Source organism: Hemitrygon akajei, chromosome 3 (assembly GCF_048418815.1).
Source record: "Hemitrygon akajei chromosome 3, sHemAka1.3, whole genome shotgun sequence".
Taxonomy (NCBI): Eukaryota; Metazoa; Chordata; class Chondrichthyes; order Myliobatiformes; family Dasyatidae; genus Hemitrygon; species Hemitrygon akajei.
The window spans coordinates 193,271,190-193,343,278 of NC_133126.1; the positions used below are offsets into that span (position 1 = coordinate 193,271,190).

Below are 72,089 nucleotides of genomic sequence, written 5' to 3' on the forward strand. Positions count from 1 at the left end.
AGAGACAATGCAAAAATCTGAGGCCCAAATGAATTTGCGTTTCCTTGTTCAGGATTCCCTGAAGTTTAACCTGCAAATTGACCCTGTGATGAGGAAGGCATATGCAATGTATCAGCAGGACTAATATATAAAACCAGGATCCAATGTTAATGATGCTTCGCTTAGGGTGTTGTGTGTAGTTTAGGGCCGCTACTCTTGGAAAGGATGTGCTGCAACTGTAGATGGATTTTAGATGAAAATGATTCCAGGAAGGGGAGTTGAAGGCTTTTGGCATTTATTGAGTGGAGTTTAGGAAAATGAGAAATGACCTAATTGAAACCTATCGAATGCTGAAAGGCCCTGAGAGTGGATGCTGAATGGATGTTTCTCATTGTGGGAGTATAGAAGCATCCTTTAGTAACGAAGATTGGGAGGTCTTCCTTAACCAGAGCGTGGTGATCTGTAGATACGTTATCACAGGCAGCTGTGAAGTCAAGTCTTTATGTATATTTAAGGTACAAACCATAGAACATCGAACATAGAAATCTACAGCTCATTACAGGGCCTTCGTCCACAATGTTGTATCGACCATGTACCCTACACTACAGACTGCCTAGAATTTCCCTGGAATCACCCTCTGTGTAGCTATAGGTTGATAGCTCTTGATTGGTCAGGATATAAAGACATACCTTTATACACGAGGGGGGAGGAGGAAGTGAGTGGGTCTGAGAGGAAAATAGATCAGCCTATACCAGAGCAGACTAGATGGGCGCAATGGCATAATTATGCTCCTATAACTTATGGACCTATGGTCTTATCTTGGAATGACAGATGGATTTTGATGCAGTAAGGTGTGAGAGGCTGCACTTTGCGAGGACGAACGGTGGCCTTTCTTATGCCGTGAGCATTAGCACATTGAGGAGTGAAGTAGAACACAGCGATTTGTGAATCTATCTGTTGAAGTTTGCAGATCTCACGAAGTCTGGAGAATTGTGGATCGTTTAGAGTGTTGTCGCAGTTTACAGTGTAACAACGACAGGATGGAGAGCTGGGCTGGAATGTGGTAGGTGGAGTTCAAGCCAGAAAAGTTTGAAGTTATCCACTTTAAAAGATTGCATTTGACGGTAGTTGCAGGATTCTTGGCAGTTTGAACGAACATAGGGATCTTGGAGTCCACGACCATAGATCCAGAAAGGTTGTCGTGCGCTGGTAGGGTTTTTAAGTGAGCAGTCGGTGTTTTGTCTATTAAAAAACAACTAATTAGAGCTAGGGTATTAAGTTCTGTTGCCCGGAGCGACTGAAGAGAAACCCAAGTGCAGGACACAGGCATGGAGATTGAGTTGGTGATGCTGGCGCAGACGTGAACGTTCAACAGCAAACAGGAGGAATCTTGACACCGAGCTCTGATGTGAAATTTTGACAAGGAGATGGGTTTTTTTATGGAATATCTTAAAACTGGAGCTGAACTTACAACCAACGGTTCTAAGCGGTCGGGAAAGGAAGTAATCTCACGGGAATAAACCAACGAAATGGCGACTAGTGGTTGCGACGTATGGGTTCTTATACTGAGTATTTGATGGAAACCAGGCGTGCCAGCATTAAAGAAAATTGGAAGCAATTTGAGAGAATAACGATCGGGACCACGACAACCCTCCTCCCTCAACGGGGGCTTTAAGGCGATCCACCAGGGTGGTCCCGATGGAAATCATGGATGAGGGAAGGGTCCAAGATCAAAGAGAGGCGAATGCAGGAACGTTCCTCCGAGCCGTATCCTTCCTAAGCGACCAGGTGTTGGAGACCCCTGCCTCAGCGGCGCACAGCCAGTAATCGCCGGACGGTGTATGCTGGGTGGTCGTCAATGAACAGGCGGATGGAGGGAGTTCGGCAGGAGAGCAAAAATGGCTTACAGATACCTGCTTCAATTGGGAAACGTGGAATGTTGGATGGATATGCATGGATTTGGGTAGTTTTAGTTGGACCGCCGAGGGGTTGATTATACTCGCAATCTCGGATGCTTCCAGGAAGTGTGGTGCGAGATTCCTGGGCTCGTTCTTGAGGGGGATATCTTTAGAACAGAGCCAAAACTGCTGCCCATACCGATAAGCAGGTGCAGAAATACGATGGCGATCGACTATCCTCCGGTTGTGGTCTGCTGAGCGGAGCAGTGCCGCACATGTGTCTTTCCAGATCTTGCGGCACCGGCAGAGATGGGCCTGAACAGAAGACACAGCAAAATCATCTTCAAGAATAGAGAACAAAGGGGGTTACTAACCGAGGGAGTATTCAAAGGGACACATTCCGGTGACGGTGCTGACCAAAGAGTTGTGGGCATACTCTGTCCAAACGAGATGGGTGCTCCAAGCAGAGGGGTTGTTGGCGAGTACGCAGCGCATTGCTGCTTCCAAATCCTGGTTAGTTCGCTCTTTTTGCCCGGTCGTCTGCGGATGAACGCTGGACAACAGATTTCCTGTGGCTCCAAGGGCTTGACAAAAAGATCTCCAAACCTGAGAGTCGAATTGGGGGCCCTGGTCTGAAATAACGTCCAAGGGAATCCCATGAAGTTGGAAGACGTGAATGACGAGAAGGTCAGCTGTTTCACGAGCTGCAGCGAGGTTGGAAAGGGCTACGAAGTGCACAGCTTTGGAGAAGTGGTCCACTGCGGCGAGTACGGTAGTGTTCCTATGTGTTCGGGGTAGTCCCGCAATGAAGTCCAGAAGAATTTGAGACCAAGGGCGATTAGCAACAGGTAGGGAACGAAGCAATTCAGCAGGTGACGGTGGGATGCGTTTCCACGGGAACAAACAGAACAGGAAGAGACAAAGAAACGGGTGTCATCATCCATGGAGGACCACCAGAAATATCTCTTCAGGGGATCCCGAGATGGCAGGCAAAACGAGACGTGTGCCCCCCACTGGAGAATCTGAGATCGAAACGAGTCGGGCATCAAGAGGCGATTGGAGGGTCCGTTGCCTGGGTCTGGCTGATTCAGTTGAGCCTCATTGACTATGGCCTCGATCCCTCATGTGAGGACAGCCACTATACAGGATGGCGGAAGGGCGGTATCGGGGTTGAGACCGTCCTTCTCGACAATGTATTGACTTGAGAGGGCATCGAGTTTCCCTTTCTAGGATCCCGGACGAAAGGTGAATGTAAATCTGAACCAACCAAAAAATGATGCCCAACGAGCCTGGCGGTAATTCAGGCGTTTGGCGGTTTGGAAATATGCAAAGTTCTTCTGATCGGTCCAGACGATAAACAGATGTTCCGGTCCCTCCAGCCAGTGCCTCCACTACCCCAAAGGAAGTCTGACCGCCAGTAACTCCCGGTTCCTTACGTCGTAATTACGTTCGGCGGGGGACGGCTGGCGAGAAAAGAAGGCACAGGGCTGAAGTTTTTGGTCAGGGCCTGAACGTTGGGACAGGACCACTCCCACCGCAGAGTCGGAGGTGTCGACCTCCACAATGAATTGACAAGAGGGGTCTGGTTGAACCAGGATGTGAGCAGAGGCAAAACGCCTGTTCATTTCCGAGAAGGCAGAGTCCACTTTGGGGTCCGAGTGAAAAGGAGTCTTAGGAGAGGTGAGTCGTATAAGGGGTGCTATAAGGGTCTGTAATCCCTGATGAAACGATGATAAACGTTTGCGAATCCTAGAAATCGCTGGAGTTCCTTGAGTGGCATAGGTGTTGGCCACTCCGCTACCGCCCGGATTTTTTCGGGATCTCCTCGTACTTGCCCGCTCTCGGTGACGTATCCTGAGAAACCGACTGAAGGAACGTAAAGTTCGCACTTCTCCGCTTTGTTCTCCCAAAGCCTCTGCAGATCCTGACGGTCATCGTAGGTGTGTTCATGAAGATTGCTGGAGAAGATTAAAGTATCATCCAAATAAAAAAAAACACAAAGCGGTTAATGAAATCTCCAAGGCCATCGCTTTTCAGGGCTTGGAAAACGGCGGGAGCATTGGTGAGGCGGAATGTATTCTAAGTGACCAAGAGCGTTGTTGAACGCGAACTTCCACACTTTTCTATCCCTTATCCTGACCAGGTGATAGGCACTTCGTAGGTCCAACTTGGAGAAAATAGTGGCTCCGTGAAGTGGTTCAAAAGCAGAGTTGAGAAGGGACAGTGGATATTTGTTCTTTATAGTTATGCTATTTAGGCCTTGCTAATAAATGCAGTGTCACAGTGAGCTGCCCTTGTTCCCTACAAGGAAGAAACCTGCGCCAACAGGGGAGGCTGAGGGCCGGATAATACCTTTGGCGAGAGATTCATTTAAGTAAGCCCCCATTACCTCCCTTTCTGGCCGGGACAAGTTATACAGCCGACTGGTGGGCAGAGGGGCTCCGGGGAGAAGGTCGATTGCGCAATCATAAGGGTGGTGTGGCTGCAGGGAAAGGGCCCGTTGTGTGCTGAGTGCTTTTCCCAGTTTGTGGTACTCTGCTGGAACCTTGGATAAGTCGGGGGTCTCAGCGGCAGGAGAGGCCGTGGTGACTCCCACAGGGGAAAGGGCCGATTGAAGACAAGTGGAGTAACAGAACGGGCTCTAACTGGCTATCTTACTAGTGGATCAGTCGATGTGAGGATTATGGCGGACCAACCAGGGATACCCAAGCACTATAGAGGTTTGCGGGAAGAAATAAATTTAAATTGTACCTGCTTCCGATGTTTCCCAGGGAGAACTAGAGACAGGGATTGTGTGCAGTGTGTGACCGGGGCCAGAAGTCTGCCGTCCAGTGTCCGGGCCTCCAGACGGGCACTGAACGGCTACTGTATCCTGGTTCTGGGAAAGGAAGGGAATGTTGCCAGGCTCACCAGGGCCCCTCTTTCTACTTGTAAGCCTTTATTATTTGGCCGAAGGGGGCAGCTAGATCGGAAATGACCAGACTGAACACAATAGAGACAATCCCCTGCTCTGAATCTCCGGTACCGTTCTGCGGGTGAAAGATGGTTCCGTACCAGCTGCATTGGTTCCTCTCCCGTGGTGGTGGAAACAGCCAGACAGGGAGCTATTCTAGGAGCGGGAGGAGGAGAGAGGCTAGAGCCGGGAGAGATGGTACAGAGTGCCGTGGGGTGAGCAAACGTGTTGGACGACCGGTCCTCTCTCCCTGACTTTCTCGGAGTCGGCTGTCCAGACTAGTGTCTAGGGAGATCAATGAATCCAGGCTGTTAGTGTCATCCCTAGTCACCAACTCGTCCTTTACCATGCCACAGAGGCCTTGCCGAAATAACTCCTGGAGTGCCGCATCCTTCCACAGCGAGTCGGTCGCCAGCGTCGGGAACTCCACAGAGTATTCGGCAACACTGCTTGAGCCCTCGTGGAGGAGCAGTAGACGCTTAGCGTCATCTTTTACCGCGAACGGGATAGTCAAAATCTTCCTCATTTCTGAGATGAAGGTGAGGAATGATGAACAGCTCTTTAGCTGATTATCCCAAATCGCATTGACCCACGCTAAGGCACTTCCTCGCAACAACCCATGATGTAAGGTATCTTTGATCTGTTTGTGGAGTACGTGGATGACTGTTGCTCGAACACCAAGGAGCATTGCAGCAGAAAGGCCCGGCACATCCCCAGAACCCCAACGTAGGATTCTAGTTCAGGCACGTGAGACTCTCTTAGCCGGTCGTGTGGTCGACACATAGGGCGTTGACACTACAGTCTGTCCGGGCTGGTCGGACAGAGTTCCCTGAGTGGACGGGGTAAGAATAGCGGATACTCGGTCGACCTGTTCACTGCCCTTTCTTACGTTCCTTGAAAGGGAACGGAAGTTCTCCATGACATCCTGGAACAGCTGATCGTGTAGGCCCAGTTGGGAGCCCTGGCTGGCGAGGGTTTTTTGCAGGGGATTCGTCTCCGCTAGCTACATTATGGCCAACAACACACACAAAATGCTGGTGGAACACAGCAGGCCAAGCAACATCTATAGGGAGAAGCGCTGTCGACGTTCCGGGCCGAGACCCTTCGTCAGGACTAACTGAAAGGAAAGATAGTAAGAGAATTTGATGTGTTTGCTCATTATTGCCAGTTCGTTCTGTTGCATAGAGAGACTGAGGAGAACCCAAGTGCAGGACACAGGCACTGGGATTGAGTTGGGGAGGCTGGCGCAGACGTGAACGTTGAACAGCAAACAGGAGGAGTCTTGACACGGAGCTCTGCTATCGGATCTTGACACGGAGTCGGAGTTTTCATGGAATATCTTGAAACTGGAGCTGAACTTAGAACTAGAGGTACTGAGCCATTGGAAAACGAAGTTATCACACGGGAATAGACCAATGAACTGGCGACTAGTGGTTGTAACGTAGTGGTTCTTATGCTGAGTCTTTGATGGAAACCGGCTGGGAAATCATTAAAGAGAATTGGAAGCAATTTGGGAAATTAACGATCGGGACTATGACAGGGATCAGTTTTAAGCACCTTATTGTCAGAAGAAAGTTCAAATTTTGGGAGGGTTCTGAGGATATTTACCTGGATATTGTTTTGATTAGAGAATATGCTTTATGAAGACAGATTGAGCGAACTAGAACTTTTCATTGTTTTAGCGAAGGAGGATGAATGGTGGCTGCTTAGAGTTGTATACAATGGTAGGAGGAAAATATCAAAAGGATACCTAAAGGCGCCTTTTTCCCCATGATGGAAACTCCTAATAAAAAGAGACTTAATTTTATGTGATTGGAGGAAAGTATAGAGGGGCATGTATATTTCAGGCGTATGCTAATTATACAGAGGGTGATGTGCCAGGGGTGTTGCAGAGTCAAATATATTAGGGGATTTTAAGAGACTATTAGATAAAAATGTGTACGATAAAAAATAGACAGCAAAGTATAATGGAAACTGTTAGATTAATTTTAGAGTTTGCGATGATTCGACCTGACTTCTAAAACTTTGATAAATTTCTACAAATGTGTAACGCTCTGATAAAGGTTTCACTGCTAACGTTGTATGGTATCTCATGTACTGGTGTTTCTATAGAAGTAGTGTTTGGTTTACGGTTAGAGGTAACGGGAGCATTGGAAAGTGACCAATCTCTACATCCAATTAGTAGAGAAGGCTCGAGAGCGTTTTATTGTTTCTCATTTTTGTGTCTGACACCGGCGAAAGCTTTTGACTTTGTTCAGTGGGAGATGAAGAGTGAAGGCCTTTGAGAGAACAGGTCGTAAAATTCAATAAGATGATAATACCATAAGCCATAGGAGGAGGTTACAGTTAACTGGCCCATCGAGCCTGCTCCACCACTGAACATTGGCTGATCCACCTTATCTGTCTCCTCTTCAACTCCAGATCACGGCATTCTCCCCGTAAACTTTGATGCTATGTCCAATCAAGAACCTATCAAACTCTGCCTTAAATACACCAACGATGTGGCCTCCATTACTGAACGTGGCAACATATTCCACAAATTCACCACGCTTTGGCTAAAGAAGTTTCTCTGCACCTCTGCTTGTGTCTATCTTGTGTCTGTCCACTTTTGTCCTAGACTTTCCCACCATGTGATACATCCTTTCCACACCTACGATGTCTAGACCTTCCAGCATTCGAAAGGCTTCAGTGAGATCTCCAGCCCTCCCCCCACACACACACAGTGACACGTCATCCTTCTGAAATCCTGCGAGTACAGACCAAGTGGCGTCAAACGTCCCTCGTATGATAACCCTTTCATTCCTGGAATCATCCTTGTGAACCTCCTTTGGTCCCCTTCGAACACTAGCCCATATCCTCTAAGATGGAAGGGGGCCCAAAATTGTTTATAATACCCAAAGTGAGGCCTCGCCAATGCCTTATAAAGTCTTAGAATCGCATCGTTGATCCTGTATTGTAAGACAATTAGCTTCGTCACCACCGACTCAACCTGCAAGTTAACCTTTAAGATGTTTGCACCCGGGTTCCCAAGTCCCTTTATATCTAAGATTCCTTGTTTTTCTCACCACTTAGAAGAAAAGTACACACATTTACTTCTACTACCAAAGTTCAAGACCATGCAATTTCCAATATCGTATTTCATTTGCCACTTGTTTGCTCATTCTCCTAATCTGTCCAAGTCCTTCTGCATCATACCTGTTTCCTCAACAATACCAGCCCCTCCACCAATCTTTCTATAATCTGCAAAATTGGCAACAAAGCTTTCGAGTCCATCATCTAAATAATTTATAAACAGCAGAAAATGAAGTGGCCCGAAAACCGACCCTTGCGGAAAACCACTCGTCACTTGCCGCCACCCAGAAAAGGATCGTTTTATTCCGACTTGCTGCCTCCCATAAATGCACCAATGCTCTGCCCATGTTAATAACTTTCTTGTAATACCATGGCCTCTTAACCTGGTAGGTAGCTTGATGATGTGCCGCGTCATGTCAAAGGCCGAAGTCCAAATATACAACATCCACTGCATTCGCTTTATCTATCCTACTAATGTACTCAAATAATTCCAACAGGTTCGTCATGCAGGATTTTGCCTGAAGATATCCATGCTAACTTTCTTCTATCTTGTTCCGTGTCAGCAACTATTCCATAACCTCATCCTTAACAATTGACTCTGACATCTTCCCAACAACTGACGTCAGGAGAACTGGTCTATAATTTCCTTTTTGCTGTCTGTCTCCTTTTAAACTGTGGAGTAACATTTGAAATTTTCCAGTCCTCTGTCACTATGCCAGAGCCAAATTATTTTTGAAAGATCATTTCAAATGCCACCACAATCCAAATCTACCTGCTTCGGAACCCTAGGGTGCAGTTAGACTGGTCCGGTTGACCTACGTACCTCTAGGTCTTTTAGATTTTTGAATACCTTTTTTGTAACAGTATCTACACTAACTTCTCTTCATCCACACACTTCAACATGAAGCATACTTCTAGTGTCTTCCACAGCGACGCAAAATATTAATTTAGTTGATCAGTCATCTCTTTATCCCCCGTTATTATTTCTCCTCCCTCACTTTCTAGTGGTCCTACATCCACTCTAGTTTCTCTTCTATGTTTCATGCACTTGAAACCACTTTTACGATCCACTTGGATATTATTTGTGACCTTGCTTTCATATCTCATCTTTTTTTCGTGGTGATGATATTTTAGTTTCTCTCTGTAGGTTTTTGAAAGTCTCCCAATCCTCTATCTTCCCACTATTTTTTTTGCCTCGTGGTATGCCCTTTCTTTTGCTTTTACAATAGCTTTGACTTCCCTTGTCAGCCACTGTTGTACTATTTTACCATTTGAATATTTCTTCAGTTTTGAAATACACATTTGATGCACTTTCATCATTTTTCCCCAGACACGCACGCCATTGTTGCTCTGCTGACATTCCTTCCAGCAGCTCCTTCCAATTTGCTTTGGGCAACTTCTCTCTCATACCACTGTAATTTCCTTTACTCTGCTGAAATACTGCTACAACAAACTTTACTGTCTCCCTGTCAAATTTCAATTTGAGCACAATCATATTGTGATCACTGGTATCACTGGTTCGTAAGGTTTCTTTTTCTCTTTTTTTCCTTTATTCCTTACGGGACAAATCGCCTCCGGTTCATTACATAACACCCAGTACCATAACATCCAGTATCGATGATCACCTTGTAGGCTCAACGGCGAACTGCTCCAAAAAAGAGCTATTACTTAGGCATTCAACAAACTCACTCTCTTGAGATCTATTTACCAACGTATTTTTCCAATAGATCTGCATTTTTAATTTTCCCATGACTACCATAGCATTGCCCCATTAGCTCGCCTTTTCTATTACCTGCGGTAATTTTTGATCCACCTCCTATCCACTGTTAGGAGACCTGTATATATCTGCCATCGACGTCCTTTTAGCCTTGCAGTTTTCTTTTCACTCAATCCAGAGATTCAACATCGTCCGATCCTATGACACAACTTTCTACTGATTTGATGCCAATCTTTACCAGTGAAGGCAAACAACCCCCTCTGCACTATCCCTTCGATCTACCCTGTAACCTTGGACATTCAGCTCCCAACTGCAACCATCATTCAGCTACGATTCAGTGGTAGATACAACATCATACCTGGCAATTTGTAATATTGCAACAAGATCATCCGCCTTACTCCTTATACTGCGTGCAGTTAGATGCAACACCTTGAGAAAGGTATTTGCTATCCTTTCTGACTCTGCATCCCTCATGATTTGCCAGGACGCTGGAGCAGGGATCTAATTGCAGACCCGGTACTGTGCACACAGTGATATTAATTGAATAACAAATCCCGAGCTGCAAACCAAGTCGGCGTCAAAGTTCAGGCAAAGATCAAAACATCCACAGAAATCCAAAAATCAGAATCGGGAAACAGGTGGAGTCCATATTCAGACAGTCAGAGTACAGATACAAATGCTGGAAAGGCTCAGGAAAATTGACTGGCACACTCTGGCAACACGCAGGTGAACACAGGACTAAAATACACTAAGTAATCAACAGAAAGGCAGATGATAGGTGGAGCACAATGAGACACAGCTGGCAGCAATACAGGTAATAATGAGAAGCAGATGAGAGACGGAGTCCTCAGTAATACAAGGACAGGATCAGAGCAGGAGGGGCGGAAGAACCACACGGTAATACAAAACCACAGACTGATTACTATGGGGAAACACACTAAAAGACGAAATTCAACTGGAGGCACTACCTGAACCTTCCCACTACGGACGCCTCCTGGCGTCACGGCAGGGAGAGCTGGGTACTGGCGATGAAAGTCCCTGTTGGGAGAGGGCTCCATGATATTTAGGGTGGGGACACAGCACCTCTCCTCCGGATTGTAGCTCTCCCAGTCCACAAGGTACTGGAGGCTACAACCCCGGCGATGAATGTCCAATAGTAGACGCACAGTGAAAGCCTCTGACCCATTGATGAGGCGTGGCAGAGGGGATGTCTTTGGGACAGGGCACAGGGGGTGGCTCTTGAAAGGCTTGGTTCGAGGCAATGAAAGGTGGGATTAATGCGGCGGGGAGTGGAGGGGAGGTGGAGACGGACGGCATCAGGGCTGATGACTTTAGCAATGGGAAAGGGGCCGATGAAGCGAGTGGCAAGCTTACAGGAATCTACCTTGAGGGGTAGGTCTCGGGTTGAAAACCACGCTGTCCATGGCAGTAATGTGGGGCCTTTGAACGATGGCGGTCAGCTTGAAGCTTGATTCTAGCATGGCAAGGAGAAGGGTCTGCGAATTCGTCTCCACATGCGCTGACAACGGCGGATGAATGCCTCGGCAGATGGAACTCCAACCTCTTCCTCCTGGGTAGGAAACAGTGGAGATTGGTAACCAAGGCAACATTCGAAAGGAAACAGACCGGTGGATGATGACGGATGAGAGCTTATGGTGTACTCGGCCCAGGTTCGCTGCTGACCGCACGCAGAGGGGTACTGTGAGGACATTCGCCGCAATACTGTCTCTAGCTGTTGGTTGGGCCGCTCGGTCTGACCATTGGTCTGTGGGTGGATTTCTGAAGACACACTCACGGAGATACCCAGAAGATTAAAGAATGCCCTCCAGAAGTTGCATGTGAATTGAGAGTAACATCTGAAGATAAACCCTTGAATTTAAAAATATGTTGTACTAGTAATTTGGCTGTTTCATTGGCCAACGGGAGTTTAGATAAAGGAATGAAGTATACAGAGTTTGAGAAGCGATCGACTACTTTTGTAATGGTGGTATTAACACCCGATGGGGAAAGACCGGAGAGAAAATACAGGTCAATGTGGGACCAGGATCTCTTGGGGATAGACAGGGGATATAATGGACCAGCCGGTGACCGGTTCGAGTCCTTGCTTTGAGCACAGACTGAGCAAGCTGAGACAAAGTTGCGGATGTGATTCCCCCAAAGAGATCCAGCAGAACCGACGACTGATGAAGGCCTGAGTACGCTCGGTTCCATGGTGACAGGATAACCAGGAAGAATGATCTTACTGCAAAACCTGTGAGCGGCAGAGCTGGAACATAAACACGGTTACTGGGACATTGACTAGGAACTGCCTCAGTCTGTTGAGTAGCTAGCACCATGGCTTCAATGTCCCATTGTGCTCCACCCACGATACAGTGAGCAGGGAGGACGACATCGGGTACCTTAGGCGCCCTAGAGGAAGGAAATATTCCGGAGAGGGCATCGGGTTTTCCATTTGCGGAACAGGGACAGAAGGACAGAGTAAAATTGAATTTTGAGAAAAACAGGGACCAAAGAGCTTGACGGGAGTTGAGACGCTTGGCCGTACGGATATAATCCAGATTCTTGTGGTCAGTCCAGGGTAAGAATGGCACCTTTGCTCTCTCCAGCCAATGCCACCACTTATCCAGAGCTAGCTTCACAGCTGGCAGCTCCCGTTTTTCGACATCGTAATTCCGCTCCGTGTGTGTGAGGAGGTGAGAGAAAGCTCAGTTGTGTACCTTCACATCCTTAGCTGAGCGCTCAGGAGAACAACTCCTACACCAATGTCAGACGCATCCACTACCATAATGAACCTCCGTCAGTTTCAGGTTGAATCAGGATGGGGGCAGAGTTGAAACATTCCTTCAGGTCAGAGAATGTTTTTTAGCAGCAGGGGACCAGGAGAATCTGGCAGCCGATGAGGAAAGAGCAGTGAGTGGTGCAGCCACTGTACTGTAATTTCTGATGAAGTGGTGATAGGTTAGTGAAGCCCAAGAAGCGTTACAACTCCCGACGAGTCGAGGGTTCGGGCCATTCGACCACCACTTTGACCTTCTGTTGGTCCATCTGAATGGAACCGCTTGAAATTACATACTCCAGGAAGGAGACTGTTTTACGCCGAAAATTACATTTCTCAGCATTCGCAAAGAGCTGATTGTCCACAAGGCGGCTGCAGAAACCTGGGGACGTGGCCTGTGTGTTCAGCAAAAGTCTTAGAAAAAATCAGTGTGTCGTCAAGATGCACAAAAAAAAATTGATTCAGCATGTCCCTGAGCACGTCATTTACCAGGGCTTGGTAGATGGCAGAGGCATTGGTGAGGTCGAATTGCATGACCAGATACTCGTAATGGAAGAGATGGAGTTGAAAACCGTTTTCCGGATGCGGACAAGTTGGTAGGTGTTACGGAGAACAAGCTTGGTGAAAACTGAGACTCCTTGTAGTAGTTCAAATGTCGAGGTCATGAGCGGAAGAGGGTAATGGTTCTTAACAGTGACTTTATTCAGTCACGGATAATCAATCCCTGGACGCAAAAAGCCGTCTTTCTCTTCAACAAAGAAAATACCGGAACCAGCAGGGGAGAAAGACAGCCGGATGGTGCCTGCAGCCGGAGACTCTTGAATGTATTCATTATTGGCTCCAGTTTCAGGTACGGAAAAGGAATACAGGCGGTCCCTTAACCCGAAATGTGCCAGGCAAGAAGTCAATGGTGCAATCATATGGACGATGAGGCGGTAGGAAGTGGCGCGGCCTTGTTGAGCTAAGCCTTGAGATCCACGTATTCAGGAGGGATGGTACTAATTTCGGAAAATTCTTCGGGATGATCTGGGTTTGGAGACAAGGGGATCTGAGCATGGAGAGTGCAGTGAGAGCGACAGAATGGGCTGCACCCTACAATCTTCCGACTGAGCCAGTCAATGTGGGGATTGTGTCTGACTAACCAGGAATGGCCCAGGGCAATGAGAGCTTGAGAAAAATCAATAACATGATGGTTTCCGAATAAATTGAGACTCACCGGGGCCGTGATACGGGTGATGTTAGCCTGTCTCTGATCGTCCAACGCTTTGCCCATTCATTGTGACTGCAGAGCAGATGTGGGTAGCCCCCAGAGGGCAGCGAAGCTGGAATCGATAAAACAACCCTTCGCACCAGAATCGACCAAGACATAAACTGGTCGACGTTGGACAACCCAATCCAGAGAAGCTGGTGAGAAAGTGAGTGGTGTCGAGAAGGTTAGGACAGGGGTCACGTTTGCCAGTACTCCTCGTCCTCCTGTTGAGCGCTGGTTTTTACTAGGCAGCTGGACATGAAATTGCCCGTTTGGTCACAATAACGACAGGACCGAGTGCAGATTCTGCTTTGTCTTTGAGTCGGCGTCAGGCTGGTACGGTCAACATGTATTGCCTCGGGTTCTGGAACGGGAATTGTAGCTTGAGGCGAACGGCAGGTCAATGCACACTGACGAGGAGCTTGGAACTCACCCAGTGCCACCAGGGACCTTCTGGAACCCCTCCCTCTGCGGACCTGCTGAAGGCGTACATCAATATGAATGGTCCAATCCACCAGGGCTTCAAAGGTGTAGAAAGATCCTGGGTGACCAGCTCATCTTCAACGTTTTCGGAGAAGCCTTTCAGGAAGGTGTCGTACTGTGCCTCCAAGTCCCAGCCGCTTGAGGTGTCTAGCACACTGATCTGCACCCTGGTGAATCTGTAGCAGTTCACAGTCAGCCTGCCTCCCATGTATGGAGCGATCATACACTCTTCTCATCTCCTCCGAAAATAACTGAAAACTGCTGCAGAAAGGGGAGCCTGTCTCCCAGATGACTCTTCCCCATTTTCTCGCCCGACCGGACAGTTGGCTCGATCAGTCGGAAATGTTGCTGGTCTTAATTCAAAAATTAACGTACACTGGGAAAGAACAGTCTGGCAGGTTATTGGCTCAGCTGAGCACTTTTCTGGAGGAGACAGTCAGGGCGCAGACGGCGGGGCGGAAGATGCCGTCGCAGAATGTTGATGGGCGCTCTGAGACAGCTGGAGTGACTGCGTCTGGACCCGCAGATCGGTACGTAGGCAGAAAGTGACTCTGCTGCCCTGAACGCAGATTCCAGTTGTTTCTGGATTCTCACCAGGATTATTCCCTGTTTTTCCAGGGCAGCTCTCAGACGAACTGGGTCCGCTGGATCCATTTTGGCCAGATTGTACTGTTAGGGCACTGCAGCGGAGATCCAATTGCAGACCCAGTACTGTGCACACAGCGACATTAATACAGTAACAAATCCAGAGATGCAAACCAAGTCGGCGTCAAAGTTCAGGCAGAGATCAAAACTTTCAGATAAATCCAAAAACCAGAATCCGGAAACAGGCAGAGTCGATATTCAGACGGACAGAATACAGATACGAATGCTGGTAAGGCTCAGGAAAACTCACTGGCACAATAAGGCAACAATCAGGTGAAATCACAGGACTAAAATACACTAAGCAATAAACAGAGAAGCAGATGATAAGTGGAGCACAATGAGACACAAATGGCAACAATATAGATAAAAGTGAGAAGCAGATGAGAGACGGAGTACTCAATAATACAAGGGCCGGAGTAGAGCAGGAGCGGGAACAGGAACACATTGCAATACAAAACCAGACTGGCAGCTAGGGTAAACACACAAAAGGACAGAGTTCAACTGGATGTACTGACATGATTTGATACTCAGCCTACTGGCAGCTACTGAGCCCCATCACATGTCTGCCCTTACGGACATTCTGACTGTACAGTATCTTTACTTTTCTACCAGCCCTCTTTTCCTAAATCCCTACATGCCGGTTCCCAGTCTCTGCCAGATAGCTTTAACACACTCTAGCAGCTCAAGCAAACCTGCCCGTGAGAATATTGGTCCCACTGGGGTTCAGGTGCATCTCAATAGACAATAGACAACAGACAGTAGGTGCAGGAGTAGGCCATTCGGCACTTCCAGCCAGCACGGCCATTCACTGTGATCATGACTGATCAGAGACAATCAGTACCCCGTTCCTGCCCTCTCCACATATCCCTTGACCCCGTTATCTATAGGAGCTCTATCTAAATCTCTCTTGAATGCATCCAGAGACTTGGCCTCCATTGCCTTCTGGGGCAGAGCATTCCACATATCCTCCACTCTCTGGGTGAAAAAGTTTTTCCGCATCTCTGTTCTAAATGGCCTACCTCTTATTCTTAAACTGTGGCCTCTAGTTCTGCACTCACCCATCAGCGGGAACATGCTTCCTGCCTTCTGTGTGTCCAATCCCTTAATAATCTTATATGTTTCAATCAGATCCCCTCTCATCCTTCTAAATTCCAGTGCATACAAGCCCAGTTGCTCCAATCTTTCAACATATGACAGTCCCACCATTCCGGGAATTAACCTTGTGAACCTACGCTGCACTCCCTCAATAGCAAGAATGTCCTTCCTCAAATTTGGAGACCAAAACTGCACACAATACTCCAGGTGGGGTCTCACCAGTGCCCTGTACAGCTGCAGAAGGACCTCTTTACTCCTATACTCAATTCCTCTTGTTATAAAGGCCAGCATACCATTAGTTTTCTTCACTGCCTGCTGTACCTGCATGCTTGCTTTCATTGACTGATGTACAAGAACACCAAGATCTCGTTGCACTTTCCCTTTTCCTAACTTGACTCCATTTAGATAGTAATCTGCCTTCCTGTTCTTGCCACCGAAATGGATAAGCTCATATTTATCCACATTAAACTGCATCTGCCATACATTTGCCCACTCACCCAACCTGTCCAAGTCACCCTGCATTCTCATAACATCCTCCTGACACTTCACACTGCCACCCAGCTTTGTGTCAGCAGCAAATTTGCTAATGCTACTTTTAATCGCTTCATCTAAATCATTAATTTATATTGTAAACAGCTGCGGTCCCAGCACCGAACCTTGCGGTACCCCACTGGTCACAGCCTACAATTCCGAAAGGGTCCCGTTAATCGCTACTCCTTGCTTCCTGTCAGCCAGCCAATTTTCAATCCATGTCAGTACTCTGCCCGCAATACCATGTGCCCTAATGTTGCCCACTAATCTCCTGTGTGGGACGTTATCAAAAGCTTTCTGGAAGTCCAGGTACACTACATCCACTGGCTCTCCCTCGTCCATTTTCATAGCTACATCCTCAAAAATCTCCAGAAGATTAGTTAAGGCATGATGTCCCCTTCATAAATCCATGCTGACTCGGACTGATCCTCCTACTGCTATCCAAATGTGTCTTAATTTCCTCTTTTATAATTGACTCCAGCATCTTTCCCACCACTGACGTCAGGCTAACAGGTCTATAATTCCCTGTTTTCTCTCTACCTCCTTTCTTGAAAAGTGGGACAACTTTAGCCACCCTCCAATCAGCTCGAAATGTTCCTGAATTTATAGAACATTGGTAAATGATTACCAATGTGTCCACGATTTCTAGCGCCACCTCTTTAAGTACCCTGGAATGCAAACTATCAGGTCCCGGGGACTTATCAGCCTTCAGACTCAACAGTGTATCCAACACCGTTTTTTGCCTAATATAAATTTCCTTCAGTTCATCCTTTACCCTAGTTCCTTTGATCACTATTACATCTAGGAGATTGTTTGTCTCTTCCCTAGTGAAGACAGATCCAAACTACCTATTCAACTCGTCTGCCATTTCCTTGTTCCCAATAATAAATTCACCCGTTTCTGTCTTCAATGGCCCAATTTTGGTCTTAACTATTTTTTTGCTATTCTCATAACTAAAGAAGCTTTTACTATCCTCCTTTATATTCTTGGCTAGTTTACCTTCGTACCTCAGTTTTTCTTGGCGCTTTGCCTTTTTTGTTATTTTCTGTTGCTCTTTAAAAGCTTCCCAGTCCTCCGGTTTCTTGCTCATTTTTGCTATTTTGTACTTCTCTTTTATTTTTATACTGCCCTTTACTTCCCTCGTCAGCCACGACCGCCCCTTACTCCCCTTAGGATCTTTCTTCCTCTTTGGAATGAACCAATCCTGCACCTTCTGCATTATTCCCAGAAATACCTGCCATTGTTATTCCACTGTCTTCCCTGCTAGGGTATTGTTCCATTGAACTTTTGTTCGTCACTTTTGAACAGGTCATACCTCCACCAGAAGAGATCCCAATTATCCAAGAACCTGATGTTCTGTCCCCTGCACCAGCATCTCAGCGACACATTTATCTGCAAAATCAGCCTGTTTCTCTCCTCACTGGCGCGTGTCACAGGCAGCAATCCGGAAAAAATAGCAGCAAAGGAGGTTCTGCTTCTTAGCCTTCTACCGAGCTCTGTAAATTCACTTTTCAAGACTTAATTACTTTAATTCCTATGGCAAATGTACCATTATGTACCAAGACATTTGGCTGCTCGCCCTTTCCTCTTCAAAATATTGTGGACGCTATCTGAGAAATCACTGGCCCTTGCACCTGGGAGGAAACATACCATGCGGGTGTCCCGTTCACGTCCACAAAAGCTCCTGACTGTTCCTCTCACTATCGAGTCTCCTCTCACTACCGGTCCCTTCTTTTCTCTTTCCCTTTTGCAACACGGACCCATGCTTGATGACCGTAACTCGGTCGCCAGATATTTCTCCCGGGAGGACATCCCACACTAAATTATCTAAAGCGGTACACTTGTTTTTGAGGGGAATGTCTACAGGGGTGCTCTGTTCTAACAGCTATTTCCATTTCTTCTCACGGTCTCCCAACTACTGGCCTCTTGCAACTTCGGGGTGAGTACTGCCCTGATGAAATAGATGATAAGCGGAAGGAGGTGTCGGCAAACGGTTTGTGTGAATCGGTGAGCTATCGCTTCTTTTCAGCGAATAATTTCTTTGATAAGCTAGAGAGAGAGATCAAGAAAGGGAGAGAATTGTCTGATACGGATTCAGAGATTTTATGGGGATGATAAAGTTGGTAGCGAATAAGATCAATTTATTCAGTTTGGCACAGGCGTAGGGGAACGCATTTACCTGCCAACGGAAAAGAAAGACTTGAACTTCAGCACCAACGTAGACTTCAACTATGGATTGCTCTACGTAGCTAACGAATCGATATGTATATCTGGAGTCTATGCAGTCATTAAAGTTTTCTGTAGATTCACTATGTTGTTGAGAGTTGTTAAGTTATTGAGGGTTAGGGCAAGTTCTTCCAGCGAAGTTGGGCGTTCGTGGAGGTGATCTGTTTGAGCCTGAGTTCCAGAAATAAGCAGAAGTCTCTTGGAAATTTTTGCTGGGAATCTCCAAGTGTAGTGGACATCCATGTAAAAATTAAATGGTGGGGAACTGGGAATTGAAAGTTGTCGAAGTGGTCATACATAGTTAAAAGTTCAAAGATCTAAGTATTGTTTTTTACAGAAGTAAGTAGATGGCACGATATGCTACACGGATATTCATTTACTTGGTGTCATTTACAGGAAAGCAAAAAATGACCAAAAAAACGTGAAAAGAAGAGATATCCTGGAAATTATTTTTTTAAAGTGAATACGTCATGCTGAGAACATGAAACGCAGATTCATTGAAAATTAAAGATCTGTTTTTCACGGACGGAAAATCACATTCCTGGTTATAACTGCTTCTGTACTAGGACATGTTGCGACTAATGAAGGTATTCTCCAGTAGATATCTATAACAGTTTGTTAAAGTTTTAGATGGCATACTGAATCTACACATATCTCTAAAAAACTGGAGGTACTTTCATGCTTTCTTTTTGCTGTCCCTGGCCTTTGTAATATGGTGGGCAGTCCTCCAGACAACATATTCGTCCTTGTCAGCAGATTTGATTGTGACTTTGAGATTTCTTCGAAGAGATTGGAGAGCAGTTAGTTCAGAGGTAGTGGGAGAATGCTGAGAGTGGAGTAATTTGATCGTGAAGAGATTATTCATTCTCACGGTGGATGAATCTGTTATAGCAGCCGGACATTGAGGGTTGGTATGGAATCATCTGCTGTTTTGACTAGAATGACAATTCTATAACTTTAAGGAGGTCTGGGATGTTGCGTGATTTGTTACTTGGATCAACTCTTTGAACACTGGTGTCATTTCCTGTGAGACGATGCCGACCAGTTCAGTGCTCGCGAAAATTTCCAAGTCTGTTTCTTTTGAACTTCTAAGGGCACTTTTGAGACACTTACCAACCAATTTGTGCGCGAGCGCGCGCGCGCGTGTATATGTGTAGGTGTATGTGTAAATAATATACAACGCTTGTACTTGTTTAACTTCGAACTGCACTTTAGAGGCAGTACTGACCAATCAGTGTGCGTTGCGCTGGGTTGAGATGGGAATTCATTTTTTTTCCTGTTTGCTCAGTTCACGAGGTGTTCATCATCTTACACAATTCGTACAAACGTTGTTCAGGTTTCAATCTGTAACGTGATCTGCTTTCCATTGTAAGCAACATTTTAAAATTTGGATTGCAATTCCTGATACTATCAAATTGTTTTTATTGTAGTGATTGAACAGACTATCAGAATGCAATGTTTACATATTATAGTGTTATAGAATCCAGGTCCTGCAGTTCAAATGTCATTTATCCTTATGGTGCCATTGAAGATAACTACTCAATTGATGTGACATTTCCCCGAGAAAAAAATCCCCTTCTGTGCCACTTGGTAACACGTGTCAAATTTGCCAATCCTTTCCTTTCACCGTTATTATCGAGAATGTTGCAGCTTTTTTGTGGTTGTTGTTCGATTTCGCTTGTATTACACTGTACTATCTTGCTAGTCTCCTAGTTTTCATCCGTTGAATTCTGAACTTTACTTGCATTTTTACCTGATAGATAATTTTGTTTTAACAACATTCCTGAACTCTGCTCACTAGCTGCACGAGGGGCAAGTTGTTTCTGTCCTTTGATAGAATTCATTTGTAAATCTCTATATCCAATTACAATCTTCGATTACATTACTTTTCATAAAGGAGAATAACGTATCTATAACCGGCAAGATATTATATCCGAAGTTTTCTTTATCAAAAATATATCTCACAGTCTATAATTCACAAATTTATAAACTTCCACTTTATTGTTTACCTCCACTGTAGCTTTTTATGTTATTGCTACACTTTATTGTTTATTATAGTTGTTTTACCTTGTTCAAATTCAATAATTTCATCAATCTGAACAGCATGCGAAGCCAGATTTTCATTGTATCACGGTACATATGACAATAATATACAAATACAAGTGATACTTAACACTTTTACGAAGCCGCTTTCCCCATTAAGTGCCGTTTTGAATTCCGCTCCGGCTTAAACAACATGATGTAACATTTTGGCGCAAATATGCAGAACAGTAAGCCAAAGCTGGAAACCAAAATGGCAAACACTTCCACGGCCACAGTGTATTTCCCGGGAGAACTGACATAAGCTGGAATGAAAGATATCCAAACAGCGCAGAATATCAGCATGCTAAATGTGATGTACTTCGCCTCATTGAAGTTGTCCGGTAAGTTTCGTGCCAAAAAGGCAACGGCAAAGCAAAACAATGACAGGCACCCAATATAACCAAGGACGCAGTAAAATGTCACATTGGACCCCACATCACATTCTAGAAGGATCACTTTGTTCGAATATGTCATGTTTCTAACGGGGAGGGGTGGGGTTTTGATGAGCCAGACTGTACAAATTAAGCACTGTAGCAGTGTAAGAAGAAACACAGTCAGGCGTTGTTGAAGGGGACCAAACCACTTAGCCACATTATTGCTGGGTAGCTTAGCCTGAAATGCCATCACCACAACGATAGTCTTTCCTAACACACAAGAGACGCAGAGAACAAAAGTAACACCAAACATGGTGTGGCGTAACATACAGGACCACGCCGACGGCTCGCCAATGAATGTGATTGAACAGAGGAAGCAAAGACTCAATGCGAGGAGAAGAAGGAAGCTGAGCTCGGAATTGTTGGCCTTCACAATCGGAGTGTCTTTGTGACGCAAGAAAATGCCCCCAATCGTGGCAGTGATGCAAGTTCCGATCAGCGCCAGCGAGGTCAAAACAATCCCCATCACCTCGTTAAATGACAGAAAGTCCAGCCGCTTCTGTATGCATTGGTCCTGCCGGTCGTTGGACCAGGAATCCCTGGGGCACATCATGCACTCAACTGAATCTTGAAGGAGGTAAGGAAAAGTAGATTTATAAGAGGTCTGGATACGCCAATCATCACTTGAATAATAGTGATATTACTTGTCCGTTACCTGTGGTGTTACTTATCGCCCCTTCTGCGCACAGAATGCAATCAAAGCAACAAATAGGCTGTCCCCTGCGAGCTGCCTTTCTTGTTCCAGGGGAACAGCTGTTGGAACATACTGCCCTGGGGACCTTGTAGCAGAGAACGGTAACGTGTTAGTTTTTCTTTCAAAGGATTATCATTCGGGGCGCAACAACTATAGGGCACAGGTTTTTCACACAGAGAATGCGGGTTAATGGAACAAGTTCCCGGAGAAAGTGGTTGGCGCACGTGCAATATCGACATTTACAACTTACCACGAGAAGAATATAATGAAGAAAGCATTAAAGCAATATGGGTCAAATGCGGGCATATTGGACAAACTTTGATCTCATATGGCACCAATTCCTTGTTGGATACTATCTCATTCGAGAGCACTGATTTTGTCTACAATGGTGATCGTGTCTACACGTTGGTATCCAGAAAATCTCTAATAATTCAGGGAGAGTATAAGCGCACATCAGTATCATTGAGAATAGGAAATGGCATCGCAAAGACATCTGTGATATCAAGTTCTAAAGTTAGGGAGAAAGCGACATAGATAGGAATACAGATAGGTGGATATTGTATGCGTTTGTGTTTGTATTGGTGTATGCATGCACGCACGCGCGCATGAGTAAGAGAGGGAGAGAGAGGGGGGGAGAGAGAGAGCAAGAGACAGACGGACAGGTAGAGAGACTTAGTGAACTATTACGCCGGTCCTAAAAACAAGATGTGTACGTCGGATGTTTAAAGATTTCAATGTTCGTTTTTGTACAGCGATGTCAATTAATTCGGCCGTTGAAAACTGGAGGGTCGCCTGTAGTTTGCGGTTCAATAACTTCACCAACCATGCTGCTAAATTACAGAAATAAATTTGGCATTTAAAGTTCAAACTTAGTTTGTTAAAGCTACAACAACATTTACACACATTACCTCTCTGCGACCACCAGTCCAAACAATCGCCCCTTCATTTATCATGACTTGTTCGGCTGAAGCCGCGGATCCGTCATAATGTCCAACTGTCAGTACAACAGCATTTCCTTTGCTACTCATCTGCCAGTTCACAATATCATACGTCGCTACCGAATCCCCGTTTTCGTCGAAATGTACCCTTTCCCCGACCTTCGTGGTGAAATTTAATGATTGCATATAATGCAAAACCTACCAGAGGAGGGCACAGACGATGAAATATGACATTGGTTACCCAACAGTTTACTTAAACAAGTAATTTTAATTCGACGGTGTTCGAATTAATTGAATAGTTCTACGTACCTGCCACGGCTGAAAGTTTGTAATGTTTGCGCAAGACTGATTGACAAATGGACCTTTGCCGCTTTTACATGAAAGCATATTGTGAAGTGCATGGGCTATAGCATAAGTCGCCTCATAAACTTTGTTGGTCACCCTCAGCTGAGATGTGTCCGTGTAAGTGTTAGACACAGTCCTTAGGCTCTCCGTTCCTGTGCATTCATGAGGCTGTGCAATGGCCGTTAGGTTCTCTGTGTTATTGTCCATTCTTTTCAGGCTACAGCCGAAAGTCTTTTCCCAAAATTCTTCCAGTAAAACATTACCGGGATAGACAGACGGATGAAGACGTGTTAAGAATTCTTTGAACCCCGGGATATTAACATTACGTATTGCGACCCCGATGGCCCCAATAACGAATCTTTTGTTCTCCTCAGGAGACAGAAATGATGTTGCGATCCACGCCTCACTGCCCACCCACTGGATACCAGAAATGTTTTGTCGAGCAATCTCCTTCAATAAAACTGCCATGTCCGCTTGTGTGAGAAAAGCCACCACGACTTTTGTGGACGCTGTCCGAATAACACGGATAACGTGAAGTAGCCTTTCTCTCGAATATCTCCTGTGAAAAGGCTCGGAGAAAGCAATGCAAACACCAAGCTGCTGAACCGCCTCAGTGAAGGCCTGCATCCCAAAGTTGCCGTAATCGTTGTCGCTTCTGACCGTTCCAATCCAAGTCCATCCAAACCGCTTGATAAGTTGTGCCAACGCTTTGGTCTGAAAGTAATCGCTTGGAATCGTTCGAAAAAATGAGGGGAATTCTCGCCGGTTGCTGAGACAGGCACACGTAGAGAAATAGCTAACCTGGTTAAGAAAAACACATGGAAAACAGGAGAGCAGCGAAATTAATTTGGTCTCTGGGGGAAATGACGGAAGGGAGACCATTATCTATAAACAACAACAAATGCCCTATTGGATGCAGTAAGAATCATAGTGCAGACACGAACTTCACGTCAATCCATGACGATAATGAGAGTCAATGGTCAAAGCACATTTATTTTAGTCCTGACAGTATTTTATAATTTAAATTTTGTCATGGTCCGTCCGTGAAATCCGCGTTCCGGCTCATGGTCCCGTCCGTGGACTCCAGACTCCGGGTCTTTCGGCTGTCCCTTGCCTCATTTGGGACTTAATCGTCGGCACCTGATTCTTGTCATGAGGCCGGGAACTAAGTGGCCCGAGTTCGCGTGTAGGGGCTCGTTCATCTTATCAATATCCTGTCCTTGCCTCTGTGTGGGTTTGTCCCGTTGGTATCCTGTCCTCGCCTCAGTGGGGTAAATCACGCCATCCTTGCCGTCTCCCTACAGTGGGATCTGTCCCTCCCGGTCCTTGCCTCCGTTGGGTAAGTCAGGCCGTCATTGCCGTAACCCTGAGGCTGGACTGTTCCCTTTCTTCCCTCCGAAGCCCTGCCTGCAACCTACGTCTGGAGCCTTGCCATGCAACCTGTGCCCGGAGCCCTGCCCTGCAACCTGTGTCTGGTGCCATGCCTCGCCTTGCCTCTACCTGGAGCATTTCTTCACCTTGCCTGTGTCTGGAGCCTCGCCCTGTTTGGAACTGTCTGTCCGTGTCCAAGCCTTCGCTAGGTAGGTCCGGCCGTTTTGCCGCTATCTAGCTTTGGGAACTCCCTCTCTGTGTCCACGCCTTCTCAAGGTAGGTCCGGCAGATTTGCCGATACCTAGCATTGGGAACTGTCTCGCCGTGTTCCGCGTTCTGTGTAATTAGTCCCGGTTCTATATCGTGTATCCAAGGAGGGGTCCAGGCTCTGCGTTCTGAGTAATGAGTCCCGGCCCTACGTCCTGTATCCAAGGAGGGGTCACGGCTCGGTGTTCCATGTTCCTGTCTCTCCCTAGGCTCCGAGTTCAGCGTTCCTGTTCTCCCTCGACCAAGGCTCTGTGGTCTCCTCTTGTCGATGTTCCTCGCCCAGCCCAGAAGTACCTTGCCTAACCCGGTGCTGGGATTCCCTCTTCCTGTGATGGGGGCCCTTGTCCTGTCCAGGAGTCTTCGCCCTGTCCTGTGCCTCACTATGTCCTGTAGCCACGTCTTGTCCTCGCCTGGTTCTGGAGTCCGAGCCCGAGTCAAGACCAAGGTTCTGGGTCCTTGCCCAGTCACTGGCTCGGAGTTAAAGCCCAGTTTCCTCGTTCCCTGTTCTATGTCCTGGTTCCGCTATCCTCGTAAAGTCCTAGCTTAGGCCCGGAATCCTTGTCTCGTCCGGGGCCTGTGTCATGTCCAGCGTCCTTACTTCGCCACATTCCTTGCTTCCTTCTCACGCCTAGTCCTGTTCCTGGAAGTTCAGTGTCGGTGTCTTGCTTTTGGGTCCACTCCCTTCGCCCCACTTATGACAAATTTCTGATTTCTAGTTTCGACAACATCCTGATTTCTGACTTTTTCTTTATCCTAGTATGAGTAAAGGTAAAATTCTTACAAACCATCCTCGTGTTTTAACACTGGTCTAGCATCATGACAGCTTTCCCACATAAAACAGTTCATGCCACATAAATATCATATACTTGTAACTAATATCTCCCAAGAGAATCAAAGCCTTGGGGTGGTTTTCAGACTTGTCTGCTCACTGACCCGGCAAGCTATGTTGGCTGGAGTCAGGGCCATGTGTTTTGGCTCTTGGTAGTGTCTACCATGGCAAACGGACCACAATGGAGAAGCCCGACTGAGAGTGGGGAATTGTCCAAGTCCTCAAATTCAGCTTGCATCTAACAATCCTGACTTTTCAAACAAAACTTAAGGATACAACAATGAAGAATTACTCTACATATGTGTGCGGGTGTATTCCTGACTTTCCATCCGAAACCTACATGGCTGACTTCCGTGTAAACCGAGGAAGATAATTGTGCGATGCACAAAGTACAGAAGACAGCCAAAAATCAAGACAAAAATTGAGAGACAAAAAAAGGAGAGACAGATATGGAGGATATTCATAGCTGCTCGAAACGTCAGTGGCGTGCTGGCATAAAGTGAGTGAGAAGGATAACTGGTGTTAAGTTTGAATTGAATTCAGGTATTATTTGCAAATACTGATTGTCTGCTTCTACATGCCTGTAATCATCCTCCAGGTAATTTTCATTTTCTCCACATCTTCATACTTATACCAATTAGAAAAAGCAACGCCCACAAAACACACAGAATGTTGGCGAACTAAACTAGCAAGGAGGCACCTATGATGAAGGATACATTCGACGTTTCCGCTCGAGACCCTTCAATAGGAGGGCTCCAAACGTCGGCTGTACATTTTTCCGGGCATGCTACCTGGCCTGCTGAGTTCCTGCAGCAATTTGCGTGTGGTGTTTCGATTTCCAGCATCTGCCGGTTTTCTCTATGTTACATAGAAACATAGAAACACTGAAAACCTACAGCACAATGCAGGCCCTTCGGCCTACAAAGTTGTGCCGAACATGTCCCCACCTTAGAAATTACTAGGCTTACCCATAGCCTTCTATTTTCTAAGCTCTCTGTACCTATCCAAAAAAGTCTCATAAAAACCCTATCGTGTCAGTCTCCACTACTGATGCTGGCAGCCCAGTCAACGCATTCACCACTCTCTGCGTACAAAAAAAATACACCTGACACTTCCTCTGTACCTAACCCCAGGCACCGTAACCCTGTCCCCTCTTGTGGCAACCATTTCAGCCTGTGAAATAAAACCTCTGACTATCCACACGATCAATGACTCTCGTCATCTTATACACGTCTATCAGGTCATCTCTTATCCTCTATCTTTCCAAGGAGAAAAGGCCGTGTTCTCTTAAGCTGTTTTCATAAGGCATGCTGCCCAATCTAGGCAAATCTTTGTAAATCTCCGGTGCACCCTTACTATGGTTTCCACATCATTCCTGTAGCGATGCTAACAGAACTGAGCACACTACTTTAAGTGGGGTTTGACCAGGGTCCTGTATAGCTGCAACATTACCTCTCGGTTCCCAAATTGAGTTCGCGATTGATGAAGGCCAATATACCATATGCCTTCTTAACCACAGTGTCAACTTGCACAGCTGCTTTGAGCATCCTATAGACTCGGACCCTAGTATCCACCTGATCCTGAATACTGCCAAGAGTCTTACAATTAATACCATCTTCTGCCATCATATTTGACCTACCGAAATGAACCACTTCACACTCTTCTGGGCTGAAATCCATCTGCCACCTTTCAGCCCAGTTTTGCATCCTATCAATGTCCCGCTCTAAACTCTGAGAGCCCTCCACACTATGCACAACACCCCCAAAATCTTTGTCATCTGCAAACCTACTAACCCATCCCTTCACTTCCTTATCCAGGTCAAATATAAAAATCATGAACTGTGACACCACTGGTCCCTGACCTCCATGCAAAATATTTTCATGCCTACACCCAAACTTTGCCTTCTGTGAACAAGTCAGTTCTGGATCCACAATGCAATATCCCCTTGGATCCCATACCTCCTTACTTTCTGAACAAGCTATTTAGGGTACCTTATCAAATGCCTTCGTGAAATCCATTGCACTACATCTACTGCTCTTCCTCCGTTAATATGTTTAGTCACATCCTCAAAAAAATCGATCAGGCTCGTAAGCCACAACCTGCCCTTAACAAAGCCATTCTAACTATTCCTAATCACATTATACCTCTCCAAATGTTCATACATCCTGCCTCTCGGGATCTTCTCAATCAACATACCAACCATTTACAGATTAGAATCAAAACACTCTGAGGAACGAATGTTTCTGAGGATGGTTCTTCTGTCTAACGTCATAGTCATAGAGCCGTAGAGTACCAGAACTCAGAAACGGGCCCTCGGCGCCACCTAGACCGCAATGTTCATCTGTCTAGATCCAGTGACAGACACCTCAGTGCTACGGCTTCTCTATCCGTTGCCTGAGTAAATTAAGATAATAAAAATACTTTTAAGATTTCCTATCACTTCTGACCCCAGGCACAAATGATCACGCTGACCTTCAGGAGGATCCATTTGGCTGCCAATGCAACTTCGCGACTTCATTAAGCCTTACTAGGGTCCTTTAACTGTTCTCTTCCATTTCGTCCACTCCAAAACCTGTTATCATCGCGATTTACTCTAAAAGGATCAAACAGACTTTGTAATCTCATTTTTTTTCACTTTTGAAGGCTTGCCTGTTACCAAATGTCTCCTTGTCAGATAATCTTCTGTAACAATCCGCACTTGCCAGACCCTTTCTGATGTCATGGTAAAGAACCATTTTCCAGTTTTGAATTTCAATCTGGGAGACTGTCGTTCCCATAAGTATTATTAAACTAATAGTATTATGGTTACTAATTTGGAAAATATTCCTCTACACACACTTCTGTCACCTTATTAATTACGGAATTTTTCCAGAAACTATTTGACAGACTTTATCTTGTCTAGTCCTTGTACAGAGGATATTTGAGGTAAAATGTCTCATATGCACTTTTAGTACCTAGTTTCTTCTCCAACACTCCTTCAGAACTGCACAGGAGAAACCGCCGTCCATTTCCCTCCACGGGCCTGGATGACCTGTTTAGTTCTTCCAACATCTTATTTCTTCCTCCAGTTAGTACTGCTGCTAAGCCTCCCAATTTGAAGTCAACCTCCGGTGACATGTGTGTGGATTTTTTAAATATATCTTCCTCTCGCTGGTGTGATTACCCTGGGTACTCTAATTTCACCTCCATCGCAAATGTGATGCAGGTAAATTCATCACTTTAAAGTACTGTCCAATACATATAAGGAGCAGGAGGTAAAAGAGAAGCTGTTAGAAAGTAAGTACCTATCAACTTCAGGAATGCGGTTAATTCAGGCGAGACTAAGGCAAACGAAGCTATTGACCTGCGGTGATTCGCGAGCACAATAGACGGAATAGCTATTTTCTGTGTAGGATTAAGTTTTTTTTTAAAAGTGTTTGCTATATAAACTAAAAAGATGTTCATTCGTGTGTTGAATCCCTAGACAACAGTAAACTGAAATCTTGCAATAAAAATAGCGTAAAATTTAGTATTGAATCCTGAGGAAACTAAAGAACTACGTGTTCTATCAAGTTGTTATCTTGAGTCCGTAGATCAACTGTAACGATTTGAAATGAACGATCCTTAAAAACAAGGCAGAGACAGTAAGAGAGAAACCTTACCATGGGGACTTGGAAAGGACCTATTGACGCCGCCACTGCCAGAGACTGTGAAGATCCCGATTCAGCCACGATGGCTGGAACGATTGAGCGCGGGAGACAAGAGTTCCATTGGGAGGTTGGGTCCCGTCCATTAATCATTTCAAAAGCCGCTTTAATTGACAAGCGGGCCAGATTACATGAATCATAAATCCTGTAGCCCAGTGTAATATTTGGGAGGAGAACGGAACTCCTGTTTATCTCTTCAATCGCAAATATCATCGCCTGAATGAAGCGGAACATTTGGAGTTCTAATCTGCAAAGAGAACATATTTCGTAAATCAGTAATTTGGTAAATAGTTTTATTGTTGTCAAAAGTGCCCTGGTACTGTGGTAAAATTTGCTTTGCATGCTATCTACACAGTTTATTGCATTACAGTTCATTAAGGAAGAACAAACGAAACCAATAACAGAATGCACAGAATAAAGTGCGACTTATAAATTATGTGCAGTAAAGGCAGACAATAAGGTATAAGGTTATTATGAGGCAGATTTGGAGGTTAAGGGTCTCTTATTGTAGTAGGGGGGTTTTGAATAGTTTTGTAGCAGTTGGCTCGATGCCGACCTTGAGCACGTATTGACCTTTCTAATTTCGGACGTATGGGAGTCAGGAAAGCGATTTGTTGGGGTGGATGAGGTGTGAGATTACATAGGCACGAGGCACGAAGAAGTGTTGATAGATTCAGTTATTTTCCTTTCCAAAGTGCACGGAGTATTTAGCTGCAGTATCGCATCTTTCAAGTACACGTACTTGGCTGATTGATAATTTATGCAGGTTGTGGACGTGGATGATTGGGGAAGACTCGACAATGATACTTTAACGGCCCAGAGCAAGAGTCCAAAGCATGTTTAGTTTTAATTTAGCAAGGTTCAGCACTTTTTGTCTTTTATTTCGGATTTCAAAATTTATGGATAGGTATTATATGCTTCTAGAACATAAAGGAGCATTGCCAGAATGGCCCCTGAACTACTGGTTGGTCGCAGAAGTTGAGCTCCAGGAAGGCCACAGCTTGTCAGGTAGTAATTGTGGGGCGAAATGAGCAGTAGACACTTGGGATCGAACCCTAATTGGCGTGTGTGACCTGTTGCCATTGTGCTAACGGTGCCTCCTACAACTGATTATAAGTCACTGTTCCTTTCTCTTCGTCAGTTGCATGGACAAGTGGAGCACGTTACATGGACAACAGCTTGCCTTCCATATTGTACTGCCCTCGCTTGCGTACCGAGAAAGCAAGGACGTAATATCCATGATCGACCCTGACCGGAGGCGACGTCATCGGTGGATTATGAAGTCAAGTAACCACCTTATCATATGAGTAACTATGGAACAATCTTAGCTCCATGTACCAATCTAAATGCTCTTAAAATACCCTATTGTATCCGCTTCCACTACCTCCTCCGGCAGTGCATTCCACGCACTCACCACTCTTCGTGTGAAAAGTAAACCCTGACATCCCCTCGGTAATACTTCCAAGCACCTTAAAAACTGTGCCTCCTCGTGTTAGCCATTTCAGTCCTTGGGAAAAGCCCACACGATAAATGCCCCTCAACATCTTATAGAGCTCTATCAGGTAACCTGATATCCTCCTTTCTTCCAAAGAGAAAGGGTCAAGTACACACAATCTATTATCATAATATAGGCCCTCCAATCCAGGCAAAATCCTTGTAAATCTTATCTTCTCTCTATCTATAGTATCCACATCCTTTGTAGTGAAGTGACCAAAACTGAACACCGTACTGCAAGTGGTATCTGACTAAGGTCTTAAATAGTCGTAACATTATCTCACGACTCTTGAACTCAAACCCACGGTTGATAAATGCCAACACACCATAAGCCGTTTTTAACAACACTGTCAACCTGCACAGCAGCTTTAAGTGTCCTATCGACACGGACCCGAGGACCACTCAATCTTCTACACTCACAGGAGTCTTACAATTTATATCATATTCTGTACTCAAATTGGAGCTACCAAAATGAACCATTTCACACTTATCTGGGTTGACGTCCTCTGCCACCTCTCAGCCCATTTTTTGCATCCTATCGATAGCCCGTTTTAACCGCTGACCACCCTGCAGACTATCCACAACGCTCCGAACTTTCGTGTCATTAGCAAACGTACTAATCCACCTTCTACCTCTTCATCCAGGTCACTTATAAAAATCACAAAGAGGAGGGGTCCCACAACAGATCCCTGCGGAACACTAGTGATCACCGACCTCCATGCAGAATATGAACCATCCACAATCACCCTTTGCCTTCTGTTAGCAAGGCAATTCTGGATCGGCAAAGCAAGGTCTCCTTGTAACCCATGCCTTTTAGTTTTCTGAAGGAACCTTACATGGGGAACCTTATCAAATACCTTACTGATATAAAATACACGTACCGCTCTCCTTCATCAATGTGCTCTTTTACATCCTCAGCGATTTCAAACGGGCTCGTAAGGCAAGAACAGCCTTTCACAAAGCTATGCTCAACATCCCTAGTCAGATTATGTCTCTCCAAGTGCTGATAATCCTGCTTCTCAGGATATTCTCCAAAAACCTGCCCACCACTAAAGTCAAATTCACTGGTCTATAATTTCCTCGGTTGCCTCTTCTCCCTTTCTTGAACAAGGGAACGTCATTTGCAACCCTCAAATCCTCCGGTACTTCTGCCCTGTCTATTTATGACGTGAAGATCATCGCAAGAGTCTCAGCAATCTCTTCCCTTTCTTCCCTGAGTAACCCGGGTTATATCTCATCCGGTCCCGGTGACATTCCTAACTTAGTGCTTTCCCAAACCCTTGCACATACTATTTTTTTAAAGTCTAAGTGTTCAAGCGTTTTAGTCCTCTGTAAGTCATCTCCACAATTGCCAAGGTTGTGTTTTTCCTGGTGAATACTGAAGCACAATGATCCAAAAATCTGAATCCATGCCCCGTTTTCAAACGTTTCAGCCAGACATTTATTCTCCACCTTAGTCTATTGCAATACTCACTGCTGTGTGGCACAGACATCAATTATGAGACTACGACCTTTAAAGTCGTGCTTTTCAGCTTCCTTCCAAACACCCTAAAGTCTGCTTTCAGGACCTCCACCTTTTTCTGCCTATGTCGTTGGTACCAATAGGTACCACGACCTCTGACTGCTCACCTTTCTATTTCTGGAAATTGCGCCCAGAAATATCACAAACCCTGGCACCTGGGAGGCAAACTACTATCCTTGTTTAATTCCGCGTCCGAAGAATCGTCTAACTCTCCCTCTAAGCATAGAATACCCTATTACCGCTGCCCTCCTCTTCTGTCCCCTACTCTTTTCAGCCATCAGACCAGACTCAGTGGCAGAGCGCGGCCAATGTTGCTTCCGTCAGGTAGGCCGTCTCCCCACCACCCCCACCCCACCCCCAGTAGCATTCAAAATGGAGTACTTATTGTTAAGGGGACAGCCACAGTGGCGCATTTCACTACCTGACGTCTTCCCGTCCCTCTTCTGAGAATCACCTACTTGTGTTTGTCCTGTGGCCCCAGGGTGACCACCTGCCTATCACTCCTGTCTATCACCTTCTTCACCCTAAAAAGCCGAAGCTTCGATTCCCTAACTCGATATTTAAGGAGCTGCAGCTCGATGCCCCTGGCGCAGATGTGGTCATCAGGGAGACTGGAACTTTCCCGGAAATCTCAAAACTGATGCCTAGAACAGAAAACTGGCCTTGCAATCATACCCACTATTCGTATGCGCCGGGCACCACGAAACGCTCCTTCTCTATAAGTTTCTCCCGGACCTCTACAAAGCTTTCTTACTGCACGAATCGATTGTTCCGCTGCCAATAAGAAATATAATGTTGTGAATTCTCAAAATAGTATTACAATTTCCTGGAGAACAGTGTTTGTAGAATAGGGTTCGACATATCTCCGCTTTTTATCGAATTTGTTGGAAATGAAATTAAAATAAATTTGAAAGAAACCTTTCGATTCCTTCTGTTTATCATCACAATAAACACATTTAACGTGAGGTTCACGAGCGAACTCAAGTGCAGAAATCACACGTTTTCAGGTTTACTGTAGAAATTTACTGGAGATAATTATTGAGAGCGTGTACAAACGATAGAACATTCATGAACTGAAATCATCCCTGATACCGAATAATTCGGCCTGAGTTTCACCCGACAAGGAACCACAATGACTCATTGACTTAACTGAGAGTGGTTGGCAAACTGTACCACAACCTCCTACCCCTCCCACTGACCCCGAAATACACCCTAGAGCACGAAGGAATTCTGGACACTGAAAATACTATGCTAGTTAAATTATCCCAAATTAAAGAGAGTAAAGATATAGCAATCCGTTGATCCCAAAACAGACAACTTGAAAATAAAACTTAAAAAGCGCTAATGTAAAGACTATCAGTTGGACGTAAAAGGCAAACAATCCAAGGACAAAGCATACGCACGAGGTGACATTGAGAAAAATACAGTCCATATACCAACTGACAAAAATACACTTCTTAAAAACGATTACCAGTTGTGATACTTAACGACAAGAGGACATGTGCTGTTGAATATAATATAGAAAATAGTCAAGAAAATGTTGCTACCTCGAAGATTACCCATTGATGCTCACATAGGTGCCGATATGTGATTACATTCTAGATTATAATTTTGGACTCGTGGTGCCGAAAAAAGACAGAAACTAAAACATATAATTATGTATTGTGCACAATGCAATGCCACCCACGAACCCCATCCCCTTCTCCAGTTAACAAGTTCAATACCAAAGTAGGAAATGCGAGAATATAATTTGCAGTTTAGGCACCATCTCTGGAACGAAAATCGGAGTTAAGATTTAAGGGCGAAACACTTTATTAGAACGGGAAACGACAAAAAAATAGTTTTAAGTTGCAGAAAAAGCGAATAAAACTACCACTCGGCTCAGTAAACTGACCTTTCACATCTCACAGCTCTCGGTCTGGTTTCAAAGGAAAGTTCTGATTTCTCTATACGGGAATGCAGAGCAAATATTCCACCGATGTCGATGTCTCCTTCCTTCGATAAGCTAAACAAATCAATCATTTCTCTGCGTTTACATATCAGGCTGCCACTTGACACTACAATAGGAAACAATAACCCCCAAATCAGCACACAACACATATTTGCTTCCGTTCTGACTCCTACTGACAAAGGACCACCCAAATTTGTATTGGAACTCTTGCATGGACGAGCAATGTTGTTTCCCCGGATTAAAAAATATGACGTCGAGGAGGGAATAAATTGGCACTTTAATCTAATTAGCCCCAAAGAAACGCAATTATCAGTGTCACGCTATATGGTCGCAAGCAGGGGAATATGAATCCAGCTGTGCAGCTGTATTCATATTTTTTGGGAAAATGTTACATAAGTAATTAAGTGCAGCTGAAGGCAGAAGTTGATGGAATCATTATAACTTCACCTCTCTCCGTTTACCGCATCCCCCTCCCCCCTGGTGGTCTCATTTTCGACTGAAAACCATGGACTTCTAAGCCTTCCCCATGATTAGGTATTGCCGCAAGTCAGTGGAGTGTTGAAAACCACGAATCGACCATTCAGTCGGTTAAAACCGCGGATACCATTGCCGGAATTATCCTCTATTCCACAAAAGTGCACGGAAGAGCACGACAGCTGAGATATTCTATAGGGGATTTACTTTCATTACATATTATACATTCCCCGCTGGATTTATTAAGACAATAATGGACAACATAGGACTGTTTTCCACAGTACTGTAACGCATAATATATTACACAGAAAAATAGACTGAATATCTGTAGTTCTTTGTTTACTCCACCTCCGTCACTATTTCCACACTTCTTTCCATCATGTTTATCACACCAGCGTACGCAACTCCCGTCACCTGCATCTACCTATCTTCCCTCAAACTCTGTCATTATTTCAATTCCTCTCTCCTCATCTGCTTATCTACCCCTCTTCTGATATTTATCCACCTATCACTTCCCAGTCTCTGCCACTCTTTCACACTTCTACTAGCTATCTATTACTCCCTCCATACCAGGATCGGCCCATCACCTGCCAGCTGTCGCTGCACTCCTTATGCCTCATCTGCTCATGTTTGCCATTTCCCTTCTATCGTTCCGTGCAGTTAAAATATCTCGAACTGAAAGTTGGATTGTCCATTTCCTTGCTCAGATGCTGCCTGACATGCTGAATTCCTCAGGTGTTTTTGCTTACATCTCCATGTACTGTGCAGATCCAGGTATCTGTGTGAAGAGGTAAAATAAGACGACAGTATATGTATATGCCCTGGCAGATGCTGGACATGGTCGCAGTTTGTCTTTAAAGTGATCTGTGCTCTAACCAAATATAGCTTAACTGGAATTGTGAAGACACAGGCAGCCAGATTCGATACAGGAATAACATCTAACCTTCTTGCTTGTGTAAACAAATAAATTGTATATGACGTTGCAGACGTATAACTTGTAGTTTTGTTTCCAGTTCTGGTGACCTACCTACAGAATAAATAGCAATAAGACTTAAAGAGTGCAGAGAAATATTACATAGCTGTTGCCAGACTTGAGGACCTGACATAGAGAAATGTTGTATAGGTTAGAATTGATCATCTGGGCAACCATAGAGGGCCCAATGTAGCAATGAGCTAGTTTCCGCTACTCAGCTTTCAAGGGGAGGCCTTGGGTAGAGAGCCAAAAGCGCAAAAAGAAGGATCTTAAGCTTTGCTCCGTTTGGCATGAAATTGCTGCCGCGCTGAAGCATGCTCAAAGTCCTCTTGGCTCGAAGCGATCTCTATCTACAGCGCTCAACAAATTGTTTAGCAGATGAAACTCCTTGCCGAGAACGATAGGGTGCTTAAACCGACGCTTTCATTCAAATGGACACATGCTAATCGAAAGATGCCGAGGGGTGTTCTGAGCTATCTCTGCCCAAATTAAATGTTCACCCCAAGAGGCTTGGTTACCAGAAACAAGGCAAGGAAGAATGCGTTAAAAATCTTGTATAAATATCTCGGACTGTCCATTTCTTTCTACGTAAAATAACTTGGGGAAAAAGCCATGAGTAGCTTCAGTACGTTTAAAAGGCTTACCATAACTTGAACGTAAATTATGGGCCCCTGTCAGAGACAATATCAGAATGAAATCAATGTACTCTGAATATCTGCGACAAATTAAGTATGCAGTTTCACGGGTTTGGCAATTTAATGGGGTGAAAATAATTACATGCCATGGAAAATTTATCAAAAAATACTAAAATAACAGTAAAAGAGCAGGAAAGGAGCAAACCAGTGATAAAATCCAGCAAGAGGTGGGAGCAAGGGCAGAATGGATGAGAAGGGGCCGGACAAGATACTGCAGAGGAGAATTGGAATCTTTGGAATCGGCACGAACGACAGATGTCCGGACAAATTATTCGACGTCCCTATTAATACCAGTTTTAAAAAAATCATGAAATCTGGGCTGCGTGAAATCCCAGGGCGTGATGTTATCTTGGATGTGTACGCTTATATAGGCGGTACGGGGAGAAAAAAAAATGAGAGACGAATATAAGTTAGCCAAGAATATAAAGGAGTATAGTAAAAACTATTATTTAAGTATGTGAAGAGAAAAAATGTATAGTTAAGACCAAAGTTGGGCCCTGGAAAACAGAAACGGGTGAATTTATTATGAGGAATAAAGAAATGGCAGACGAGTTGAACAGGTACTCTGGATCTGTGTTTACTAGGGAAGACACAAACAATATCCCAGGTGTAATAGTGGCCAGAGGACCTAAGGTAACGGAAGAACTGAAGGAAATTCACATTATGCCGAAAATGGTGTTGGGTACACTGATGGGACTGAAGGCTAATAAATCCCCAGGGCCTGATGGTCTGCATACCAGGGTACATAAGGAGGAGGTGCTAGAAATCGTGGCCGCATTGGTAATCATTTTTCAATGCCAACACACACAAAATGCTGGTAGAACACAGCAGGCTAGGCAGCATCTATAGGGAGAAGCGATGTCGACGTTTCGGGCCGAGACCCTTCGTCAGGACTAACCGAAAGGAACGATAGTAAAAGATTTGAAAGTAGAGGGGGGAGGGGGAAATGCGAAACGATAGGAGTAGACCGGAGCGGGTGGGATGAAGCTAAGAGCTGGAAAGGTGATTGGCGAAAGTGATACAGAGCTGGAGAAGGGAAAGGATCATGGGACGGGAGGCCTCAGGAGAAAGAAGAGGGGGGGGGGGGGGCACCAGAGGGAGATGGAGAACAGGCAAACAACTAAATATGTCAGGGATGGGATAAGAAGGGGAGGAGGGGCATTAACGGAAGTTAGAGAAGTCAATGTTCATGCCATCAGGTTGGAGGCTACCCAGCCGGTATATAAGGTGTTGTTCCTCCAACCTGAGTTTGGAATTATTTTGACAATAGACGACTGCATTGGCGCTGCCTCCTGCACGCGTGCTGAGCTCGTCGACATCATTAAGTTTGCCTCCAACTTTCATCGTGCCCTCAAATTTACCTGGTCCTTTTCCGACACCTCCCTCCCCTTTCTTGATCTTTCTGTCTCCATCTCTGGAGACGGCGTATCTACCGATATCTACTATAAACCTACAGACACTCACAGCTACCTGACTATTCCTCTTCCCACCCTGTCTCTTGCAAAAAGGCTATCCCCTTCTCACAATTCCTCCGTCTCCGCCGCATCTGCTCTCAGGATGAGGCTTTTCTTTCTAAGACGAAGGAGATGTCTTTCTTTTTTTAAGCAAAGGGGCTTCCCTTCGTCCACCATCAACTCTGCTCTCAAACGCATCTCTCCCATTTCCCGCACATCTGCCCTAACCCCATCCACCCACCACCCCACTCGGGGTAGGGTTCCCCTTGTCCTTACCTACCACCCCACCAGCCTCCAGGTCCAACATATTATTCTCCGTAACTTCCGCCACCTCTAACGGGATCCCACTACCAAACACATTTTTCCATCCACCACCTTTGTGCTTTTCGCAGGGTTCGCTCCCTACGCGACTCCCTTGTCCACTCGCCCCCCCCCCCCATCCCTTCCCACCGATCTCCCTCCTGGCACTTATCCTTGTAAACGGAACAAGTGCTACACCTGCCCTTACACTTCCTCCCTCACCACCATTCAGGGCCCCAGACAGTCCTTCCAGGTGAGGCGACACTTCACCTGTGAGTCGGCTGGTGTGGTATACTGCGTCCGGTGCTCCCGGTGTGGCCTTTTATATATTGGCGAGACCCGACGTAGACTGGGAGACCGTTTCGTGGAACACCTACGCTCGGTCCGCCAGAAAAAGCAGGATCTCCCAGTGGCCACAGATTTTAATTCCACATCCCATTCCCATTCTGATATGTCTATCCATGGCCTCCACTATTGTCAAAATGAATCCAAACTCAGGTTGGAGGAACAACACCTCATATACCGGCTGGGTAGCCTCCAACCTGATGGCATGAACAATGACTTCTCTAACTTCCGTTAATGCCCCTCCTCCCCTTCTTACCCCATCCCTGACATATTTAGTTGTTTGCCTGCTCTCCATCTTCCTCTGGTGCTCCCCCCCCCTTTCTTTCTCCTGAGGCATCCCGTCCCATGATCCTTTCCCATCTCCAGCTCTGTATCACTTTCGCCAATCACCTTTCCAGCTCTTAGCTTCATCCCACCCGCTCCGGTCTACTCCTATCATTTCGCATTTCCCCCTTCCCCCTCTACTTTCAAATCTGTTACTATCTTTCCTTTCGGTTAGTCCAGACGAAGGGTCTCGGCCCGAAACGTCGACATCGCTTTTCCCTATAGATGCTGCCTAGCCTGCTGTGTTCTACCAGTTTTTTGTGTGTGTTGTTGTTTGAATTTCCAGCATCTGCAGATTTCCTCGTGTTTGATTTTCCAATGCCCTATAGATTCCGGATCAGTTCCTGTGGATTGGATGGTAGCTAATGTTATCCCACTTTTTAAGAAAGGAGGTAGAGAGAAAACAGGGAATTATAGACTTAGCCTGACATCAGTGGTGTGGAAAATGCTGGAGACAATTATAAAAGATGAAATTGTGGCACATTTGGATAGCAGTAACAGGATTGGTCAAAGTCAGCGTGGATTTACGAAGGGGATTTCATGCTTGACTAATCTTCTGGAATTTTTTGAGGATGTGACTGTGAAAATGGACAAGGGAGAGCCAGTGGATGTAGTGTGCCTGGACTTTCAGAAAGCCTTTGATAAGGTCCCACATAGGAGATTAGTGGGCAAAACCAGAACACATGGTATTGGGGGTCGGGTACTGACATGGATAGAAAATTGGTTGGCAGACAAGAAACAAAGAGTAGGGATTAACGGGTCCCTTTCAGAATGGCATTCAGTGACTAGAGAGTTACCGCAAAGTTTGGTGCTGGGACCGCAGCAATTTACAATATACATTAACGATTTAGACGAACAAATTAAAAAATTACATTCGGAAATGTGCAGATGACACAAAGCTGGGTGCCAGTGTGAAACATGAGGAGGATGTTATGAGAATGCAGAGTGATTTGGATAGGTTGGGTGAGTGTGCAGATGCATAGCAGGTGCAGTTTATTGTGGATAAATATGAGGTTCTCCACTATGGTGGCAAGAACGGGAAGGTAAATTACTATCTGAATGGCGTCAGGTTAGGAAAAGGGGAAGTACAACGAGATCAAGTTGTCCTTGTTCAGCAGTCACTGAAAGTAAGCATGCAGGTACAGCAGGCAGTGAAGAAAGCTAATGATACGTTGGCCTTCACAACGAGGGTAGTTGAGTATAGGAGTAAAGAAGTCCTTCTACAGTTGTACAGGGCCATGGCGAGACCACATCTGGAGGATTGTGTGCAATTTTGATCTCCAAATTTGAGGAAGGTCATTCTTGCTAATGAAGGAGTGCAACATAGGTTCACGATGTTAATTCCCAGGATGGCTGGACTGTCATATGTCGAAAGATTGGAGCGACTGGGCTTGTATACACCGGAATTCAGAAGGATGAGAGGGGATTCGATTGAAATATATAAGATTATTAAGGGATTGTAAACGCTAGAGGCAGGAAACATGTTCATGATGTTGGGGGAGTCCAGAACCAGAGACCACAGTATAAGAATAAGGGTTAGGCCATGTAGAACAGAGTTGAGGAAAAACCTTTTCACCCAGAGAGTTGTGGATCTGTGGAGTGCACTGCCTCAGAAGGCATTGGGGGCCAATTTGCTGGCTGTTTTCGATAAAGAGTTAGATAGAGCTCTTAAAGATAGCGGAGTCAAGAGATATGGAGAGATGGCAGGAACCGGCTACTGATTGTAGATGATCAGCCATAATCACATTAAATGGCGTTGATGGGTCGAAGGGCCGAATGTCCTACTCCTACACCTTTCGTCTATTGTCTATTGTCTATATGGGGACTTCCGATATGCGACCTGGAGGAAAAAAGAAAATTGGCAACTCAATTACTCAACAACTGTTTGTCTGCATTGGGGTCAATACCCCAAGTGCCAGGAACCAACCTTTTTATTGCATCCGGCCTGTCATGTTGATCTGGGTGGATAAATCTGACCAGATAGAGCGTCAGGCTTCATGTTCTTCGAACCGAGCAGAGAAGTAATGAAAAAATTAAAACGGTTAAAGGCAATGTCCAACGGGCTTGTCATAAGCATTCTTGGTATGAGCTTAATTCTTATGATACGTACAAAATATAGGAGGGTTTTCCGCCCCGTCCAACCAATTCCGCCACTCTTCTAAGGCCAGTTTAACAGCCAGCAACACCTGGTTACCTATATCATCAGTGGAATTGGCTGCTGACAGCTGTTTGGAAAAGTAACCACAAGGATGTAACTTTTGATCGGTGATGGAACGTTGAGACATGACTATGCCTAATCAGCACTCGAAGGAATATACCTGAACAACAAACTGTTGGGTGGGTGCAAAATGGGAGCACTAACAAACCGATAAAGGTTGAGCCCGCCTCTGCGTCCAAAAGAAACGGCCCAACTTTTTCTTGGAAAGATTAATCAGGGGAGCAGCCACAGTGCTACAGTTCCTAATAACGATCATATAAAGTTAGCAAATCCTAAGAATGTCTGCAATTGTTTGACAGAGGTGACAGAGGACCAGCGTCGAACGGCACTTGTTTTAACTGAATCCATAAATAGGTCTCCCAGGGAAATTAAACAAAAATCATAAAAAGGAGGCTTTAGGAACATGAAATTCACACTTCCCAAACTTGTGAGATAAGAGCTTATGTAATAAATGCAAAAGAACCTGTAGGATAAGTGTTACATACCCCGTGGGTATCTTGTGGCTGTCACATGACCATGATGTAATTGAGTCTCTGCTGGGCATGATGTAATTCTCTTGTGATGTTGGTGTGATGTAATTTCCCGCAATTCAGAGGTCATGTAATGGCCTGTTTCAACAGGTATAAAAGGGGAAGGACTTGCTGTGACGCAGGACAGTTCGTCGTTTAATTTGTCAGTGACTCCGTTATGCTGCGGTTTCGTCTCATGACGCAATTTTGTTTTATAGTGGAGTGTTACTTTCATCTTAAGTCTCAAAGGTTATTGCCACCAGAGTTCACCACAACACTGCAAGTTTTCATCCCTACATTTGCAATCCAGTCAGAGAGTGAAGATTTATGGAAGTGCGGAAAACCCGAAGGCTCGAGTAAAGTTGGTGTTATCGTCGGTATTACAGGATCGACCTTATTTCATCTTTGTTCAAGGAATTAGTAGCCTGCAACCAAGATAGCTCTTGCATTGTAAAAGCAGAAAGAGCTGGACGTAGCATTATTCGCCAAGGAAAGGTCAATGCCTTTAAGCTATCTTATTTCGTTCGGGTAAGGCATATTTCGGCTGGGATCAGCAGTAACGTCACGTCGTCGAGAAAAATCTTTGCCTCAGCAAAGTCTTTCCTAATTGACTGTGTAAATCGTTAGGACTTTTGTATTTACCCCTTTTAAGAACTGTGTCCGCATTTATCACTTTAAGAACCGTTTGAGTTGCCGTACAGCAGTTAACCTGGTTAAGTTAGTCGTTTATTTACTTTAGTTTTTTTTTAATTGAGCAGTGTTTAATAAATGTTTTATTTGTTTATAAAATACCTGTCTGAATTCTATATTCATTGTTGCCGTATTATAACATATGGGACACAGGTTCTTGAAAATAGCTTAAAAATCAAAATATTATTTTGGCATACAAAGACGACTTTAACATTTCCATCAAGACATCATTCATGAATGTTTGAAAAGCTACGGGTATGTTAACAAGCCCCAAGATCTTAATTGGATATTCATAATGCCCGGTAGGATATAGATTTCCGTCTTCCATTCTTCAACCTGACAAATCTGAATTAAATGATAGGCACTTCTGTGATCTAATTTAGTGAAAACTTTGGTCACTTGTAGCATATCAAAGGCTGCGTTCATGAATGGCAAACGGTAATGATCTTAATGACAATCTCTTTGAGCTCCCTGCTGCCAACACCACTGTGAGGTAATCGTCCATAGCCCATCTCTCCGGATCAGTTAGCGAGAACAGCTTGCTTTGAGAGGGCCAGGAATCTGGTAGTAATTCAGTTCAATGGCACAATCATAATTACGATGGTGTGGCAGCAAGATAATATTTTCCTTGCTAACAAAAAGGAAAAATAAAAACTCTAGGAGATCTGAGCATTCGGGAGCAACTCAATTAGTTACATTGCTAACTTCCAACTCAACACGGTCGGACAGAATGTCAGGAATCTTCATTTGTACCTGAGGCGCACGGGACACAGACGAGCGAATCCGGAAAACCGACGATAAATAAACGCAGATTATGGTAACTTGGGGACCAACCAGTAATAACCGCCTACCCTCGCTCCCCGACCACTCAATAACAGAAACATACCGAAACAACCACCGATACCCCAAAATAAAATTAATGCTTTGTGGTGCTTATCTATCCAAAGGCCTATAGGTTCAGAAAAGGAACAAATATTAGCCATCCACGGCAGAGGCTGTAAGCAGATAGTCAAGGTTAGGGATAGTATGGGTATGGGAAAAGCCCTGTGGATCGTCACTGATTCCCCCTGACTAGGTGGCTCCCTGGAGCTCCCGATTTCTTGAGGCATATGACCAGATAATACCGCTTTCCCTCACATGGGAAAAAAAGACGTCTTTCTTTAAATGTTCCATCGCCTACAGCAACCGGGAGATGTGTCCTGCCCAACTGCATGGGTGCCAACGCTTCCAACGAGTAGTTCGGCGAAGACGTGTAGGAGGAAATACTGAGGTCGAAGGAGGGTGAGGTCAGGTAGGATAGAAGCGGGGGAACTGCTGACAACCCTCTCATCGTTGTTCTGACAGATGGATGGCTAGACGAATGGCGAAATCAATTAGACCCTAAAAGTCCGCTGGAGGATCGGTTGCAGCCAGTTACTCTTTAAGATCGTTGTCGAGCACTTTATATAACTTGGCCATCAATGTTTCGCTGTTCCACCTACTATCGAGAGCCAAAGTTATGAATTCTATGAAAAAGTTCGCAGCTCTCCTTGATCTCTGTGCCACCGCCATCTACTGCCCACCGATGTAATGATTTTTTACGCACCCCGTAACTGGGTGCCAGGCCAGCAAAGATAGAAGTACCCGTTGGGGTCTGGTGGTACTATATTCAAAAGTGTTTATTAGTAAAGTAAGCAAAACAATCCCAATAATGCAAATATACATATAACACAAGTTAGCAATAATAAAACTAAAGTGTGGGAATAATAATAAGCAATAAATAAAAGCTCTATCGAAGTCTAGGGGTGAATGAATTATCATAGAAAAGTATAAAGTTCAATTCAGTTCACGCGAGCTGAGGTAGGTATAGTTGTTGTATGGTAATCGTTGGAGAGAGAGTGAGAGCGAGAGATTAAGCAGTTGCAGTTAGCAAACCTTCCTGTTGCCTTTTGATTCCGTTGCACCGTTGTTGTGGTGCTCATTCAGCTATGACCCCTCCGTACTTCAGGTAGACCGTTCTTCTGTGGTGGACTCGTCATTCTGGCATGAGTGGACACACACACAGGTCCCCACCGGCCCTGCTGGCACACTGAGTTTTATTGACCGATCTCCTGATTCGGTTTGCGAAACCCTCAAATTTCTTGTGGGTTTACAACCCTCAGTCAGTGTCCACTGGTGTATCTGAAAGGTGTCTCTTGTTACGTATTCAGGCAACAATAAATATATATGAGTTAGGCAAGGGTTTTCATAACAAATAACACTTTTATTAAACACTGAAAACCGACCCCCCAAAAGTAAACAAACATTAGCTCAACCGGAATTCAGCTGCTGTGCGGCAGACTCACTGTTCTTAATAGCGTTGCAATTCAAACAGTTCTTAAAGCAGTATTGAAAAAAAACAGTTCTTTAAAGCGGTATGCCGAAAGTTCAAAAGCTCACAGTCCATTTAAAAGGAGAGAATTTTTTTAAGCGATTTAAATTCTCTTCCACGTCGTTGTCCTTCGATTCCCCCGGCGTCGAACTTTCCCACGTCGAATTTTATGAATTATAACGGCTTAAAGGCACTGACCTTCCTTCCACACTCTGTACTCAATCTCCCGCTATCCCAGCGGAGATTAACACGAGAACAGTCAACGAAATCCTTCCGAATGAGGATCACACAGGGTCGAAACCAATCCACCGTCGAAAATCGATTCTCCTCGATTTTTATCTTCCAAACTTTTATCTTCACTCTCCACAGTAAAGAAACTGTTGGCGATGACCTTTTAAACTTTAGGCATGATATAAAACTTCATTTTTCAACTAAACTGCGTCATCACATTAAATCACGCAGAGACATGAAGTCAGCTTGGCAAATCCCGCCACGAACTGCCCCACCTGACAGGGTGGGTCTTCCTTTTATACCCTGTAAAAAAAACCTGTCACATGACCTCTACTGGCGGGAAAATGACATCACTCCACCATCACAAGACCATTACCTCAAGTCCAGTATAACTTCAACCCCAGTCACGTGACAAGGGTTCCACTGTCACGTGTCACGGGTACGTAACACCTCCCTCCAAAAAAAAAATATTTTTGGTCTTACAAGAACAAAAATTTTTAACAATTACTTACAAGAAAAACAAATGTATAAATTATAAAATGCACAATATACAATACAGTAGGAGTGTTACAATTTAAAAAAAACCACTCCATAAAAAAATCACATTGTACATTCAACATCGAGATAGACAACCAGCAACCACATTATCTTTACCTTTAACATGAGTTATCACAATATTGTACTCTTGTAACATCAAACTCCAATTTAATAATCTTCTGTTTTTGTTTTTCATCTTACTCAGAAAAACTAACGGATTATGATCAGTGTAAACAATAAGTGATTTTTGAGTTGTACCAACATATACCTCAAAATATTCCAAAGCTAAAACAAGAGATAACAATTCTTTCTCTATTGTCGAATAGTTTCTTTGATGCTTATTAAATTTCTTAGAAAAGTATGCTACTGGATGATCAACCTCATCACCCTCATTCCTTTGCATCAATACTGCGCCCGCAGCTTCATCACTAGCATCTACAGCTAATGAAAAAGGTTTTTCAAAGTCAGGTCCCTTAAGCACATGTTGTTGATATATCATTGTTTTCAATTTTTCAAATGCTTCCTGACAAAACACTGTCCACACAAACTTCACATTCTTCTGCAGAAGGTTAGTTAATGGAAGGACAACATTAGCAAAATTCTTACAAAATTTTCGATAATATCCTACCATTCCCAAAAATCTTCTAAGAGTTTTTTTCCCCGTCGGATTGGGAATCTCTAAAATTTCCTGAACTTTTGGCTGAACAGGAGCTACCTTACCTTGACCTACAACATAACCAAGGTAAGTCACAGTGCCATGTCCAAATTCACTCTCAGCTAAATTAATAGTCAAGTTAGCTTTTGAAAGCTTTTCAAACAATTTCTCCACCGCAATTATGTGTGCTTCCCAAGTATAATTTCCTGTCACTAAATCATCAATATAAGCATCAGTATCTTTCAATCCCTGAATCACAGAGTTATTCATCCTCTGGAAAGTACCTGGGGCATTCTTCATCCCAAATGGAAGAACATTATACTCATATAACCCAGATGGAGTTACAAATGCAGAAATCTCTCTACCTCTGTCCGTTAATGGAACACACCAATACCCTTTCAATAAATCAATCTTTGTAAGGAACGTTGCTTTTCCAACCTTATCTACACAATCATCTACTCTAGGAATTGGATATGCATCTGTTTTCGTTACAGTATTCACATTCCTATAATCCGTACAAAACCTAATACTACCATCAGGTTTTGGCACCATAACACATGGCGAACTCCAATTCGAGTTAGAATGTCTAATAATATCATTCTCTAACATGTATTCAATTTCTTTCTCAGCAAGTTCACATTTTTCCATGTTCATCCTATATGGATGTTGTTTAATAGGTTTGGCATCTCCAACATCTACATCATGTGAGGCTATAGTAGTCCTTCTCGGAACATCTGGAAACAAATCCTTATACTTAAAAATCAATTCCTTCATCTGTTGTTTCTGCTCTAGCTGTAAATGTGCTAATTTCTCATCCATATTTTCCAGAAAGGTCGAATTAGGTAACCTAACAGAAACAATGTTAGATTTAGAATGAAAGTCAGATGAATCATCTATCATGTTCCCAGTTAAATCAAACTCATTCTCACTAACCACAACAGTCACAGGATCAGATTGTTTCCCAAAATATGGTTTAATCATATTTATATGGCAAAGTTGTGTTGACCTTCTACGATCTGGAGTTTTTATTACATAGTCCACATCATTGATTCTAGACACAATTTCATAAGGACCATGAAATCTAGCTTGTAAAGGATTTGTCTGCACTGGGAAAAGAACCAACACCTTATCTCCAGGCTTAAACATCCTAATCCTAGCTTCTTTATCATACCAAGTTTTCATTTTCCCCTGAGCCAACTTTAAATTTTCCTTGGCTAAACTACAAGCTTTATGTAACCTGTCCTTAAATTTCAAAACATAGTCCAACAAATTAGTATGCACTTCCTTACTAATCCACTGTTCTTTCAATAAAGCTAAAGGTCCTCTAACTCTATGCCCAAACACAAGTTCAAATGGACTAAAACCTAAAGAATCCTGTACCGATTCCCTTACTGCAAATAAAAGTAGGTTTATACTTTCATCCCAGTCACTTTCATTTTCCACACAATATGTCCTAATCATATTCTTGAGGGTAGAATGAAACCTCTCCAAGACACCTTGCGATTCTGGATGGTATGCAGACGAAGTGATTTGCCTAGCTCCCAATTTATAAACTATCTGTTGAAACAATCCAGACATAAAATTACTGCCTTGATCAGTTTGTATTTCCTTAGGCAATCCAAAATAAGTAAAGAATTTTATAAGAGCCTTCGTCACAGTTTTAGCTTTTATATTCCTAAGTGGTACTGCCTCTGAAAACCTAGACGAAGTACACATGATAGTCAACAAATACTGATAACCAGTTTTTGTCTTTGGTAATGGACCAACACAATCTACAATAACTTTAGAAAACGGTTCACCGAATGCTGGAATAGGTTGTAATGGAGCTACTGGTGCAATCTGATTTGGTTTACCCATAATTTGACAAGTATGGCACGTCTTACAAAACATCGCCACATCGTTTCTTAGACCAGGCCAGTAAAAATGTTTTAAAATCTTGTCCACAGTTTTCCTTACCCCTTGATGTCCACCTAAAGGCACACTATGAGCTAAAGTCAAAATCTCATTCCGACAAACTTTAGGAACAACCACCTGATAAACAACATTCCATTCCTCACTTGCAGGAATTGTAGGCGACCTCTACTTCCTCATCAACACTCCTTTTTCCAAATAATATCCTACTGACACCTTCTCAATTTCACTACCTAGTAAAGCTTGTTCCCTTAATTTAATAATCTCAGGAACTCTATTCTGCTCTGCTATCATCTCCTTCCGAGACAGAGATACATCTTCATAGTCAGACTTACTCCCAGAATCTTGTTCAAACAACGAAGGTAAGAAAGTCTCTGACACATCCTCAAAACTCGAATCCTGAGTTGAACAGTCATGAGTAACAACCTCATTCTGCACATCAATTTTTTTAGCCATAGATCTAGTCACAACACAGGAAGAAACTGTGTTAGAATTCATCTCTGGTTCCTCTGACTCCATTGTCAAATGCACTTCAGGAAAAACTTGTCCACCTGCCAAGTCATTACCTAACAATAAAGAAATACCCTTCACAGGTAAGCTATGCTGTAATCCTACTTTAACAAATCCTGTAACTAACCCTGACTTTAAATTTACTTTATGTAAATGTACAGGCATAAAATCACTTCCAACACCTCTTATATAATTTACCTCACCAGTATCACTCTCTTCATTAAACTTCAACACACTATCTAACATCAGTGATTGAGAAGCTCCAGTATCCCTAAGGATTTTTATTGGCACCAGAGTAGATCCTTCTTTCAAGGATACAAACCCTTCAGTTATAAAATGATCATATCCCTTTCTAACTTGGTCAGACTCTAACAAATCCTCATTTGTGTTTACCAAACCCTGTAACTTTACAGGTGCTTCAGTATGTTGCACACAAGCATCTGGAACTGCTTCCTTCTCTTTCTTTTTCAATTTGAAACAGTTAGCTATTACATGGCCAGGCTTCTTACAATAGTTACAAATAAGACCAAACTGTCTTTCCTTCACAGGTTTTCCTTCCTCCTTACCTTTCTCATTAACCTCTGATTTAATTTCTGATTTACCTGGAGTCTCCATATTATTTTTCCTCTTGAAAATTCTACCCTGAGGAAATTTATTCTTATGGATTAAAACATACTCATCAGCTAATCTAGCACAGTCCTGCAATTTATCAGTATCCCTCTCATTTAAGTAGGTCCTTACTTCAACAGGAATGCTTCTTTTAAATTCCTCCATCAAAATCAGCTCTTTCAATGTATCATAGTCCTCATTTACATTTTTAGAAGAAACCCATCTCTCAAAACACATAGCTTTATCATAGGCAAATTCCACATAAGTCTTTTCAACAGACTTTTTCAAACTCCTGAATCTTTCCCTATAAGCTTCTGGGACTAATTCATATGCTTTGAGAATATTCGTTTTCACAATATCATAATCTAATGATTGCGCAGCAGTTAAAGCTATGTAAACTTGCTGTGCTTTGCCTTTAATCACACTCTGTAACAACACTGACCATTTATCTTTCGGCCAGTCTGACATCCGAGCAATAGTTTCAAAATGTTGAAAATATCTTTCCACTTCCGTTTCAATAAATGGAGGGACCAATTTAATTTCTTGGCTAGCAACAAACGGTTGTTTAGAATCAGAAGACTGATTCTCAGACCTTAAATTCACCATTGCATATTCAAACTCTCTCTTTTTCTGGTCAGCTTCCAATTTATAAAGCTCCAATTCTGCTTTACTTTGTTCCAACTTCAGTTGTTCAATTTGCAACTGTATCTCCAGATTACTTATTGGAAACGATTCTAAAATCGATTCATCAAAATCACCCGAAGCCACAAAATGTGATGCGATTTTTCTCTGTATTACAGCCTTAGATGCAGTCTTCAAAATACCTTTAAGTTGCAATCTCTTAGCAATGTCAGATACTTCAGTTTTTTTCGCCTTCGCTAACAAATACGCGTCTGGCGAAGCCAGAAACTCATCAATATTCATCGTTGCCGAATACCACTCACAAGCCAATCAAACAAAAGAATCGAGTATTCCCCGTTACCAGAACACCAATTCAAAAGTTAACAAGCATTTAAATTCAAACGATCCAAATCCCGGACGAGCCCCCATATTTATGTTACGTATTCAGGCAACAATAAATATATATGAGTTAGGCAAGGGTTTTCATAACAAATAACACTTTTATTAAACACTGAAAACCAACCCCCCAAAAGTAAACAAACATTAGCTCAACCGGAATTCAGCTGCTGTGCGGCAGACTCACAGTTCTTAATAGCGTTGCAATTCAAACAGTTCTTAAAGCGGTATTGAAAAAAAAACAGTTCTTTAAAACGGTATGCAGAAAGTTCAAAAGCTCACAGTCCATTTAAAAGGAGAGACTTTTTTAAAGCGATTTAAATTCTCTTCCACGTCGTTGTCCTTCGATTCCCCCGGCGTCGAACTTTCCCACGTCGAATTTTATGAAATATAACGGCTTAAAGGCACTGACCTTCCTTCCACACTCTGTACTCAATCTCCCGCTATCCCAGCGGAGATTAACACGAGAACAGTCAACGAAATCCTTCCGAATGAGGATCACACAGGGTCGAAACCAATCCACCGTCGAAAATCGATTCTACTCGATTTTTATCTTCCAAACTTTTATCTTCACCATCCACAGTAAAGAAACTGCTGGCGATGACCTTTTAAACTTTAGGCATTATATAAATCTTCATTTTTCAACTAAACTGCGTCATCACATTAAATCACGCAGGGACATGAAGTCAGCTTGGCAAATCCCGCCACGAACTGCCCCACTTGACAGGGTGGATCTTCCTTTTATACCCTGTAAAAAAACACTGTCACATGACCTCTACTGGCGGGAAAATGACATCACTCCACCATCACAAGACCATTACCTCAAGTCCATTATAACTTCAACCCCAGTCACGTGACAAGGGTACCACTGTCACGTGTCACGGGTACGTAACACTCTCCAGACCTGTCTTTTATCCCTACGAACGAGGTCTTAGCTTTTCATCAACTCTGAATGACTGCGTCCATCAAATCAGGCCTCTCCTGCTATCTCCTGAGGAATGTTAACGAAAAAACTACAGTCCTTATAGTGGAAGGTAAAGTAATGCAGGAAGAGTCATAATACAGTAAATCAACCGTCTCTCTCTCTCTTATCTGTAGCAAGTGTTCGTGCCTGTGTTTCGCCTCTCTCTATCATGAGCAGCATAGCAACAGCAATAGTTCATGGTTCTCAGGGAGGGGGATGGGTAGATCTGCACCCCATTGTCCATCAGATCTGTTCATCACTCATAACACCCCCATCCTTCAAGGAATTTTCACCAAAGTGAAAATTAACTGAGAAAGCATATTACAGAATTATAGAGTTTAACAAAATACAGAAGTTGTCGTAACTACAAAAATAATACAGATACACGTTCAACTTAACATCTGGATAAACAATCAGCAATTACATTGTCAGTCCCCTTTACATATTGCATTTTAATATAGAATTCCTGTAACAACAGACACCAACTTAATAACCGCCTATTTTTATTTTTCATGTTAGCCAAAAATACCAAGTGATTGTGTTATTTGCTTAGGTGTATATTACAAAATGTGAACCAATACATGTGTGATTATAATGTAGTACATTACAGAAGTTCGTGCAAATACTAATCTCTATTTTACTTTTAAACTTAACATTCAAACAATCTTCCATGGTGTTTTCTTTATTATGTACATGCTTTGTCAAAAAAAAATCAAATTCCCTCAAAACCAGATCCTGTTATTCAAGGTGGCATTTGGTCAACCTTTGTCCCTTTTCCACTTAACCTTCACGTGGTTAGTTTGCTCATCAGTGTGGAAAAGGCCTTTACCGACTCCTTTCACGGGAGCTATCTTATCACCAATGTTTTCCAAACTAAGCCAATTTTCTGAACTTCCACACAATTCATTAATTTTAAGCAAGTCAGTAATTATATCTTCAGGATCTTTAATTCTATTAGTTTCCAGCTTCACATCTGCAGGTGACTCCTCTTTGTGAAAACAACACTTTAGTTTCTGTCTCTCCAAATCACATTCTTGAACAACATCACCAAGTTGTTTATCCTTAAAATTCAAAACAAACTGTAATTGATTCACAGGCACCTTGTTAACAAACCATTATTCAGTTAACGGTCCCTTCCAATTTGTCAACAATTCTGGAACCAAACCCGACTTTAAATTTACTTTGTTCAAAAGTTTAGGAACAATACTTTTCCTTTTTCCTTCAATAACATTCACATCACCAGCTCTCATCTCATCGCTAACTTTTAACACACCTTCTATCACAAGTGACTGAGAATTCTTACTTTCTACCGGTGCCTTTCTTCACTGAACCAAGTCCATCTGACCCAAAAAGACTGGATTCCTTTTTAACTAAATCAGATACCTCAGACTTTTCCTGAGCTTCAACACTAGGTTCAGTACCCTGTGACTCCACATCCTTCACAACCTGAACACAAGCAAACGGAACATCTGCCTCTCATAGGCTTCCAATACCAGCTCCTTTTACAAATTCTAAGTTCCCCGACCCTCCCAGTTACTCTCTGGGCAACTCCCCTTCGGAGTAAACTCAACCTTGCGGGTTAAAACAACCTCGTCTGCTAACCCAGCAGACTCCCTCAAGGTAGCGGCATCCTTTTAATACAGTAAATCAACCCTCTCTCTCTTTCTTATCTGTAGCAAATATCCGTGCCTGTGTTTCGTCTCTCTCTATCATGAGCAGCATAGCAACAGCAATAGTTCATGGTTCTCAGGGAGAGGGGATTGGTAACTCTACACCCCATTGTCCATCAGATCTGTTCATCACTCATAACAGATTAAACACTCTCTGTAGAGAACCAATAAAAGAGCATTCGGGGTTGTCTCTCTCTCCCTTCAATGTTGCCCGTTACAGAGCTTTATCCAAGAGGAGGCGAGTAATGTTAGCCACGTTGCTTTGTTCGGTAGGAAACGTGCGGCATCCGTTCGAACACCTGAGCACACTGGGCTATAAATTCCTGGCAATACCCGGGACTCCCGATAAAGCGCTCCAGAGTAGGCAGCAATCGGAACTTTCACTAAGCCCGCCCAGAGGTCGCGGCGTACCTGGTTCGTGAGCTTCTATATTTAAATAGATGGCAGAGCGATCTGCAACCATTTGGATTTGTTATTTGATCGTGCCTAATGACCGTGGCACTCTGCTTTGCCAGATTCAAAATGCACGTTGAATCATGCTCAGCTTATATTGTAATTTCATTGCACGGCGTAAATTACTAGCGAATTCCAGTGCAGGAATGACGGTGTTACAAACAAAACTAGGGATGTATTGTAAACATTAACCAGAAAAGCGAACAAGAGCTCAGCAAACAATACAAACTATTGACAAATTGAAATTATTCATGACACACACAAGAACTCGGTTTGAATTTCACCTGACAAGGGAACACAACGGACCAATCAAAACGGGGTTTGTATAACCCCATGAAATACACCCTGGATCACGTAGGGATTCCGCACATTGTCGTTACCGGGCTCTAAAAATTATCTCGAGTTGAATACAATTGATAAAAACAAAGTTTAACAATTCCCTTGATCGGTAAAGAGACACCAGCAAATCCTGATCATATTTGAAAGAGGAATACATGTGAATGACTGAATAACAGGCAATGTGAAGGAACATAGGGAACTTGAAATCATGTACATAGATCCGTACAAGTTACTGTGCAATTTCTTAGGGTTTTACCGAAAACCACAGCACTTTGGCCTTCATTAACAACGGTGGTTAACCAACACTTGGAATACTTTTTTCAGTTTTGGTTTCCCCGTTATCAAAATGACGAGGAGCTTCCAAGGGGGTGCAGAGGAAGCTTAACTTGGACTAGAAAGCATGCCATATGAGTTTAGATTAAGCCATCTGGGGCTATTCATTTTGGAGCGAAAGGGAATAAGACTTCAAAAAGGCGTATGGCATAAAGATATAGATCAAATGTATAACTAAAGTATTTTCCCCCCAGGGTTTGAAACTCCAGGGAGAAACAGACATACGACAGAGTGATTGCTGAGTTCGTGGCCTAAGGAAGAAGGATTCAGTTTTAGAAAACCTAGCACATTTATTTTTCCTACATTTACACACTTAGACCAGCGGTCGTGGAGCATACGGATCCCTTCTTTGTAGAAGTCGGCGTCTTGGACCTCCAGAAGTGGTCCACTGCAGGGGTGATTGTTAAGTTCGTGTCTTAAGGCCTAAGGAAGAAGGAGATGAGTTATTAACTTCATACTTTTTGCATTTTCACTCAAATAGCTGAACTTCACGTGCATATAACGAGAGCTGTATAACTCTTCTCCCTCCACCTTAGGCCACAAACTTATCAATCATCCCTCGTAACTTTAAGATGATCACAGGAAAGTATTGAAGGGACAAGAGGTGTCAGTGATAAGTCATTTAATAACAGAGCGTTGTGTGTGAGCCAGATACATTAGGATAATTTAAGAAAATGTTAGATAGGCATATGGACGATAGACTTTGGAGGGATAAGTAGCAGGAATGCGTTAGATTAATCTTAGAGTAGGTTAACAATGGTCAGCACAAAATCGTGCCTAGGTTCAATGATAAACCGTCATGTTCTATCTTCTACAGAAAGTGATGGATATAGCCCATTGCTCACATTCAAAACACTACCCATCATTGATCGCATTTACAAGTAACGCTGCAACAACAAAATACATTTATTTTTACTTTTGAATTTGAACGATAGTTCCTACCGTGCCCCTTCACTCTATCTAATTAAATTGGCTATCGTTGTCTCTCTATATTTCAGTTCAGATGAGGGGTGTCAACCTGAAAGGCTGACTGTCCAATTTTCAGTCCTTTAACTCTGGTTTAACATTATTTATATGTGAGTGCTATTTTTCTCATGTATTATTTGCCACATCACCGTTCTCATCACGTCATTTTCTACCCCTCCCATTGGTCAGAAAATGTACACTAGGCTCAAGGACGGCCGCTATCCCTCTGTTAAAAGCCTATTAATCGATCTCATCTGGAAGAAATTGCGTTATTCAGATCACAATCTAACTCGGCCCAGCCCTTGCACTTTTTCGCCGCCACGCAGAATTTGCAGGAGCCTCTGAACTCACACCACCAGGTTCAGGAGCAGTTAGAACACATCAGCCATCATGCTCTTGAACCAAACGGGGAAACATAATCACTCAACTTGACTTGCCCGAGCATTGAAGTTATTTTCAATAACAGTTAATCTCATGTTTTCGATGTCAATTGTTTATGCATTTCATTATTTTTTCTTACTTTTTTGCATTTGCAAGGCTTAAATTAGAAACATAGAATCACAGAAAAACTACAACACAATAGAGGCCCTTCGGCCCACGATGCTGCACCGAACATGCACTTATTTTAGAAATTACCTTGTGTTATCCAGAGCCATGTATTCTCCTAAGCTCCATATACCTATCCAGGAGTATCTCAACAGACACTATTGTATCCATGACTGTTGCCGGCATCGCGTTCCACGCACTCACCACTATCTGCATTAAAAAAAAACCTACACTTCGCATCTCCCTGGTAACTACTTCTATGCCTTTTAAAACTATGCCCTCTCGTAATAGTCATTTCAGCCCTGCAGAAAATACTTTAACTATCCCAGCGATCAATGCCTCTCATCAATTTTCTTCTTCACAGTGGCTGAGCATCAAAGTCGGTACATTCTTCATGGATTCGGTTATGGATATTATTCTCAATATTTTCAGAGCATGGCCGCGACACAAAGAATCTCGGGGTTGTATATGATGGCATATCCCTACCTTGCTAACAAATTTTCTTTGAACTTTGCACATAGAGAAACTAAGGGACTGGAAAAGACCCTGAGAGATGAGAGGGAGAAGGAAGTGTATGCAAGCTGCTGTGGGAGTCAATGGGTTTTCATCAGATTCCAGCAGGTAATTTGTAGCTGAGATGGAAACGGAAATATCAAGAAACCTAAGAGAGGTGTCAGATATGGACACAAGCAATTCGTGGGCGTTGTTGAAGTCTGTAGCGAAGATCATGATTGACAAAGACACAGGGAGCGGCACCATTTTTTTTGTTGAGGGAAAAATGAGTTGGTGATCACCGACCTGGTATAATTGAAATATGGACTGCTCCACATAGCAAACAAAATGACAGACGTATCTGTGGTTTATAAAACTTACTAGTGGTTTGCGTAGATTTAACATGTTGTTGAGAGTTGCTCTGTAATTAATGGTAAGTGCAACTTCTGCCATGCGGAGAAGGGCGTTGGTGGAGGGGAGCTGACTGAGTCTGTCTTCTCCAAAGAAGCAGAGAACCATGGGAACTTCATGAAGAGCAAATGGGAATGTACTGGAGGTCCATGGGGAAATTAATCGATGAATGCTGAGGAATTGATCGTTGTTGAGGTGGTTGTGGGCATGCGGGTTTCAAAGTTTAGTGTGTAAAGGTAAGCAAAGACTCACAAAATAAATATGTTTACCAAAGTTGTAGATGGCATGCCGAATCTATGCATGCCTTTAAGAAAGTAAAGGTACTGTCATGACACTTTTGTGATGTTATCCAAGCCTTGGGACAAATCCCCTGATATGGTAATACCAAGGAACTTAAAGTTATTGACTCTGAATCCAGATTTGTGTGCAAATTGACGGTTTCCGGTGCTGAAGGAACAACATGGTAAGATGCGGGGAATACCGGGTGGGACAAGAAGTGTGCGGAGAAGAGAGATAATTAGTTTGGAGGCGAGAGCAACAGAAGCGACGAGTTCTGTATTCATATGGGACGTAGTCGCTTGATTGTTGTTGATGATTGCTACATTTTCAAAAGTATTTTAAACTCTAAAATATTAGATTAATCATAGAACAGGTTAAAAAAAGGTGAACACAACATCGTGGTCTGGAGATATTGGCTTCTGTCACAAGGTATTGGGTTTCATCTTCTACAGAAAGTGATGGATACGGTTATTCTCACTGCAAAAGCCCTTCCGACTACTGACTGAGCACATTTACATAGAGGCCTAACGCAAGTAAATTAATTTATTTCGACTTTGACTTTGATTCCGCACGGGATCTAACCATTGTCGTTATTTCCTGCATTGCTCCTTATCCCCACCTCTTTAAATGTCCTATCATTGCCTCTAAATCTTTCAGATCAAATGAAAGGTCACGACCACAAATGCTGGCTGCTCCGCTTCTCCAGCATTTTGACTGTTGCTTAAAAGTCCACGTGCAGTGAAGATGCACATGCCTATGGGAAGAGATCATATCGATGGATGCCATGGGTCAGCCTGGGAAGTACTGAACCCGATCGCAGATTGTACCTTATAGTGAACAGTAACCTGTGTTGCAACCCAGATAGAGTTCCAACTGGACAAACACGAGGAAATCTGCAGATGCTGGAAATTCAAACAACACACACGAAATGCTGGTGGAACACAGCAGGCGAGGCAGCATCTATAGGGAGAAGCACTGTCGACGTTTCGAGCCGAGACCTTTCGTCGGGACTAACTGAAAGGAGAGATACTAAGAGATTTGAAAGTAGTGGGGGGAGGGGAATGCGAAATGATAGGAGAAGACCGAACGGGGTGGGATGAAGCTAAGAGCTGGAAAGGTGATTGGCGAAAGTGATACAGAACTGGAGAAGGGAAAGGATCATGGGACGAGAGGCCTCGGGAGAAAGAAAGGGGGAGGAGGGAGCACCAGAGGGAGATGGAGAACAGGCAGGGTGATGGGCAGAGAGAGAGCGAAAATAAACAAACAAACAAACAACTAAATATGCAGGGATGGAGTAAGAAAGGGAGGAGGGGCATTAACGGAAGTTAGAGAAGTCAATGTTCATGCCATCAGGTTAGAAGCTACCCAGCCGGTATATAAGTTGTTGTTCCTCCAACCTGAGTGTGGGTTCATCTTGACAGTAGAGAAGGCCATGGATAGACATATCAGAATGGGAATGGGACGTGGAATTAAAATGTGTGGCCACTGGGAGATCCTGCTTTCTCTGGCGAACCGAGCGTAGGTGTTGAACGAAACGGTCTCCCAGTCTGCGTCGGGTCTCACCAATATATAAAAGGCCACACCGGGAGCACCGGACGCAGTATACCACACCGGCCGACTCACAGGTGAAGTGCGCCTCACCTGGAAGGACTGACTGGGGCACTGAATGGTGGTGAGGGAGGAAGTGTAAGGGCAGGTGTAGCACTTGTTTCACTTACAAGGATAAGTGCCAGGAGGGAGATCGGTGGGAAGGGATGTGGGGACGAGTGGACAAGGGAGTCGCGTAGGGAGCGATCCCTGTGGAAAGCAGAAAGGAGCGGGGGATCTACTGTCAAGATCAATCCACACTCCGGTTGGGGAAACAACACCTTATATACTGGCTGAGTAGCCTCCAACCTGATGTCATGAACATTGACTTCTCTAACTTCCGTTAATGCCCCTCCTCCCCTTCTTACTCCTACCCTGACATATTTAGTTGTTTGTTCACTCTCTCTCTCTCTCTCTCTCTCTCTCTCTCTCTCTCTCTCTCTCTCTCTCTCTCTCTCTCTCTCTCTCTCTCTCTCTCTCTCCCTCTCTGTGCATCACCCTGCCTGTTCTCCATCTCCCTCTGGTGCTCCCTCCTCCCCCTTTCTTTCTCCCGAGGCCTCTTGTCCCAGGATCCTTTCCCTTCTCCAGCTCTGTATCACTTTCGCCAATCACCTTTCCAGCTCTTAGCTTCATCCCAAACCCTCTGGTCTTCTCCTATCATTTTGCATTTCTTCCTCCCCTCCACTACTTTCAAATCTCTTGCTATCTTTCCTTTCAGTTGGTCCTGACGAAGTGTCTCGGTCAGAAACGTCGACAGTGCTTCTCCCTATAGATGCTGCCTGGCCAGCTGTGTTCGACCAGCATTTTGTGTGTGTTGTTAGAGTTCCAACTGGAACTTGAGAAGAGGGAAAACAGCCGTAGTCAGCAGACGAATTGCATTAACCAGCTCTTTAGTGGAATAAATAATCAGCCCGATTCAAATCTTCCTTGACATAATTTATAAGCGAGAGTAATATTCCCCATATATTTCTTCCGCTGAAATAATCGGCATGGATGGCAGTCAGGTCTAAGTGTTTCTCTGTACCTCCGTAAATGAAAGAGTACTAATTGATTTACGAATTTAATAATTCAAAATATCATCATCAAGTAACTATATCCTAGCTTCTATATTAACCAATCAACAAGAACTTTATTCATTGGGAAGTATTCTGTGTGATAAAGGCATTTAGTCACCACTCTAGGTTTCTTTCGAAGCAAATCTTAAATTGGTACAATAAATGATTAGGAGGTGTGATAGTCGGATTGGGGACGAGAGAGTGCAAATGACACCAGACATTGAAAGCTGATAGGTGGGTGTAACATTGGGCTGAATAAATCAGAGGAGAAAGAGGAGCATTGATTCAAGGTCAGAATTGGGGAGTGCAGATGGGAAAATTGGAGGGGAGCATTGGTCGAGTGCGTGGGAGATGGAATGATGGAGAACGCTGAGGTGGGGAATGAAACACGGTGTTGGGTCTTGGATAGATCAGGAGAAATAGAAAAGGGACAGAGAGCGAGCAAATTACTTGGAAGTGCAGAATTTATTGTTAATGTTTCCGGTTGTAGAGAAGATAAGTAGAGGTTAGTAGACCAGTTTACATCGGAGGATCGGAGTTGGAGAGGGCAAGCAACGTTAGATTCCATAATACTATTTTTTTCGGAGGAACTGGATGGGCCCAGGATGTAATGATAAGGAAACTGCGGTAGGACCTCTGTTTCCTTAGCTGTTTGCAAAAAAAATGGCATGACATCTAAAACTTTGACAAACTTCTGTGGATATTTAGTTGACAGTATACTGACTGATGTATAACTGCCTGGTGTGGAAAAACACCTATGCCCTTGAACATAAAATTCTACAAATGTAGTGGACATGCTCCAGTCTATCACGGTTTAGCCCTCCCCACTATTGAGCACACATGCATAAAACACCTGTCACATGAAAGGTGCATCCATCATCAAGGATTTCCACCACACAGGACATGCTCGCTTCTCGCGGCTGCTATCAGAAAGAAAATAAAGGATCCTCACAATTCATACTCCCAGGTTCAGGAAGAGTTACTACCTGTCAGCCATCATGCTCTTGAACCGAAGGGGTAGTTTCAGCTAACTCACTTGTCCCATTATTAGAGTATTCCCATGACCTATGGACTCATTTTCAATTATTCCTCCTCTCACATTGTTCATAGTTATTGTTATGTTCTTCTTCTTCTTCTTCTTCTTCTTCTTCTTCTTCTTCTTCTTCTTCTTCTTCTTCTTCTTCTTCTTCTTCTTCTTCTTCTTCTTATTATTATTATTATTATTATTATTATTATTATTATTATTATTATTATTATTACTACTACTACTACTACTACTACTACTACTACTACTACTACTACTACTACTACTGCTATTGTTATCAGTAGTAGAGTAGCAGTATTCATTTTGGTTTTGCATATTTTGCTGTCTTTTGCACAATGGCTGAACATCCAAGCTTGTGCACTCTTTCATCGATTCTGTTATGAACATTTTTTCATAGGTTTCTTGCGTCTGCTCGCAAGGAAATGAATGTCAGGGTTGTATAAGGTGAAAGGTATATACTTTGATAACAAAACAACTTTGAACTTTGATTTTCAACTTTTTGCATATTGAAGTCAGGGAAATGAAAGGACACTAATAGGTGCGGGGGCGAAGTAGGTGCAGACCATACTGACTATGGAAGTCACTGGGTATTTGATAGATGGCAGCGGATATTTTCTTTGCTGAGATGGAGCTGCCGAGATCAAGAAAAGGGAAATCATTGTTAGATATCGCACGTAGAATTAGCAGGCGCAGTTGAAGTTGGTAGCCAAGATTATGTTTAGAACAGGCACAGAAAGGGACACTGTGTTGCCTTTAAGGCATTTGTTTAGTTTATTATATTTTCGCTTTAGTAATTCGTTTGTAATTATTTTTTAGTTAAAGTTAAGGTTGTTTAAAGTAAATTCGTTGTCTGTGATATATCGCAGACGTCACACCCGGTTTCGCCGCGCCTTGTGGGAAAATACTGGTTTGGAGAAACGGGAAGGAGGGGGTTGTGTGTGCAGTATCAGCGCGAGAAATGTTTTCTTTCTACGCACTAGAAACATCAGAGAAGCAACGCCGTAAGTTCATCGATATGTTGAAGTAAAAATGTTAACGCTGATTCTGTTAAAAGTAATGAAGATGATAGTTTATGTTCTTTGTTATTTAAAGAGTTGCGGATAGTTTGTGTTGATGTAATTAAAGCCACTGGATGGCGCAGGTAGATTCTGACTGTGTGTTGCACTTTAATGTAATATAGTTGTTGTAGTTTTATTTTTGCAAGTATTTATGATGTAAATGAGATGCCAAGAAGGAAACAAATACTGTATATATTTTGTATTGTTTTATCAACAGTTTTCACCATACGTTAATGTGGAAGAGTGAACAGTAAACGGTTAATCTTACTGGGATCGCGCCTCATAGACTCGGTTTATACTGCGTGTTTAGTTCAGAGTTTTCTTTACACCTGTCCGAGAACACTACAGTGAAAAGGCGGCATTACCGGGTGTTTCAAGTGCTACGATGGCATCACGATCCAGCATCAAGTCGTTGCCATCCAGCGCCAGGAACAGTAGGGCATCAACAAATAAGACTGCCCATGCAAGAGCTAAAGCAGAAGCCGCTAAGGTCCGAGCGTCATATGCTGAACAGGAAGCAAAATTGAAAATGGAAGCGGCTGCCAGAGAAGCCGAAAACCAGTTGGAAAAGGTAAGGATAGAGACAGAGTTAGAAGTGCTGACGCTACACCGAGAAGCCGAAGCTGCCAGGGTGGAAGCAGAGATATTTGAAAATGCTGAAGAAATGCATGTTCTGGAAGAAGTAAAATCTACTTCAGAAAGGACCAGATTGGAACGCACAAGCGACTACGTCCGGTCTCAAATGAACTTGAAGATTTGTTTTTCCTCTCCATACTTATATGCTAACGTCCTACCTCATGAGGTGTCTCAGAGAGGTCCAATTGCATCACATCCATCCGAGGAAGACAATTTACCCTTGCAACTCCGCGACGAATTCAAGAATGAAAGGGCTGATGACAAATACTTCTCGACACCAAACTTATCTGCTTTGGCGAGAGAAGAGGCAAAGACTGAATTCAGAACAGCAAATCCCATAACGAATGTACACCCTCGGTCATATACTCGCCGACATATTCCCCCAGCCAGCATGCCACTTGCAGTTGAACCCATGGCACAGTATTTAGTACGACGAGATCTCGTCACTTCAGGACTATATCAGTTTGACGATAAGCCTGAAAATTACCGAGAATGGTACTCCTCATTCTGCAACGCTATCTACGGAGTCCAGCTCGGGGCATCCCAAGAGTTGGATCTTATGACGAAATGTCTGGGAAAAGAATCATGCAAACAGGTGAGACGCATACGTTCAGTGTACATCAACAACCCCAAGCTAGCCTTACGCAAAGCATGGGAGAGACTTCGGGAGTGCTATGTGGCCCCTGAAATTATTGAAACGGCTCTATTTCGACGTCTGGAAAATTTTCCTAAGGTGTCAGCCAAGGACCACACTAAGGTAAGAGAGCTCGGAGATCTACTCATGGAGATTGAATGCGCTAAAGAAGATGGCTATTTTACTGGCCTGTCATACCTAGATATTTCATACGGGATTAGACCAATCGTGGACAAACTTCCATTTGGGCTGCAGGAAAGGTGGGTGTCTGTTGGCTCAGAGTACAAGGAGGAGAACGATGGTCGATTGCCTCCCTTTCAGTATTTCACTAGGTTTGTGTGCAAGGAGGCGAAGAAGCGAAACGACCATAGCTTCGTGAGTGACGGAAGCAGTACAATTTACATGAAGCCAGAAAAATCCACTTCGAATAATTTTAACATCAATATACTTGTCTCGGTGCGTAAAACTGAAGTCTATACAACTAACAATAACCCTAGCAAGAATTGTCCATTGCACAACAAACCCCACCCCCTCAAAAAATGCCGAACGTTTGGGGAAAAAACCCCTTGAAGAGAGGATGGCCCTTCTCAAGGAGAAAAAAAATATGTTTTAATATTTAAATATTTACCTACCTCTACCTCTCACCTTGCTAGAGATTGTACGATCCCCGTGAAGTGCCCGGAATGTAATAGCACTAATCACGACGGGGCTATGCATCCCGGCTCGTTACCGCAAACCGACAAAGCACCTTCACCCTCACAACAGGACTGCGGGGAGGGAGAGGCTCACTCCAGGACAACTGTTGTCAGCTCGAGCTGCACAGAAGTTTGCGGTCAAGGTTAGTCACGCCGTTCTTGTTCAAAGATCTGCCTCACTAAGATGACCCTAAGGGAGCCAAAGACAAGGCCATAAAAGCGTATGTAATTCTGTACGACCAGAGCAGTCTCTCACTAGTCTGACCAGAGTTCTTTGACTTGTTCAACATTGAAAGTAATCGGTTCCCATACTACCTTAGAACTTGCTCAGGGTGCGTGAAAACTTATGAAAGGAAGGCAGAAGGCTTCCAGCTCGAGTCCCTGGATGATAAAGTTGTCATCTGTCTCCCTCCACTCTTAGAGTGCAGTGAAAGTTTGATAAACCGCACTGAGATCCCGACGCCAAGTGTAGTGCTACACCAACCGCATCTCCACCACATTGCCAAGCACATCCTAGAACTGGACCAAAAGCAGAAATACTCCTGCTATTAGGAAGAGATGTTCTCCAGGTGCACAAGGTCAGGCAGCAGGTCAATGGACCTCACGACGCCCCCTTTGCCCAACGCCTGGATCTGGGCTGGGTGGTGATAGGAGAGGTGTGCCTTGGCTATGTACACAAACCGACAGTTAACACACTGAAGACCAATGTGCTAGAGAGTGGCCGCCATTCAATTTTTCAACCCTGCACAAGTTTCATGTGTATCAAGCAAGCACGACAAGGCTTTAACAAATGTAAAGTAACCGACAAGACGCTGGGACAGTCAGTCTTCGCTCAAACTGAGCATGATAATAAACTTGCTCCATCAGCACAAGACGCCATCTTCTTAAAATAATGGACACCAAGGTGTTCAGAGAGGAAGCAAATAACTGGGTTGCCCCACTGCCTTTCAGAGAACCACGCCAGCGCTTGCCAAACAACAAAGAGCAGGCAGTCAAGCGGTTCACGTCCTTGCAAAAAACCCTGAAAAGGAAAGCTGGGATGCAGCAACAATACATAGCACTTATGGAGAACATCTTCGCTAATGGACATGCTGAAGTACCACCGCCACTGAGAGAAGGCGAGGAGTGCTGGAACCTCCCAACGTTTGGGGTTTACCACCCACAAAAGCCCAATCAGATCAGGGTGGTCTTTGACTCCAGTGCTCAGTGCGCTGGTATCTCCCTTAATGACGTGCTCCTCACAGGCCCCGACCTGAACAATACCCTTCTCGGGGTCCTGCTGCGCTTCCGGAAGGAGAAGGTCGCAATCTTAGCGGACATCCAGCAGATGTTCCATTGCTTCTTAGTACAGGAGAACCATCGCAATTTCCTCCGTTTGTTATGGCACAAAGGCAATTACATTAACAAGGAAGTCATTAAGTACCGGATGAAAGTCCACGTTTTCGACAATAGTCCATTACCGGCCGTGGCCATCTATGGGCTGCGAAGAGCCATCAGAGAGGGTGCACAGGAGCACGGCAATGACACCGTTAAGTTTGTAGAAAGGCACTTCTATGTCGACGACGGCTTGATATCGCTACAGAAAGAAGTCGAAGCAATCGATCTGCTGCGACGTACACAAGCCTCACTTGCTGAGTCAAACCTCCGCTTGCACAAGTTCGCATCAAACTGTCAGGCAGTAATGAAGGCATTTCCACACGATAACTGTGCTCCGGCAATCAAAGACCAAGATTTAGATGGAGAAACCATACCCACACAAAGGAGTTTGGGCATCCTTTGGGAGATTACGACTGACACATTCACGTTCTCCGTACCGACCGTGGTCAAGCCATTCACCCGCCGTGGAGTTCTTTCCACTGTCAACAGTGTTTTCGATCCCTTGGGTCTACTGGCGTCCGTTACGATCCAGGGAAAAGTCCTTCTCTGAGAACTTACCTCTGAGCTCTCCGACTGGGATACTCCCTTACCAGAAGACAAGCTAAGCAAATGGGAGGCTTGGAGAGATTCACTTCAAGACCTAAAACAGCTTCATATCCGACGTAGGTAAACTGCGACCTCACCCACCGAGGCAGCGCACAGAGAATTGTGTGTTTTTTCGGATGCGTCTATCAAGGCCATTGGTGCTGTGGCTTACTTGAAAGTAGTCGGGAAAGGACGGTCAAGTTGAAGTAGGATTTGTAGCTGGGAAGGCGAAACTCACTCCTGAGTCCGAGCCAACAATTGCAAGACTTGAACTGTGTGCAGCTGTCCTGGCTGTGGAAATGGTGGATCTTATCCAGGACGAGCTAGATCTAGTGCTGGACGATATCAAGTTCTATACAGACAGCAAAGTAGTGCTTGGTTATATTTATAATGAATCAAAACGTTTCTACGTGTACGTTCATAATAGAGTTCAACCTATCCACCTGTCATCAAAGCCTGAACAATGGCATTATGTACGTACAGAGGATAGTCCTGCAGATGATGCATCGAGATCCTTACCTGCATCCCGTCCGGCGCAGAGTTCCTGGTTCACCGGAACTCCCTTTCTGTATCAGCCATCAACAGAAAAAACTCAAATGACCAAAAAATTGGAGCTGATGAACCCGAAAGAGACTCAGAAATTCGGCCACAAATACAAACAGGAGTCACCTACCTCGAAGAATCAATACGTACTAACGAACGCTTTCAGCGGTTCTCCACTTTGAATTCTTTAGTGAGAGGACTTGCGTTCCTCATTCAATGGCCAGAATCACTGCCACATTCCCTAGTAGAGATGGACATGTCAGGAAGGTTGAGTTGAAAACTTCTGATCAAGGTGATGTGAAAACTTACCAAAGGCCAGTTGCAGAAGTCATTCTACTTCTACCTAATGTTACGTATTCAGGCAACAAATAAATATATGTGAGTTAGGCAAGGGTTTTTATAACAAATAACACGTTTATAAAACACTGAAAACAAACCCCCCAAAAGTAAACAAACACTAACGTAACCGGAAATCAGCTGCTGTGCGGCAGCTTAAACAGTTCTTAAAGCGATGCAGCTCAAACAGTTCTTAAAGCGATGTTGCCAAAAGTTCAAAATGCTCAGTCTATTTAAAAGGAGAGACTTTTTAAGGCGATTTAAATTCTCTTCCACGTCGTTGTCCTTCGATCCCCGGCGTCCATCTCTTCCCACGTAGAATTTTATGAAACGTAACGGTTTAAAGGCACTGACCTTTCCTTCCACACTATTTTCAAATCCTTTCTGGTCAACCCAGGGATTAACACAAGAATAGTCAACGAAATCCTTCCGAATGAGGTTCACACAAGGTCGAACGCAATCCACCGTCGAAAATCGATTCTCCTCGATCTTTAACTTCCGAACTTTTATCTTCACTCTCCACAGTAAAGAAACTGCTGGCAATGACCTTTTAAACTTTAGGCATTAGATAAAACTTCATCTTTCAACTAAACTGCGTCATCACATTAAATCACGCAGTGGCATGAAGTCAACATGGCAAATCCAGCCACGAACTACCCCACCTGACAGGGTGGGGTCTTCCTCTTATACCCTGTAAAAAAAACCTGTCACATGACCTCTACTGGCGGGAAAATGACGTCACTCCACCATCACAAGACCATTACCTCAAGTCCAGTATAACTTCAACCCCAGTCACGTGACAAGGGTACCACTGTCACGTGTCACGAGTACGTAACACTAAGGACTGATTTAGAGACTGAAGTTTTGTATTATGTTCACAGTGACCTTACAAACGTCAGGCGGGGAGTGCGTTGCCTTTAAGGCATTTGTTTAGTTTATTATATTTTCGTTTTAGTAATTCATTTGTAATTTTTTTTAGGTAAAGTTAAGGTTGTTTAAAGTACATTCGTTGTCTGTGATATATCGCGGCAAGCGATGACGTCACACCCGGTTTCGCCGCGTCCTGTGGGAAAATACCGGTTTGTAGAAACGGGAAGGAGGGGGTTGTGTGTGCAGGATCAGCGCGAGAAAAGCTTTCTTTCTACACACAAGAAACATCAGAGAAGCAACGCCGTAAGTTCATAAGATAATCGATATGTTGAAGTAAAAATGTTAACGCTGATTCTGTTAAAAGTAATGAAGGTTGATAGTTTATGTTCTTTGTTATTCAAAGAGTTGCAAAAAGTTTGTGTTGATATATTTGAAGGCAGTCGATGGCGTAGGTAGATTCTGACTGTATGTTGTACTTTAATGTAATATAGTTGTTGTAGTTTTACTTTTGCAAGTATTTATGATGTAAATGTGACGCCAAGAAGGAAACAAATACTGTATATATTCTGTATTGTTTTATCTACAGTTTTCACCATACGTTAATATGGAAGAGTGAACTGATACCGAGTCCCAGATATGGGTGGAAAAGGACTATATATGGACGTGAAAACGATTACAAGAAGAGTTCAATGGAGCAGAATCAGGTAGGACATGCGTCTACGGGGATAGTCTTGCGGGGTAAGACTTAAAATTAGGCATTGCGAGAGGAAGGGTGCCTTGATGAGGAACAATCAGGTCGGAGGCTATGGAGAAGACAGGCACAGAAGTGATGAGATCTGCATTCATACAGGACAGAGTGGCCGGAATTTTGAGGATGGGGTCGAAATCCAGGGTAGGAAACGTTATCCAAGACCTGTAGCTTATCTTTGTATGGAATAGATGAGCCCAGCAGACTACAATATATTTGCCCTGGTCTGCAGGGTTAATGGTGCCTTCGGAGTTTGCTTGTGGCGAGCAGTGCGTTCAGGGTTGTTAGTGCTAGAAAACATTAGGGCCGAGAGTGAAGTAATTTAATTGTGAAGAAATATTCATTCACATGGTCGATGAGTCTGCTGCTCATGCCAAACATGATTTATCGAGGGACGGTTCGGAACTGCCTGATTGTGTGGCTGAGAATGACTACTCTATTCTTCTGACTTCAGCGGCATGTTCCATGTGTTGTTCAAATAATTGTACAGAATCCTTCAGCTCTGGACCAGTTCCTAATACTGTCTTTTACCAGTTCGGCGCTTTCTCTACTTCCCAAAGTATCAATTCGCAAAGACTGCGAATTGCACTTTAGAGACAGTTAATGATCAGACAGTTTGTGAGTTTGTGTGCGTGCACGGGGGGGGGGGGGAGTTGCGCTGAGATGCGGTGTCATATATTTGTCCGCTTTGCTCAGTCCTAAAATATTGTTTCTCTTAAACAAATACGTTCAAATTTTAAGTTGGTGTGTGTTCGACTTAGCATTGTAATCAACTGTTGAAAAAGATGATTGAAGTTTCTCTGAGTAACAATGAATAAATACTTTCTTAGAGCAATTGAACAGACTATCACAATGCAATAGTCCCTGATGATCGTGTTAAAAGATCCGAATCTTGATATCAAAATGTGTTTTATACCTATGCGCCATTAAAGACAACTATTAATTTTACTGTCATTTCCCCGAAATAATCATCCTGTTCTGACTCTCTCGGGAACCTATGTCAAATTTGAAAATCGTTTTATTATATCATTTCTGCCGAAACGTTGAAAGTTTGTTTTTGCGTTTCAAGCTGAATTTCTCCTGTATTCTGCTGCGCTATCATGGCAGTCTCCTAATTTCCATCTGTTGAATTCTGAGCTTTTCTTTCTTTTCGAAGTTATAGATATTTTAGTATAATCTACAGATTTTAGCTCTGCTGTCTTGCCACAAATGGGGAACGTTATTCCTGACTTTTGACAGAACGAACAGCTGATTGTTATATATACCCGTGTATTTCTTTCCTGTACAATAGTAAATCCGAAATATTTTGTAAAATGCTGTTCGGTGAGCATCTATCACTCTTTCAGACGATGCATTCCATTCTCAATATTTGATGCAAGGATCCATTAACCAAAAAACAAACAAACAGAAGGCTCCTTTTAAATCGTATCGAGTTAAAATATATTTATTGTACAGCGACATCATCAGTTCATTCAAAGTACATCATTTATGCTTCCCAAATACAATCCTCAAAGGCAGTAGCTTCGTTTAAGGAGAACTAAAAAGGACAACATTTATATCCAAAGTGTTCTTTATCGAAAAGTGTACCTCACAGCCTCCTGATACACAACTTTATTGATCACCTGCCTTGCAGCTTTTTATGCTACTTTTACGCTTTATTCTGCGTTATTGTTGTGTTACCTTGTCCTACTTCAGTGATATGATAATTATGAACAGCATGCATGATAAGCTTTTCCACTATAACTCGATACACGTGACAATAATAATCCAATATAAATACTATTTAATGTTTTTTTTACGAAGGAACTTTCCCCATCAAATATTTCTTTGAATTTCTCTCTGGCCTCAACAATATGATGTAACATTTAGGTGCAAAGATACAGAAGAGTAATCCAAAGCTGGAAACCAAAATGGCAAATACTTCCACGGCCACAGCAAATTTCCCGGGAGAACTGATATAAGCTGGAATGAAAGATATCCACACAGAGCAGAAAATTATCATGCTAAATGTAATGTATTTAGCCTCGTTGAAATTGTCCGGCAAATTTCGTGCCAAAAAGGCAACGACAAAGCAAACCAATGACAGGAAGCCAATGTAACCCAGGACACAGTGAAATGCTACTTCAGATCCCACATTACACTCTAGAAGGATCACTTCATTCGAATATGTCATGTTTTTGACAGGGAGGGGTGGGGACTTTATGAGCCAGACGATACATATTAAAGCCTGCAGCAGAGTAAGAAGAAACACAGCCAGACGTTGTTGTAGGGGACGAAACCACTTGGCCACATTATTGCTGGGTTGTTTTGCCTGAAACACAATCACCACGACAACAGTCTTGCCCAAAACACAGGAGACACAAAGGACAAAAGTAACACCAAACATGGTGTGGCGTAACATACAGGACCATGGCGACGGCTCCCCAATGAATGTGATTGAACAGAGGAAGCAAAAGCTCAATGCGAGGAGAAGAAGGAAACTGAGCTCCGAATTGTTTGCCTTTACGATCGGTGTGTCTCTATGGATCAAGAAAATACAACCAATCGTGGCAGTGATGCAACTTCCGATTAGCGCCAGCGTGGTCAAAACGATCCCCATCACCTCGGCAAATGAGAGAAAGTCAACCTCCTTTTGTATGCATTGGTCCTGCCTGTGGTTCGACCAGGAATCGCTCGGGCGCCTCTTGCAGACAATTGAGTCTTTAAAGAAGAAAGCGAAAGTTGATTTAATAAGTGGACCAGAGACGCCTGTTAATACTCGAACAATGAAGTTGTTATTACTCCATACCTGTGGCGTTGCTGATCGCTCCTTTTGCACACGGGATGCAATCAAAGCAACAAATAGGTTGTCCTTTGCGAGCTGCTTTTCTTGTTCCGGGGGAACAGCTGTTGGAACAAACTGCCCGAGGGACCTCGTCGCACAGAACGTTAGCATGTTAGATTATTTTTCAAAGAAAGATCACTAGGTTGGGGAAAGCAAACTAGAGGGCATAAGGTTAAGCTGATACGGGAATGAAATCTGTATATAAAAATAAACTGATGGGTAATTTTTTTCAGAGGGAGCGATGGGTATATGGAACAGTCTTCCGTTGCAAGTGATTGAGACAGTCAGATAAACGATATTTAATAGGCGCTTCGATAGGTTTGTTATGAGGATTTAATTCGTGGGTTTCGGGTCAAATGATAAGCGAATTGAATCATCTTTGATCTCGGTCGATGCTGTCTGACTTTAGAACACAAAAATTCTCTGTCTCACTTGGACTTTGACAGTGGTATCCAGAGAAATCTGTAACACGCGCTTGGTCTTTTTTCCGCAAGTAATTCAGGTGAATTATGAAGTCGTAACAGTATCACTGTGAATAGTGAATGCCGTTGAAAATACATAGCTGATAATAGTACGTTCTGAAAGCCGAGAGAAAGAGAAATATAGATGTATATGTAGAGAGACAGAGTTTGTGTGACTGTGTCTGTGTGTGCATCAGAGAGACAGGCGAACAGAAACCAGACGGAGAGAGTGAACCAGTTCTGCTTCTGCCCTTCTTAAAACAAAGATGTTAAGATGGACATTTGAATATAATATTGTTAATGGAACTCGTTCCTTTCGTCAACAACTCGAGACCGCCTTTAATGATGTAGGTAATTTACTTCAGCTACAATATTACTATATTACAGAGAGAAAGTTGTCTCTTATATTTCAAAACAATTTCTTAATACTACTGCATACCCCCATTTTCATGCATTACCTCTCTGCGACCACCAGTCCAAACAATCGATCCCTCATTAATCACGACTTGTTCAGCAGAAGGCGCAGATCCGTCATAACGTCCAACTATCAAAACATCGGCATTCCCCTCCCTATTCACCTGCCAGTTCACAATGTCGTACATAGCCACCGAATCCCCGTTTTTGTCGAAATTTACCCTTTCCCCGATCTTCGTTGTGAAATTTAGCGACTGCATGTAATGCAAAACCTACCAGAGGGAAGTACAGACGATGGAATATGACAACTGTCACCCAAAAGTTTGCATAAACAAACAAACAGATATAAAGGGTACTGCCTTCGAATCACTTGGACTGTCTTACCTACCTGCCACGGCCGAAAATTCGAAATGGTTGCACAAGTCTGATTGACAAATGGACCTTCGCCGCTTTTACACGAAAACATATTATGAAGTGCATGAGCTATAGCATAAGTCGCCTCGTATACTTTGTTGGTCACTCTCAGCTGAGATGTGTCCATGTAGGTATTAGACACAGTCTTTAGGCTCTCCGTTCCTGTACACTCATGAAGCTGAGAGGTGGCTGTTGTGTTTCTCGTGATAACATCTATTCTTTTCAAGCTACAGCCGAAGGTCTCTTCCCAAAATTCTTCAATTAAAATATTACCGGGATAGGCAGACGGACGAAGACGTGTTAAGAATTCTTTGA

At 43.7% G+C, this 72,089-nt stretch overlaps 2 protein-coding genes across 2 annotated transcripts in view; both read right to left on the reverse strand.

Annotated features, from left to right (window-relative positions):
• Nucleotides 1-20,802: 20,802 nt before the first annotated feature.
• Nucleotides 20,803-29,510, reverse strand: LOC140724506 (extracellular calcium-sensing receptor-like). Its single transcript, XM_073038950.1, has 5 exons — nucleotides 29,226-29,510; nucleotides 23,082-23,918; nucleotides 22,743-22,970; nucleotides 21,796-21,919; nucleotides 20,803-21,707 (listed from the first exon to the last, which is right to left on the reverse strand). Exons 1-5 carry the CDS (start codon nucleotides 29,502-29,504, stop codon nucleotides 20,803-20,805), a joined length of 2,373 nt encoding a protein of 790 aa, XP_072895051.1. The 5' UTR covers nucleotides 29,505-29,510.
• A 39,946-nt stretch (nucleotides 29,511-69,456) lies between these two features.
• LOC140724611 (extracellular calcium-sensing receptor-like) overlaps nucleotides 69,457-72,089 on the reverse strand; it is an 8,276-nt gene continuing 5,643 nt past the window's right edge. Inside the window, exons 2-5 of the mRNA XM_073039035.1 lie at nucleotides 71,749-72,089; nucleotides 71,405-71,632; nucleotides 70,450-70,573; nucleotides 69,457-70,361 (exon numbers count right to left, since the gene is read on the reverse strand). The exon at nucleotides 71,749-72,089 is cut by the window's right edge and continues 496 nt beyond it. Coding sequence (XP_072895136.1) covers nucleotides 69,457-70,361; nucleotides 70,450-70,573; nucleotides 71,405-71,632; nucleotides 71,749-72,089 — 1,598 coding nt within the window. The remainder of the gene's footprint in view (nucleotides 70,362-70,449; nucleotides 70,574-71,404; nucleotides 71,633-71,748) is intronic.

Bases quoted from the DNA above. Each gene is read 5' to 3' on its own strand.
- LOC140724506 (XM_073038950.1), bottom strand. From the start codon at position 29,504: ATGTTCCGCTTCATTCAGGCGATGATATTTGCGATTGAAGAGATAAAC. The intron at 22,971-23,081 runs GTACGTAGAACT...CTCCTCTGGTAG, and splicing joins CAAACTTTCAGCCGTGGCAG to GTTTTGCATTATATGCAATC. The intron at 21,708-21,795 runs GTAACGGACAAG...ACCTCCTTCAAG, and splicing joins GGCGATAAGTAACACCACAG to ATTCAGTTGAGTGCATGATG.